Source organism: Vitis riparia, unplaced genomic scaffold (genome assembly GCF_004353265.1).
Source record: "Vitis riparia cultivar Riparia Gloire de Montpellier isolate 1030 unplaced genomic scaffold, EGFV_Vit.rip_1.0 scaffold315_pilon_pilon, whole genome shotgun sequence".
NCBI lineage: Eukaryota > Viridiplantae > Streptophyta > Magnoliopsida > Vitales > Vitaceae > Vitis > Vitis riparia.
In genome coordinates, this window is record NW_023269667.1 from 307,070 (window position 1) to 379,158 (window position 72,089).

The following is a 72,089-nucleotide window of genomic DNA, read 5'->3' on the forward strand; positions in this document are numbered from 1 at the left end:
GTTGGGCTCGTTTAGCCCATTGTGGAACCATCTTTTGTAATTAGGGTTTTTTAGTGTGGTGGGGTTGCCGTGTTATATATATAGAGAGAATATTGTAGCCATCAGGTTGTACTCTGTATTCTTCCCTGATAATAGTGATATCCCTGCAACTCCGTGGATGTAGGCAAATTGCCGAACCACGTAAATATTGTCTTGTGCGTGTGATTGTTTTTCTTTGACATGTGTTTTCTCTAATTTTTGTTTCTCACGGGTTGGAAATTCGGTTTAATTCCCTATAGAAGGAGCTAGACATATCCAATAAAATTGAACTAATAAATTTGGTTAAATTCCTTACTTTATGAACTTAAATTTGATCAAATTTCATAATTTTTGGAGGTTGTTTGCTAGATGAAAAGAATAGAGAAATATGAGTGATTTTGCAACTCAAAAGGGTGTCAGCAAGGGCTCCATAAGGGCACACTCCCTAGTGGTGCCACCCGTTTTCTTTTAAGGAACATGTAAATGCAGCCCAAAGTTAACTTTTTTTTTTTTTATGTTTAAATCAAGAAAATGGGCTAAGCCATTGTGGCTTACTAATTTCAAACCATTTTTAGGCCTTTTTCACATGAATGGGAGATGTTCTCACATGGGAGAGAACTTAGGGCTTGCTTGGGAAGGATATAAAAAGAGGATTGACAACCATCAATGGGTTTGGATCTTCTCCTTTGAGGGGAGTTTTAGATGTTCTTACTCGATTCTTGGAGTCTACCTAGGAGAAATGGGAGATCTTAGAACTTTTTTCTTTTTTTTTTTCATGTTTTAGGTTTTTCTTTACATTATTGCTTTTGTTAAGATTATTTTCTTGTCGTCAATTTGTTTTCTTTAAAGGTTTATTAACCTTTTTCATTATTATTGAATTCTTGCAAGATCAATTCTAAGTTTTAAAATTCCTATGTTTAGTTGTCTAATCTTTGTTTTATTCATTCAATTTAAATTTTATTTAATGTTTAGTGAGTAATCAACTAGGTTGAGGAAGGGGATACCTAATGCCCTTCCACCATTGGAATGACTTTGCTCACAAGGTTTTCATAGTTTATATTCACCTTATTTTTGGATCCCTATCATATGCATGAAGGCTTCATTTCTTGGTATTTGGAAATTGGAGTTTAGGGGTTGCTTTAGGGTATTCCAAATGCTTAATGGTGAAACCATTTTTACTTGGAATGATTGCTATTAAGTTCTTTATATTGCAATTTGGCAAATAATTAAAGAAATTGGAGTTTAAGGGTTGCTTTAAGGTATTCCAAGTGCTAAAGGGTGATTCTCTTTTGACTTGGAATGACCATTATTGAGCCATTAATGTTACTATTTAAGAAATAGATGAGATATTAGGCTTAATAAAATCACCAAATTTTTATACTTAATTAGAAATTAGAACCTAGGGTTTTCATAGGGCCATTTTGACTTAGAAAAACTCTATGTACTAAGCTTAGGACAATAATTTTCAAATCACTAATATTTTGGAAAAATTGGGTTCTATAATGCGATTCAATTGATAGGTAAATACTTTTAATTCCATGGTGAGAAAGGGGACTTCTCTTTCCTCGACTACTTGTTACAAATAGTTAAGAAGTTTTAACTAATTCTTGTTATATATATATATATATATATAATAAATTTCCAACCATTCTCTTGCCTAACTGCAAGATTTCAAGAAAGAATTTTCCACCTCCACTTCACCTGCATTCCAAGATCCCTTCCCTAAGGTTTTACACTCAACTCACTAGGTTTTTAAAGCTACATCCGCTCCCTTTGCTTGGGAAATTGCCATAGTGTATATATATATTAGGTAGTGTTGTTTAAGTCATGTGAGACTAAGTACTAGAACAACAATTGGAAGAAGCATTTAGTGCTATTTAAGTCTTGTCGAATTAGGTCCTAGCAATACATTTTCCAAGTTCAATTATTGTAGCCTAACATTTAGAATTGTAATCATGTAAATAATTAACATGTCAAAAGAGATTATATGAGTTAACACCCTTAATCTATAGATGGATTTTTTAATAAATGAATTAAGCATTTTAGCATAACAACAATTAAGACAAAAATACAAAATACACTCAATTCAAACCATTTGCTTTTATATTATTTCAAGTCTTATTCATATAATATATTAAAATCGTAACATTCAATTACAAGGATAATTTGTAAAATATATAGCATGAGCTCTAAATTTTTTGCTTTTCAAATTGTTAAATAAATCCAACACTTAAATTTTAGACTATATTAATAAGTTTCTTAATTATGATTTTTATTAATTCAAACATATATAATTTTTAATACTTATAATTTCAATACTGACCATATTGGTGGCTTGAGGCATGCATTCATAACATCCTCATCCTCATCCTCCCATTGCAAATACTTAAACCTTATTATAATTTTTTTACCTTGTACATATGAATTTCAAAATCTCACTCTATATATATAAATATAGATATAGATATCAAGTAGGTAAAGTGTATATATATATACATACACTAGTAGGAGTACATGCGCGATGCACATGATGGATGCACTAAATGATATGTGAGTGATGTTAAACTTCTAATAATTTTAGAAATGGTAATTTAATGTTTGAAATTAATTTTTTAATAATAAATGTGTTATTATTGGGTTAAATAAAATTAAAATGATGTTTTTTATAATCATTTAAACTTTTAGTTTTTCTATTGTAATTTTAAAGAATTGTAAAATAAATTTATCATAATAATTTTATAGATTAGACTAGTTATTTATCAATAATTTGATATTTTAAAATGATTTTCCCTTTTGAATAATAAATATTTTAAAATTTATTTATTTATAAAATAATGTGAATCATGAACTAATCTAACACAATTGTGAAGAAAATACAATACAATCAATCCTTTGCAAAATCTATCCACAAAAAATAATGTTAGTTTTATGAGAGTAAGAAGAACAAAGACCAAAGGAGAAATATTGTAAAATAAAATTGAATTTATTTATTTATAAAATAATGAGAGCTATGAATAAATTCAATACAATCCTAAAGAAAATACTATTATAATACAATTCTCTATGAAATCAATCCATAAAAAATAATATTGATCTTGAAAAAAAGTCATAGAGGAGGCAATCATAGTCCCAACGAGAGACATAGATAACATTTATCCATTGTTCGAGATGGGAGGCAATCATAATTTATATATTTGTTTTCAATGATCAGAATTATTACAAATAATCTTTTTTAATCAAAATTTATTAAGTAATAGTGATTTTCATCATATCCCATCCTATTCTTATGGGTTGGTAAAGATTACACTTTAAAAAAAATAATTAATAATTGTGAATAGTTGAATTTGTTATTTTAGATAAAAAAAAATACTTGTGTGATTTATTTTATTTTTAAAAGTCTTACACTTCTATAAGTTATTTTTTAAGACTTGTAAGAGGCTAAATAACTGAAGGAAAAAAATAAATGACATACAACTTTTCATAAACCAACATTAATACCAATCCTTCCATTTTAATTTAACTTATTTTTGATGTTATTATTAATTTCCTCTTCACTTTTCAAATCAATCCATATTCTCCCAAAGTATACTTCATAATGTTAAGAAAAGTCTTTTATTTTCCCATTTTTAAAACATAAGCATGACATATTTTATAGTTATTTGATAAGTCTTTTATTGTAAAAGAACTAAATTATAAGGATAAGAGCAAGTGAAATAATTCTATCACTCCAACACTCGGGATAAACTTAATGACATAAAATGAAATATCTTTTTCTATCAAATTTAGATGATACAAAAAGAAAAATTCTCTTGCCATAAATAAATATAATATGAATATATATATATATATATATATATATATAATATGAGATATTTGATTGGATGCTTGGATTAAAATAAATAAAATAAAAGTATATCGAGGACTTATAGTCAATAATTAAATAACATGTCATTTAAATAATTATAGTTATTAGTAACTACATGATGAACCTAATAATTTTAAAATCAAATAAAAGATAACACATAACAAAAATATATATATACATTTTAGAAATTTTTTTATTGGCCTTTTAGAAAATTTCAATATTTAACTAATAAACTTTTTAGATTTTTTTTTAAATAACTAAATATAAATTACTTGATAATGATAATTTTTATTTAAATTTATTTAAATAACAGGATGATATAAATATATTGTCATCATTGAAACTTAGACAAAAATCTCAAAACCTGCCACTTGATAAAATATCAAATATTTAAATAAATGTTAGTTTTATTAACAATTAAGTAACATATATATAGTTTAAATAATTGTGTAGTTATTAGTAAATTAGTAATTCCAAATGTTTAAAAAATCTCAAAATGAAGAGAAGATAATCTACCACTAAAAAAATATTTGATAAAAAATCATTTTGATTGGAATTTATTTTATATATATTAGGATTTAAATACATCTAACTATATAAACATTAAATAAATTTTAAAATAAAAAATGAACAAATATTTTATAAAATTTATTTAGTATTCATACTTTTCTAATTTTTAATTAAATTTATTATTTTCACACACAAAATTAGTCTTGGGATAAACTTACAATGATTGGTTTTTTGAACTTTTCAAAATTCATAAATAAATAAAAATAAATTATTATTTTAAAATTTAATATCAAACGCTATCATAAAAAATTATCCCTAGATATTTATGACATATTCATATAACTGCTTTGATAATTTTTACCATTTTTTTTTCAATTGGACTATTATTAATTTAAAAGGAAAAGACAAAAGATAATGGAATATCTAAGAAATTTAGAGTAATATATAAGAAATTTAGAATTAAATAAAAGGAGAAAAAATAGAGAAAAAAAAAAATCAAGTCTATCTATATGATAGAAAATAACATTAAGGAAAATTGATAAACCTTGAAAAGAAAAAATAGAATATTCTTAAATTGTAATTTAGTATACTAATACAATAACCGTAACCATCTATTGCAATATAACATACCGATACAATAATCATCTACTACAATTTAACACACTAATACAATAACCACGTCATGATAGAGATCCTAAAAAGGAGAAAAAATTAAATAAAGTAAAACAAAACAAAATATATCTGATGATAGAGACTCGAGAAAAAAAGGAAAAAATATAAAATGCCGATAAAATGTCTACATTGTTTAAAAAAATTATTTTTACAAATGAAAGATTCAAACTCAAAAATGAAAAATAAATAAAATGCCAATAAAATGTCTACATTGTTTTAAAAAAAATTATTTTTACAAATGAAATATTCAAACTCACAAATGAAAAATACAAAGGTAGCTTCTCTTATATAAAGAAGAAAAAGACATAATTGTCACGAGTATAGTTGAGTTTGAAGAAAGAAATTTAAATGATGGTCTTTATCAAATGAGAGAAACAGAAGAGTAACCAACATTTCAATTGGAAGACAATAGAGTGCGACAAACGATTCTTTATTTATTTCCCAGAATGTAGAGAGATGACTTGGTGCAATTTCCATATGAGATCAGTTGCAACTCTCTCGCCTTACCTAGAAAAGAGGAGAAGTGGGTAATAACGATACAATAGAAAGCAATTTAAAGGTGCATGAATGAGACCATTATGATCGGATAAGTAGCAGTTCATGCATTCATTTAAATTTAAATTAATTTCATCATTATAATATTTAAAACAACAATAAATATGAAAATTGTTTAATATGGATAAACAAATCATATATAAAAAAATTTAATATGATCAATAAAGTTTAATAGTTGGGAATAAAATATTATATAAATAAATTAAATTGTAACTAAAAAAGATGTAATTTGATTTCAAAAGTCATTTTTTTTATTTATCTTCTTTTTTATTTAATTTTATTTTTTATTCAATAAAATAAAAGAAAGAATAAAAAACTTAAATTATCATCTTTTTTTAAAAGAGAATTATTATATAATCCAATATTTTTTTATCAAAAGAATAAAATTATTTTAATTAAATTATGATAATTTTTCTAAATAGTAGTTTGTCCTTGAAAAAAATAACATTATCTCAATTATTAATTTCATATTATAATGATAGGATATAAAAAAAATGTATTTATCCAATTTTTATAAAAATAATAATAATAATAAATTATAATCATTTTTTAAAGAGGATATATATATAATTCAAGTTTTTTATGAAGATATTAACATTCTTTTAATTACATTATGATAATTTTTATAAAAAGTAGATTGTCATTGAAGAAAACAAACATGAATTAATCACATCTAAATATCTGAATTAATTGATATGAATGGATACATACGGAAAGTCATATAAAGGAAATGAATAAATATGAATGAATATGTACAAAAAGTTATCATCAAGAATGAAACAATGTGAAAAAAGAGATTTTTATTTTTTTATTTTTAATAAGAGATTCTTTTCTAATGAGAAATATAAAATAAATAGATAATATTTTCAATATTTATTTTAGCAAATAAGTATTCATAAGAAAAACCAATTTCAATTAATATAACAATGAATACTTTGAATTAATATAATAATAAATACATGATACATGAACAATTTATTAAATTTTCTATGAAAAACTTATATCATCTTCAAATATTAATTTTTTAAATAAAAAAATTGAAATAACCATTAAAATAATAATATATTATTATCATATGAATTGAATATACATTAAAGAAAATTTTCTATTTAAAATTTGGATTAAAAAACAAATTAATTCAAACCAATTTTTTTTTGTATTTATTTAATTTTAATTTAAATATTTTTTATTGAATAAATTAAGAATATGATAAGTTTTTAAAAGAGAATCATTATCTCAATCAATCAAGGTTTTTATTTTTTATTTTTAATAACGATAATTTTTTCTAAAAAGAAATAGTATCTAAATTAATGTTAATTACGTATAATAATGATAGCATATAAGTGTGTATAATAAAAATGATAAGGCTATTTTTGAAAACAAAAAGTATTTAAACATTTCATACTTTTATTATAGACTAGTAAGTATAAACGTGTTAAAGCATGTGAGAGAATATGAAAAAAATCCACCAAAAAAATTAGTATATGAATTTATTTTTTCAAGATTTATATAGAAATCAAGTAGAGATTTGAAGTCAAATAATTGAATTAAACATGAAACCAAATTTTTTTTTAAAAAAATTAGGATTAGATATAAATAAGATTACAATCTTCGCCACCAAATTTTATGATAATTATAAATAAATAAAAAATTAACCAATTTTCTTAAATTTTAAAAAATAAATACCACCTTGGTCCTTTGTCATAACATTTACCAATTTTAATTTAAACAAATGATTTATTTCTTTTATACTAAATTTGTAAACTTTTTTGTGTTAATTATTTTATATGTGTTTAAATAATTTTTTTCCTTTTATATAAGAGTTTTTTTTAATAAAATAAGAACAAAAATGAATTAATTTGAGCAAGAAATTTGTGGATTAAAAAAAATCTTTAAAAAATAGAAAAATCTCATGCTGATAGCATTGTGAGACGAAACTCATTAGAAAAGTTGAAGTGAAAATTTTGAAAAGAATAAAAAATGACAAAATAAGAGAAAAATTTTATAACTTAGAGAATAAAATTTATAATGGATAAGAAAGTTGAAAAGTTTTCAAACTTTTAATGATAAATTTTTATAATATTAATTATATTAATAGTGTGGTTTTAAAGAGAATGAAAATTATAACTTTAAGACATTTTTGGAACGAAAAAAGTGAAGAGTAAATAAAAAATTAATGATTGGTTTTCATACACTTTCTTTTAAAAAAAATAAAATAATTTTTTTATTAAATTTGTTAGGAATTTGAGGCTAATCCAAACTATGGTAATCACCCTAGAGGGGGGGTGAATAGGGTGATGGTCTCTTTTTGCAAATTTAAACTAAGTGAATGTAAGAGATAATTATATGCAAGTATATATGATAAACAATATAAAAACAATTGCATATAAATTAAAGGAGTAGGGAAGAGAGAATGCAAACACAAGATTTATAGTGGTTCGGCGCAACCCGGCCTATATCCACTCTCCTCTAGCTTCAATCCCAAGCTTGAGGTTCCACTAATTCAAGGCTTCCAAACCAAGCCTTCAAGCAATACAATTGGATTATGGTTCCAATCCACCCTCTTGGACTTTTGGCTCCAAGCACCCTTTACACTTCTCAAGAGATACCACACTCTTGGAAAACTTCCTCTCACAGATTTACAATTACAAGATCTCACAAAATCCTAGTACAAAAGCTTTAAGCTCAAATGATACAAGAAACTAGGATTGAATGGTGCACTAATGATATGCAAGTTTTGGAACAATGGTGCACTCAAAAACACTCTTCTAAGGCTCAAATATATTCAAGAATGATTTAGGAAGGTTAAGCTCTTGAAATAATGAAGATTGGAGCCTTTTTATAGAAGAAAAAAGCCAAACTAGCCGTTTGGAGTTCGACCGGTCGAGCTGGGGGTTGACCGGTTGACTAGCCGTTAGCATTTAATGCTTGGCAGGTGACCGTTGGGCCTCGACCGGACCTCGACCGGACCTTGACCGGACCTCGACCGGACGAGGTTCAACCTTGACCGGTTGAACAACCGTTCCGGAAGAAAGAGAAAATTTTTGCATTTTTCGAACGGTCGACCGGTTACTGTTCATACCCCTCAACCGGTTGAGCTGGGGGTCAACCGGTTACTGTTCATCCGGTTCAACCGGTTGAGCCATTTTTGGCTCAACACCCAACTTTTTCAACTTAAAACCTTTAAAACAAGTTTGGAAAATATTTGACACAAGGTTTTAATTGAAAACATGAAATCATCCAATTTTAAAAGGATTTAAAATGAATTAATTCTTGAATGATTTTGGTGCATAAGTAAAGAATGTAATGCATGAACAAACCTAGTGCACCAACAACCTTACAAAGAGATCTTATGAAGCTTGGGTCTTGAAAAGCACTTCTCTTTGAGGTGGTCTTCTTCTTCATGATTTCTCTTTGGCTTTATATGTCTTTGTAATTGCCACTTTGGAAATCATCTTACCTAATCACACTTAAAATATAATCATTAGTTCTAAACCTTGTTTTGTTATCATCAAAATCAAGATTAACCAAACCTTGGTTTCACAAAATTTATAAATTCTTATGGAAAAATTATTGACTTATTATACGATTATATATTTTGTAAAACTTATTATTATTATTTTTTGTTTTTAAAGATAGAAAATAGAATCCACATTAAATTAAATAATTTCATATCAAAGAAAAATATATAATATATCAAAGTATTCAATCAACCAAAAAATTATAAAGGAAAAATAAGTTTTGTTCTAAAAATATTTAAAAAAAAAAAATCAAAAGACTTAAAATCTCACTAGAAAAATTTTCATCATTTTGGTACATTTTATATCAAAATCTTAATATTTTTAAAATAATGTTGTAATTTTCTTAATAAAATTTAAATTTGTTTAAATAAATAATGTGAATGAGTGATGAAACTTTTTATTCAATAATTATCTATAATATAATAAGTTTTATTATTAATTCACTATTATTTAATTAAATTTAAAGTTTAAAAGATTTAAATATCTCAAAATGAAATTCACTATTACTGTTAGAAAAAGTAAAAAGTTTCATGTAATTTTTTTATAAAATTAATTAATTTATTTCATTGAAGAAATGAAAGATAGGTTAGAATAAGAAGAAAAAAAATTAATAATAGATATAATTATTAAATACATTTTATTTATTTTCTCAAAACACACTCAAATATGATCTAACATACTTCAAAATTGTTATTTAAAAAAAAAAAATTGTAATTGGTGAGAGAGTTTCAAACAAATCGTAACTATCTTTCATCTCAATTCTAAATCCGAAATCAAAAAAACACTTTGCGATGATCTCCTATCATAATCAGGCTTCTCTCCATACATATTATAAATAAACCAAAATTAATAGTTGAGAATGATAAACATCATATTGGTGGATCATAGGTCACTTTATCAAATAGGATGAAGGATGGAGTAGCTATATTAGAAGGAACATCGGATTGTTGTGTTGAAGATGAATGCCCAATTTGAGAGGTTTCTCACAAACATTAACTTTTTCCTTTATAGTTTATTGCGAATAGTTTTAGGATTGAATTTGAATATAAAATTAAAATGAAATATTGAATTTGAATATGAAATCAAAATGAAATTATAAACATTCAGATTTCATTAAGTTAAGTAATTACAACCTTAAATTAAATCCCTATTGAAACAATTGATGGAACATAAATGAAAGGAGAACGAAAATATTAAAATTTCCATTACCTTTTAAGTTTATAATGACAATTTTAAGAATGACTTCCGTTAACCCTTTAAGTTAATTATGAGTATAAAAAGATTAAATTTTAAATCATTTTCAAGAATTAAATTTTGAATTACATTTTAAGTTTGTGATGATAATTTTTGTAATGTCAAGTAATTAAAACCCCAATTAAATGAAAAGATTGAATTCTCATTTAAATCGATTATTAGTTTTGTAAGGGTATTTCTGGAAATAAAAAAATGAAAAACAGCTCGTACTTTTACAAATAGTATAGATATATCAAATGGTTTAGCAAGTGGGATTATAAAAAGAGTTTGAGAGAAATGGAAACATTATTGGTTTTAAAAAAATTAAAAATAATAATGTAAATTAAATATTTTTTAGGCAAGTCCTTTGCAATTATTAATCTTGGTCAAGGAAAATTAATAATATAGGCATCTTCATCAACCTTTTTGAATTTTTCATAGACTAAAATCCTGGAAAATCTTTAATTTGAAAATTAAATCGAAAGTTGTTCAAACTAAGACATCTGATAACTTGGCTGGTGCAAGCAACATATTTCAAATGCTTATAGACTGCAATTTTAAAATCCTTTGTTTGACAACTTAAATTGTGACCCTGAAACTGAAAGTTTGTTCCAAGTTCTATACCACGTCAGCATCACACATGTGATGTCATATACCTAAATATGGTGGTATTGTTCCACAAAAAATTGGGACTTAGCTCGAGGCCTAAAGCTGCAAGGAACTCTATGCATATGCAAAAGGGTCTCATTACAATTCTGAATTGATAGGTATATGGAAAAAATTGTTTCAATCACAGTACATCACATACGAAATTAGGTTTTATTATTTTGTATCCAAGCTTGGCTCGTTATATATTTTCAACAATTGAAATTACAAGTTTAGTATGTTTCGATCTATTTTATTATTATTATTATTATTATTATTATTATTATTATTTAAATTAAAAAAAGATAGTTTCATGCATGTGAGCATATATAGGTCAAACATATGAGGCATGTATTATTAATCATTGTAACGTGATTAAATAACCCTCGTATAATAAATAAAGAAATATTTGATTAAAAATGATGAAATAATTCTCAAAATCGAAAATCTAATCATTCCCATGTTTTTTTGGGAAAAATAATCCATTTTTTACATAAATACAATTTTTTATTTTAAGTATTTATATGTAGGTTTTAAAATAAATTGTTATTTTTACAAGAAAATAATGATGATATTTTTGTCCAAATAATATCAAAAAATGGTGGGAGGTTAAATTTCAAAAATTGAATTTTGAAAAGCACTTTTAATCAAATAACCCATAAATAAAACCTTATTATGCCATTGGATGATGAACGTGAGATGACTCTATTGCAGTGCCTAAGCAACGAGGTCTGACAAGCAATCTGGTTTCAAACTGCCAAATTGTATGTAGTAAAGCATGCATGTCATGCCATTTTTATAAATAAAAATAATAATTTTTAAAAGGAATTTAAGAAATAAAATAATGATGCGTATCATATTAGAAGTCAAAATTAAAAAAACCAAGAAGATGAGTATCGTTTTCCACGATTGCAGAGCATCGACGTGATTGCTGACGTGGAAAAGACTCACGTCTACAGAGAAAAAGAAAAAATAATTGCAGGATTTTCGAAAACAGCCATTGCTGCCGAAAATAAATAAATAATCAAGAAGACCCTTTCAACCCATTAAGACAAACCAATTGTCCTCTAAAATAAATTTCGCCTAATACTAAGGCCAGAAGCCCATTACCATACAACACATATAAACAGGCCACAAAACTACAATCCACAAAAATGGCACAACGACTAAACTTCCCGGTACATGTTGGCCGACCGGAGCTAGTCCTGCCGGAGACAACCACTCCTCGAGAATTCAAGTACTTGTCCAACATTGATGACCAAATTGGCCTCAGAAATCATCTTCCTTTTGTGCATTTCTATCCTCCAAATAAAGCCTTACCTGCCCTAGACACTGTTGTGATGATAAAACAGGCCTTGGCTAAGGGTCTGTTTGGTTGCTGTTTTTGAAAATTGTTTTGAAAACCGTTTTTAGTGTTTTTTTTTTTTTTTAAATGTGTTTGGAAAACAATTTTTGTTCTCAAAAAAAAAAAAAAAAACATATTTGGTTGAGTTAATAAAAAAGTTTTTTAGAACAAGTAAAACAAAAAACATGTTTGAAAGATGTTTTTTTTTTCCAATTAATAAAAATGATAATATTTTGATTAATTTTAAAATAAAAATATTTTTTTATATTTTTTTGAAATAAATCAAACATGATAAAATCATTTTTATTAACATTTTTTCTTGATTTAATCTTTAATTTTATTAAAATTTATAGTATATTCTATTAAGATGAGATAAAAAAAAAACTTAAAAATAATTAATTTAATTTGTACAACTAATTTTCACCTAACAAGTTGTAAATAAAATAAATAGGACATGAAAATAAATGCAAGTGAGGTGAAGTTTGAAGATGGTCACTTTCCAAGGGATCCCACGGCTGAAGATGGTGTTTTGTTTGGGTTGACCAATAGATTTTACCACCTAATATGTTTTTGACCAATAAATTTGCACTTTATGTATGAATTTTTTTTTTACCAATCATGTCCCTTAAAAATATCTCTGCACATTCCACTATTGAGAAAAGTGTTTACCCAATATTATTATCTTATTTACAAATGACTACCCTCATCTTCAGTCGTCTCTCATCTTTTTCAAAACTGAGAAAAAGTCACTTGCAAAAGCCTCTCAAAGCAACTCCTTTTCTTTCTCTTCCATGTCCTTAAGCAAGTTTTTTTGCTTTTTGTTTTAACAAAACAACTCAAGAAAAATCAAAACTGAGAAACAGGAAAAATTAGGATTTTTTTTTTCTGTTTTCATTCTCGTTCCCTACTTTTCTTAGCATCCAAACGGGAAAATATAAACGGGATATGCCGCCACTGTGCTGGAGAAAAGGAAATATGTGAACGGGAAGAAAAAAAAACAGAGAGAACAGATGTTCTTTTTATGACTTTTTTTTTATGTAAACAGTAAAAAAATGGGGAAAACAATATTTTTTTTGTTCTTTAAAAAGTGTCATTTTGATAACACGAAGAACAAGAAAAACAAAAACAACTTTCTCAACCAAACAAGTTTTTAGTGTTTTTTGTTTTCTAGAACAGAAAACAAGTTTAGGGCCTATTTGGTTGCTATTTTTGAAAATTGTTCTGGAAACAGTTTTTGGTGTTTTTAGAAAAAAAAAATTGTGTTTGGGAACTGGATTTTGGAAAACAGTTTTTGTTCTCAAAAAAAAAAAAAAAAAAAAAACATGTTTGATTGACTTAATAAAAAAGTTTTTTAGAACAAGTAAAACAAAAAACATGTTTGAAAGATGTTTTTTTTTCCAATTAATAAAAATGATAATATTTTGATTAATTTTAAAATAAAAATATTTTTTTTTATTTTTTAAAAATAAATCAAACATGATAAAATCATTTTTATTGACATTTTTTTTCTTGATTTAATCTTTAATTTTATTAAAATTTATAGTATATTCTATTAAGATGAGATAAATTTTTTTAAAAAGAATTAATTTAATTTTTACAACTAATTTTCACCTAACAAACTTGTTAATAAAATAAATAGGACATGAAAATAAATGCAAGTGGGGTGAAGTTTGAAGACGGTCACTTTCCAAGGGATCCCACGGTTGAAGATGGTGTTTTGTTTGGGTTGACCAATAGATTTTACCACCTAATATGCTTTTGACCAAGATTTGCACTTTATGTATAAATTTTTTTTTTTACCAACCATGTCCCTTAAAAATATCTCTGCCCATTCCACTATTGAGAAAAGTGTTTACCCAATATTATTACTTATTTACAAATGACTATCCTCACCCTCACCCGTCTCTCATCTTCTTCAAAACTGAGAAAAAGTCACCTACAAAACCCTCTCAAAGCAACTCATTTTCTTTCTCTTCCATGTCCTTAGGCAAGTTTTTTTTTTTTTTTTGAACAAAACAACTCAAGAAAAATGAAAACTGAGAAACAGGAAAAATCTTGAATTTTTTTTTCTATTTTCATTCTCGTTCCCCACTTTTCTCAGCATCCAAACAGGAAAATATAAACGGGAGATGCCGCCACTGTGCTGGAGAAGATGAAATATGATAACGGGAAGAAAAAAAACAGGGAGAACAGATGTTCTCTTTATAGCTTTTTTTGTTATGTAAACAGTAAAAAAATTGGGAAAACAACATTTTTTTGTTCTCTAAAAAGTGTCATTTTGAGAACACGGAGAACAAGAAAAACAAAAACAACTTTCTCAACCAAACAAGTTTTTAGTGTTTTTTGTTTTCAAGAACAAAAAACAGTTCTTGAAAACACCAACCAAACAGGCCCTAAGGTTCTGTTACTAATACCCTGTGGCAGGTAGGTTTCGAAATTCCGACAAAGGCAAGTTTGTTGTGGAGTGATATGGTGAGGGAGTATTTTTCCGTGAAGCCAATGCTGATATTCCAATTGCACAACTCGAAATGATGGATGGTGGATTGAAGCCACCATTTCCAATGTGGGATCGATTGCTTATTGATGATATTTGGGGCAAATATTTGATCACTGATTCACCGTGGTTGCTTAGTTATGAGTGCAATCTTAAGTTGTTTCTGCAAACAAATGAACCATAAGGCCAAATTATATGTTTTAGAGAAAGAGAAGGTAACAAAGGGGTTTATTACTTTTTATAGACTAATAGATTTCTTCCTTCAGGTAATAAGACTTGCTTGTGGAGGCTTCATCTTGGCTCATACATTCAACCATTCCATTTGTGATACCCATGGTGCTTATTTGTTCATAATTGCTTTGTCTGAATTCTGCCTAGTGAGATTTGTGTTTGGAGATGAAGAAAATCTATTGAAAGAATCCAGAAAATTACACAACTCTCTCGTCTCTGTTTTCTATTTCTTACATGTCCTTTTAAACTGAGTGCAGAGAGACGAATAGCAATTCTAGGAGTATCTAAAGATTTTCTAATTTAACCAAATCTGTTACAAGTTATAACAAACTTGGTTAAGAGAGACATGACATGGCAGTTGCCATTTCTGTCTTCACACGCCCCCTCAAACAAAAAGGGGATTCATCCACTTTGAGTTTGTTCTTCAACTATAAAAATCTAGCTGTTGAAAAAGGTTTGGTGAAGACATCAGCAACTTGGTCTATTGAAGGAACAAAGCGAATTTCTAATATCTTTTGCAGAACCTTGTCTCGCACAAAATGCACGCCAATCTCAATATGCTTTGTTCGAGCATGGTATACAGGATTGGTTGCTAGTGAAACTACTCCTTGATTGTCACACCAAATCACCGATGAGAATTTGAGTTCAACTCCCAATTCTCTTAGTAAAGAATACATCCAAGTTAACTCTGCAACAACAAGTGCCAATGCACGATATTCTGACTCAGTACTTGATCATGATACCACACTTTGTTTCTTAGAACTCCAAGATACAAGATTTCCACCAAAAAATACACAATAGCCATTGCTGGATCGTCTGACATCTTGTCCAATCAACATCAGAGAAGCCTATAAGGTCCAATTATTTGTTGGACTTGAAGTGAAGGCCATGAGTAATGGTCCCTTTCAAGTAACAAAGTACTCTTTTACAAGCTTTCCAGTGAACATCAGTAGGATTTTGTAAGAATTGACTCAACTTACTGACCACATATGAGATATTTGGACGTGTCATTATGACATATTGTAATGCCCCAATAGTACTTTTGTAGAGTGAAGGTTCTACCATAAGATTTCCATCTCTCTTTAATAAGATTTTTCCTGAGGTAGTAGGGAATGGTAGAGGTTTAGCTCCATCCATCTTTGTTCGTTTCAGCAAGTCAGCAACCTATTTGGTTTGAGTTAGATACAACCCACTAGTATCTTGAAAAGCTTCTAAAGGAAGAAATGTAAGAAACCAATGTCTTTAAGAGCAAAGCTGCAATTCAAGTCACTAATTTTGATATAGCTACAAAATTGTTATCAATAATCAAGATGTCATCAATGTAAACCAGTAAAATCAGCAAGGTATCTCCTGATTTATACATAAACAAAGATTCATCAGATCATGAGCTAGTAAAACCCCAATCTAAGAGTGCTTCTTGAGTTTGTCAAACCAGGACCTTGGCACCTACTTCAGCCCATAAAGCGTTTTCCTTAAATTGTATACAAAGTGACGCTTTGTAGAATCAACAAATCCTTCAGGCTGACTCACATACACATCCTCTTGTAAATGGACATTTAAGAAGGCATTATTTACATCTAATCGACGAATATCTCATCCTTCTTGCACAGCCAAAGCTAGAACTACCCGAATGGTAGAAGGTTTAATAATTGGACTATAGGTCTCAGAAAAATCCATTCCAAGAGTTTGATGAAATCATTTTGCTACCAAGCGGGCTTTATAATTGTTTAATGAACCATCAGAGTTGTATTTTAGCTTGAAAACCCATTTATTCCCAACAAAACTATACTTGGATTGATATGGAACTAAATCCCAAGTATGATTATTCTTAAGAGCTTGAAATTTTGCATCCATGGCTTTCTTCCAATTGGCATCACTAAGGGCTTCTTTAATTAAGAGAGGCTCAACAAGACTAGAAGATACAATTAGTGGATGCTTGAGGACATTAAGTAACTTGGGCTTGTATATTCCAGCTTTGCTTCATGTCACCATGGGATGAGTGGAAGGATTTGGTTCAAATGTAGGGACTGGTTGTTGGCAGGATTGAATGATAGTAGGCTAGGAAGGTTGCTTAGATTGTGGAAATGTAATGGTGATTGAACCAGAATGTGTCACATACTCTTATAATTGGTCATGCAGCTGTGAATGATTATCGACTTTGATTGCCTTAGGACTAGCCATAATGCGTGGTTGATGCACATCACTAACCGAAATTATTGTACCTATATGCACAGTTGAAGACAAACTTGGAAGCATGTGTGTGGTTTGGGAAGATGAAACATTTGCTAGAGATGAGAATAACTTCGTATAAGGAAACTCTGACTCATTAAAGATTACATTTTATGAAATGAATACTTGACCAAAAGAATGAAGACACAAATAGCCCTTATGAGTTGAACTATATCTAAGAAAAAAAAACATTTACAAGAATGAAATTGCAGCTTATGTGTATTATAGGGCCTTAGATGTGGCTAACATGAGTAGCCAAAATTACAAAGAAATGAGTAATTCGGCAAACGACTAAATAGATTTTGGAAAGGAGAAATGTTTGAAAGAACTAGAGTGGGAAGGCGATTAATCAAGAAAATTACAATATAGAAAGCCTCCCACCAAAAAGGTAAGGGCATGTTAGCTTATGCTAACAAAGTTAGCCCAAGTTCAACAATGTGATGATGTTTTCTTTTAACTCGACCATTTTGTTGATGGATATGAGGACATGGATGGCGAAATTGAATCACATTTTATGAAACAAAGACAACAAATGAACGAAATTCACCTTCCCAATTAGTTTGAACACATAGTATGGACTTGTTTAATGTTTTTTCCACAAGAAGTTTGAATTGTTTAAAGGTGACAATAGCTTCAGATTTGTGTTTAAGAGGGTATATCCATGTGAAACGAGTATAATCATCGATAACATGAATATAATATCAATACCCAACACTTCCAAGAATTGGTGTTGCTCCCCAAATATCAGAGTGTATGACTTCCAAAGGTAAAGTAGTTTTGGTTTCAGAGATAGAGCAGGGAAGTACATGACTTTTCCCATATTGACAAGCATTGCAGAATTCAAGACCTTTATTCAATGAAGGGTTATATAAATTTAAGACTTGTCTAAGCACCTTAACAGAGGGGTGACCAAGTCTTTGATGCCATATATTGGCATTCAAAGAAGATCCAGAAACAGAGAAACCAACTAAGGTACAATTATGCTTGACACAAACAAGGGATATAGCAAACCTATATAGATTAACAGGTTTTAACACTAGTTTGATGAATTTTAACTCTGAGTTGGTTGTTGTTTAGGGATCATGCAGCAAGTAAAGATCATCTCTAAGCTTCCCTCAAAGTAGAACCATTCCCATAGTTTTGTCCTTCATAAGACAACAATTTGCATGAAATTCCACAAAACGCTATTATTAGCTATAAGTTGGAAAATGCTGACTAGATTTTTGGTAATTTGGGGAACATGTAAGGCATTTTCAAGATGAAGAGGAATGAGAAAATGTGTTGGCAGATAAGCTTGGCCTACTTGAGAAATGGAAAGTTGCTTACCATTTCCAATTATAAGCTTCTCTTAGCCTCTATATTCTGTTTTCATTGTGGTGTTATAAGTGTAGCAGTCACGTGATTTGTCGTACCACTATCAGCATACCAGCTAGGTTCAAGAATGGTTTCCAATGTAGCCATGAGAGTAGTAGGTGGAGTCTTGTTATAGGTGTTTAGATTCGGCAACACTAAAGGCTAAAAACTTTCATCTAAACGATGCCAATAGTTGAAGGCTATGTGACCTTGTTTGCCATAAATCTGGCAAATAGGTTTGTTGTTTCCAGTACTATGTCTAGGGCTGGGAGATCTAAAATTATTTCAAATTTGACCGCGTCTTCCTCGAGTATTAAAATTTCCTCTTCCACAATCACGATTTCCATTATTCTTGTTGACAAAATTTGCTGAAGCATATTGATCCATTGCAGTGTTTAGTTGCTCAAGTTTGCATTCTTAATTCAATAGAAACACTTGAACCTCTTTTAGAAAAAGTTGATTTGTAGGTCCATGAGTTGTAGTGCTGCATAATTATTATATCATATTCAGATCCAAGTCCAACAAGTATAGAAAGGATAAGATCTTCCCCACTTACAAGGTAACCAACAACCATACACTGATCAACTATATTTTCCATTTTCGCAAAGTAATCGCTCATCGATAAAGAAACCTTCTTTAAGGTTTGTAACTCTATCTTCAATTGCAATAATTTTGCTTTGGAACATGATGAATACAGATGTTCCAAAGCAGTCCAAAGTTCATTTGAAGTTAAGCATCGAATCACTTGGCCAAGAATCCTTGTTAATAGATATGAGAGTAACCAACTTGACGTCAAACGTCCTGAACCAATCTCACGTAAAAACCAAGAGCTAAGCAAACACAGAATCTCTTTGCAACATTGGAATCACTCTAAAGAAAGAAAGGATTCGAATTTTCGAATGGCCAAAAACTGCCTTCATTATTTTTTTCATCATTCCTTAAATAACAAACCAATATTCAAATCTCCAACTCTAACTAGGAAAGCAATGAACTTAAAAAGAATAACATAACAAAAAAAAAAACAGAATTGCAACAAATACGTAAGATTCCTAAAAGTCCTTTGCATCACATAATAGCTGCCATGGTTTACGGAACTATGGGATATCCTTCTCCTGATTTGCATCAATTTTCGACTCTCCTGAAGAACTTGACTCTAGCAAGTTTTGACAAATGTAAGCATCAAATAGATGTGGGTGTAAACGCTTGACTTCTGAAGCTTGCAACCAGCCAAAGTCCGAATTTGGGCGATTTGTCCACTGCACTAAGAACTTGTAATATCCTCCTCGATGAGTTGTAACAAATTGATGGTCAAGAATGGCAACAATCTCATCTCGTGGTGCTGTATTTTCTAGAACCCGTAAAACTGGTGTTGCCTCTAGTAACGGTATTACTGTATTTTCATCGACATCACCTTTGAACTCCGTAAGATCTTCTATGTTAAAAACGAGGCTAATACCGAATTCAAATGGTAATTCAATAACATATGCATTGGTTCCCAACTTCTTGGTTACTTTAAAAGGACCTGCTCGATGTGCATGCAACTTGGTAAAACTCTCCGGAGGGAATCGGTCCGGTCTTAAACAAACAAAGACCATATCGGCTTCATTAAATTGTTGATCTTTGCATTTTGTATTTGATGAAACTGCATAAGAATTTGAATGGATGGTAAGGCGTCGTTTGCATAATTCATGGAAATCTCGCATATAGCTAGAAAAATCCAGTGCAGCTTCACTTGGCCTGGGTGGCAATGGCAATGAATTAACATCAAGTGGAGTGCTAGGTCAGAACCCATACACCGCTTTGAATGGAGTGTAGCCTGTTGTCCTATTAACAAAATTATTGAAAGCAAATTCGGCATGCGGAAGCACCATATCCCAGGTGGTCACATGATCCGCGACAAGGCAATGTAATAGATTTCCCAAACTTCTGTTGGTTACCTTAGTTTGGCCATCAGTTTGGGGATGGAATGCACTAGAAAGCATAAGCTTTGTTCCCATCTTCATCCACAATGTTTTCCAGAAATAACTCACAAATTTGACGTCCCTGTCAAACACAATCGAAGCCGGAATACCATGCAAACGAACAATTTCTTGCAGAAATATTGCAGCAACTTTTGATGCGTCATAATTTTTGTGACATGGAATAAAATGGGACATCTTGTAAAAATGATCGACCACCACCATAATTGAATCATGTTGTCGAAGAGTTCTTGGCAACCCAAGAACAAAATCCATACTAATATGCTGCCATGGTTTTTCGGGAATGGGAAGTGGCGAATAGAGTCCTGCTTGTTGCTTAGTGCTTTTGTTTAATTGGCAAATCCGACATCGATCAACCATTGTATGCATGTCTCTCTGCATTTGAGGCTAATAGAACCAATCAGCAATAATAGCAAAGGTTTTATCATGACCGAAATGCCCAGCTAAACCCCCGCCATGGAGTTCGGTAATTAGAAACTCCCCAAAAGAGCCACGTAGAACGCATAGCCGTGATTTGTAGAAAAAAAAAAAACCATCGTGCAACATATAATCATTACTAGATGTGCGCTGATGAATGGAGAGATCACTCCACATATTGCCGAAGTCTTCATTGTTGGCATACTCTATTTTTAGATTATCAAATCATGCGACATTAGTTTAAAACACATGTAACAAGTGTGGTCTCCTACTTAAGGCGTCAGCCACCTTATTTTCAGCTCCCGACTTATGTCTAATAACGAATTTGAATTGTTGCAGATAATCCATCCAACGAGCATGTCGTGCATTCAATTTACTTTGGGAAGTTAAATGCTTCAAAGAGTCATGGTCTATATAGAGAATAAACTCTATGTGGATCAAGTATGGTCGCCAATGCTTGAGAGTTTGAATTAAAGCATAGAATTACATATCATATACCGAGTATCGCCGACGAGTATCGTTAAGTTTCTCACTGAAAAAAACAATAGGGTGCCCTTCTTGACTCAACACACCTACGATGCCCACATGTGAAGCATTACAAGCTACTTCAAAAATTTTAGAAAAGTCTGATAACTTAAGTACTAGTGCTTGCCCATTCATTTTTTAATTTCGAAGAATGCCTTGGCAATTGCGGCACTCCATAAGATTTTTTTTTTTCTTTCAAGTACTCAGTGATTGGGGCCATTATAGTGCTGAAACTGCGAATAAATCGTCGGTAGAACATAGTCAAACCATGGAAGCTTCTGACCTAGGAAAAATTCTGGGGCGTTGGCCAGTTTTGGATAACTTATACCTTTACAGGATCAGCCTCAACACCTTGATCAAAAATTATAAAACCCAAAAACTTGACATTTTTCTTCATGAACAAGCATTTGTCCCGATTAATATAAAGTTGTTCAACTCTCAAAACCTCTAATACTTGCCCAACATGGCTTAAATGATCCTACAACTTTTGGTTAAAAATCAAAATATCATCAAAATAAACGAAATTTTTTCCCAAATGGTTTGAGAACTTGTGTCATCACGCGCATGAAAGTGCTTGGTGCATTAGTTAATCCGAATGGCATAACTAGCCATTCGAAAAAACCATCCTTCGTTTTGAAAGTCGTCTTCCACTCATCCCCTGACCGGATACGAATTTGGTGATAACCACTTCGAAGGTCAATCTTAGTGAAAATAGAGGAGCCACATAGCAAATCCAACATATCATCAAGACGGGGAATTGAAAATCAGTACTTCAGGGTTATCTTATTAATTGCTCGGCTATTGACGCACATCCTCCAACTACCATCCTTCTTTGGTGTGAGTAAAACCAGAACAACACAAGGGTTGAGACTTTCTCAAATAAAACCTTTGTCTAGTAATTGTTGAATTTGTCGACTGAGTTCTTCATTCTCTGCTAGGCTTATGCGGTAGTGTGGTAAATTAGGTACAGTTGAGCCAGGGATCAGATCGATAGCATGTTGCACCTCCCTCATTGGAGGTAGTTGATTCGACACTTCACTCAGCATGATATCCTAAAATTCCTCTAACATTGTCGTGAATTCTGCTGGAATATTACCATCCACCTGCTTTACTTCACGTTTTATGACCATAAGCAATGTATCACCCTCATGCAAGACTTGAGAGAATTATCGCATCGTCAAAACTAGGACTGCTTCTTTTCTTGCCTCAAATTCTGAAATCTGTAAAGGATCCAAAACAAATTTCTTACATTTGAAAGTAAAAAAGTAAGTGTTAGCATACCCATCGTAGAGGACCTTCCGATCATAGAGTCATAGACGTCCCAATAACATGTGACAGACTGTCATAGGAATTACATCACACTAAGCTTCGTCCATATATTTTTTTTCCCAAAGAAAATTTAACCAAGCACCGTTGCTTCACTAATACTGAATTGGCTTCATTAACCCAGCCGATCCTATAAAGAGTAAGATGGTTCTCAGTCTTCAGCCCCAAACGTTCGACAACCATTTCGGAGATCACATTCATGCCACTATCGTTATCAATAATAACATTCAAGGCCCGACCATTATGCTCCATATGAGTGTGGAAAATATTGGTGCACAGCCACTCGGGATTCGCCTGGAACTCTTTCTTAGTTCCTATCAAAACTCATTGGATCACGCAGATAGGTAGGTCTGACGCACCCAAATGTTTTTCCTCACTATGATTACCCTCTTCGATTTCCTCCCCATCCGTGTCTTCAACAACGTCCACCATTAATAATTCTTTTTCACATATAAAGGCTAGTTTTTTATCTCTTGTAGGACATACAACAACATAGTGTCTAAATCCTTTACATTTATAACATTGTGGCCCTTCACTGGTAATTTTTGCTTTTCCTTTCTGGTCTCCACTTGGAAAGCCCTTAGATTGATCTTTCAGCAATGAAGACTTTTGGAATGAAGGTGTGGTAACACGTTCCTGTCTTGAATCCATTGACGACATTTTCCTCCCAAGCGAAGGCCCTATTTGTTTCTCAATACGAAGTGCCATTTGATATGCCTCCTCTACGTTGATTAAACATGCAATCCACATTTCTTTACGTAGTTCACTACGTAATCCGGTACAGTATTGGGCTAAAGTTTGTTGCTTAGTCTCCACGATCTTGCTACGAATAGTCAACTCATGGAAGCGATCCGTAAATTGATCAACACTCAATGACCCTTGCCTGAGTTGCAACATCTCCTCGAACATTATCTGCTCATAATAAATGGGCAAATATTTTTCCTTTAGTCGATCCTTCATCTCTTCCCAGTTAGAAACTATTGGTAGTCGTGTATGGCATAATTGTTCTTCCACACTTCCACATCATGCTCATGCATGCCCCTTCAATTTTATCCGGACATAATGAACCTTTCTATCATCCGATACATCAAACCAATCGAAATAATCCTCAATAGTCGTTAACCAGTCCTCAAAAGCATTAGGTTCCAATTTTCCAAAAAAGTCTAGTACATCAACTCTCATTCTCTTGTTTAGTTCATCAAGAGGTTGATAAGTTGCGCGATGACCAGCATGACCTCGGTGAAAATTTTGTCTATGACGTCAGATTCGAGGCTCATGATCCTCAAACTCCTGATTTTCTTCTTCTTCTTCATTTTCATCAGCATCTCCATCACTTTCGTCCAACCTCCTCCCATCACAAACTGCTCTGCGCCCTCTCCAATTGAAGTGTCCATACTCCTCTCGAGCATATCGCTCATCCATGACATCTAGTTGATGATTGAGTTGCTCCAACACTGTGGTGATTTGATCTATTTGGTGCTGCAATTGGGGCTAGTTTGTGTTTTGGTTATTTGGGTTTTGGTCGTTTGTATTTTGGGTGTTTACCATGGCATATGGATTGCCACTACGGGTTACAAGCATGGAACCGCTCTGATACCAAAATTGACACCAAACGTCATGGACCAATCTCACGTCAAAACCAAGAGCCAAGCAAACACAGAATCTCTCTGCAACATTGGAATCACTCTGAAGAAAGAAAATATTCGAATTTTCAAATGGCCAAAAACTACTTTCATTATTTTTTCATCATTCCTTAAATAAAAAAAATATTCAAATCTCCAACTCCAACTAGGAAAGCGTTAAACTCAGAAGAAATAAACTAAGAAAGCAATGAACTCAGAAAGAATAACATAACAAAAAAAAAAAAAAACAGAATTGTAACAAATACGTAAGATTCCTAAAAGTCCTCTACATCACATAATAGCTCCCATGGTTTACAGAATTATGGGATGTCCTTCTCCTGATTTGCATCACAACTTAGTAACAGTTGACCTCCCTATTCCATTGTTCGTATGCTAGATGCAGATTTTGGATTTGATTTCTAGATGTATCTTGAATATGAAGAAACTCTTGTGGATATGTATTTATGCCGAACAAGTATCCACTGATTTTGTGGCCTCGAACTATAGGCAAGACTTGAGACCTTCATAACAAATAATTGTCACGATCAAGCTTGACTGAGAGAGTTGTGTTCAATGTAGTTGTAAATAGTGAAGAGAAATTTGTCTTCTACAGATTTTCCATGCTTGAGATTGTTGAGACAAAGCTCATCGGTGTCCTAAGTTTGCCTTCCATTTTAGAGGAGATGAAAGGAAATGCTCTGATACCAAGTGAGATTTGTGTTTGGAGAGGAAAAAAAATCTATTGAAAGAATCTAGAAAATTACATAGCTCTCTCATCTCTGATTTCTGTTTCTTATGGGTCCTTTTAAAATGAGTGTATAGAGAATATAAAGAGACGGGAACAACAGTTCCAGGAGGTTCTAGAGATTTTCTAACTTAACTAAATTTGTTATAAGTTATAACAAACTTGGTTAAGAGAGACATGACATGGCAACTGCCATTTCTGTCTTCATATACCTCAATCCCAACCGCAAAGCCCTTTCCATGGTACCCTCTTGGGAACAAGAAATCTTAAATCCTAGAAATTCTCCCATCCTTTCCTATCCCCACACAGACATTTGCATTTTGCAAGTAATAAAAAAATTCTTTATATATTTTTTATTTTTTTTCAAGTACAAATTTTTATAAATTGATCATTATTTAACTTATGGCAGCATATTTTTTAAATCCAATGTTCCAATATTCAAAGTATTTCTCCAACCATCTGGAAATTAAAATTGGATTAAATGATGTTATCAATATATTAGAGCCAGATTTAGATAGACAAGCAAAAGCTATTAATGAGGTATAATAATATTTTGTGACCTTTATATAATACATTTTGTATATGTAATGTGCATTAACAAAAAAAAAATGTTAATGATGTAGGGAAATTATTTGTTGACAGCCAAGGAGAATTTGGAAGTGCACTTACAAATAAAACAATAAATCAATCTCTTCCAAGTACTCAATACATTTACATCTATTACAAATAAGAAATTATCATCATTTTTTGTTAAATATATCATAGTGATTAATAAGTATGCATTTTCTTTATTATAGCTAAATGGTGGAACAACTATGGTGACGAAGGTCCATATCTACAAAAGATTGTTGTTAAAATTTTAAGCCAAACTTGTTCTTCATCGGGTTGTGAAAGAAATTGGAGCACATGGTCATTGATTCACACAAAGTTGCGCAACCATTTGGCAATGAAAAAGTTGCATAAGTTAGTTTATGTGCACTACAATAAGCGACTTCGAGTTAAACAATGAAGATTTATACAATCCAATTGATCTTAATCATATCTTTAATGATGAATATATATTAGATAAGTGGATACGAGAAGGAAATGAGCTTATTTTTATCATTTGATAATTTGGATTGGTTGGATAAAGATCTTCCCCCTAATGAAGAAGGTAGAGAAACAGTTCATAAAGATGATGGCCCTATAAATTGTAGAGTTAGTAGGCGTACAAGTAATGCTACACAAGAAAGAGATATTGATTTCCATCATAAAGGTAAGGCTCCTAGAACAATTTCTTCAAGTTCTAGTAGTGATGATGGTGACAATGGGGGTAGTAGGCAAGGTGGGGGCACTAGTGGGAGCAGTAGAGGAGTTGGTGGCACTGGTGAGGGTACTGGAGGATATGGTAGCACGGGTGGCGGTTATGTTAGTCAAGTAGATCCTGGCATGTCATGGGCACAAGAAGATGAAAATTACTATGCCACACAAGATACAGATCATGGATATCGACCATGGATATGGGAACAACAAAAGCATTTGGAAAGACTAACTACATTTTCCAGCGATGATGATTATTCTAGTAGGCATGATTATCATAGATCAAATTATCACTGTATTGATGAGCACTTACAGAATTTGGGTATAGGATCAAGGTCGTATTTTAGAGGAGTAGATGATAGATCATATCACAACTTTAAAGACCGTGATAGCTCTTCCAGTACTTTTAGTAAGAATGATTTTGATCGATTTCCAATGATGTATTCAGAGGAATATTCAAATACTGGAACACAAGCTAGTGATTCCTATGGATATGATTAATCTTCTAGTAGCGGTAGCATTACTTATCGTGGTTTTGGATACTATCAATATGGTGTTGATCCCAAACAATCTTCAAAACCATATTCTCCTGATTATGGATCATCAAGCCAATCATCTCAGCCAACATATTCAAGTTATGAACGACTCTTTCAACCATATCCTCACTACGAGAATTACCATCCCAATTTGTATACTCGTTGTAGGACTAATGATGATGATTTTGAACCCTTTCGTCATTCAACATGGAATTGATTATTGTATTGTATGTTTGTAAGTAAAAATGTTATTATATTTGAAATAAAATAATTTTCTTTTATTAGCATTATCATAAATAACTTAGAGTGGATACTTTTATAACTATTTAATAATGTTAAATGTGAGACAATTTTCTTTTTATTAATTTTTTAAGCTTATTTAATTGTATATATTTTTCTGATGATTTACATAATATTTTTATAACTTTTTGAATTTTCTAATTAGCTTATTTTACATATCGTTCGATACCAAACCGATACACCGAGACGAATATGCCTCGAGACCCTCCGAGTCAGTGATTGATACCGCGACTTTGAATCATGGAGGATAGGGTCTTTTGGCAGTAGCATGCAGACGTCATCATAGATCAAGGCATTGGAGATAGCAGAATTAGACGAATTGGTGTTGGGAAACTAGAAATCTAAAGGTAATACAAGTGGCATGTCAGTGCTTAACGATCATGAAGTATTGTTTCCAATGGTTCAGGAGCCCAGATGGATTAATACAACCCCCTTCAACGACCGAATCTACTACACTGACCACGTATTTTTTATTTATTTGTAGTTATGAAATTGTTTTCATTTTTAATAAGACTTGAATTAAATTTAATTTATATTATATAAATTGAATTTGAAATTTTTTTACAAAACCAAAACAAATATATATTAAAAACAACTCATCCAAATAAGTTTTTTGTTTTTTATTTTTAAAAATCATTTTTAAAGACAACTTTCCAAACAACCTTATTTTTATAAAACACTATCAAACTATTTTCTATTCTTTAACTTAAAAATCATTTTTAAAAAACAAGTTTCAAAAAACATGGTCAAAACAGACCCTTAGATTTTTAGAAATAATTTTTAAAATCATATCAGATGTTCAAGTCTTATAAGAAAAAAAATTCTAAGCATTATAAAATACTTTTAATTTTTCAAATGGAAAATTTAAAAATGAAAATCTACACTAGTTTTCTACATGATTTCACAAAAATAATTATGATTCTAAGGTTGTTTTGTTGCTTCCGAACCTACCCAACCTTGCCCTCAACTTTGTTAGCACGATTCCTATATGGTATGCAATTGATAGAAGAAGTGTCGAACTTTCCTATTCTTCATCCAGAATTGACATTATTACGAGAGAATGGGTGTTTAAGGGCATCAAGGATAAGGAATGAAATGGATAGGAAGGTCAAGCATCAAAATTCGATGTGAAATATGCAAACAAGAGGGATAGATTCCCATTATCAAACCCGCTCATAATACTACAATTATGGGCATGGGATAGATTGCCATTTATTGCACCTCAACTATTATATTTAGTACCATATGATAGGCATTTGCCACCACCTTCATTAGGCATACGATATATATATATATATATATATATATATATATATATATATATATATATATATATATATATAGAATTCAAAGTTAGTTTCCTGCCTACCCAAAACTCATAAGGAGTTTTGGGTGCAGCCTTACTAGGAACATGATTGAGAATGTGCATAATAGTTTTCAATGCTTCACCCTAGAAAAATTCAAGCTAGCTTAAGTTACTCATCATACTTCTCACCATGTCAATTAGAGTACGATTTCATCGCTCTACTACTCCATTTTGCTCTGGTGTTCCAAGCATTGTGTAGTTTGCAACGATACCATGCTTTCTTAAAAATAAGGCAAAAGCACTAGGATGTTGACCTAATTCAATGAAGCTACCACAATATTCACCACCTCTATCAAATCTTACACTTTTAATTTGCCAATTAAGTTAATTTTCAACCTTAGCTTTATAAATCTTGAAAACATCTAATGCTTCACATTTTTCACGAATAAGATGCACATAAGAATACCTTGAAAAGTCATCAATAAAACTGATAAAATACTTATGTCCACTAATACTTGGAATTGGATAAGGTCTCTAAATGTCAATATGAATACATTCTAATAATTTGGTGACCCTTAAGGCACCCTTTTTCTTAACCTTAATGTATTTTCCCTTGATACATTGAACACAACTATTAGAATTAGAAAAATCAAGTGAAGTTAAAATTTCATCTTTAACAAGATGTTCCATCATTTCTCTTGAAATGTGACCCAATCACTTATGCCACAATATGGATGAATTTTTAGTCACTCGATTTCATTTTTTGGAGAATTCATGCACATGATATGATTAAAGAGGTTGTGAATATATGCAATCTAAATTCAATGAATAAAGTTACCATGTAAAGTAACAAAGCTAACCAAACAAGAATTATAGAACAAAGAAACTCCATTATTTTCAAACTTCAATTCATAACCATAAGAATCAAGTTTTTGAACTAAAATTAGGTTTCTAGTAAAAATAGGAACATAAATTGTATCTACTAAATCCATAATGAAATCAGTATCCAGAATTAAATGTAGAGTGCCAATAGCTTCAATATCCACTTTTGTTCCATTTCCCAAAGTAATGGGTCGCTCTCCTTTATTTAGTCTCTTGCTTGTAAGGTATCCCTACAATGAATTCGTTATATGAATACTTACACTAGTGTCAATCCACTTAGATTTTGGTGGTATATCAACTAAATACACTCATAAGATACTAAGCATTAAGTTTTACCTTTCTATTCCAACCAAGCCTTAAAACTAGAACAATTGCTTCTAACCTTTCTTATGGCAAAAATGATATTGTATCTTGTTTTTGTCCTTTTGCCTATTGTAAGAAGCATCATTACCTTGCTTCCTCTTCTTACCCTTACCTTTCTTAAAGGATTTTTTTACTTGGACTTGCAATAGTGAGATGAGCCATATCCGGCTTTTCCACTCTAAGCCTCTCTTCTTCTTGAACAAACATGCCAAGTAGTTCACTCATTTTCCACTTATCCTTTTGAGTATTATAATTAATTATTTTGAAATGACCAAATTGTGAAGAAAAAGAAGTCATTATGAAGTGAACAAGAAAACCTTCAAAAAATGTCATGTCCATTCCTTTCAATTGAGAAGTCATATCACTCATCTTCATGATGTGCTCACGAACACCACTATGGTCATCATATTTCATTGTTATCATTTTGATCATAAGAGTACTTGCCAAAGACTTGGAAGTTCCTAAGAATTGTTCTTCAACCAATTTAATATAATTCATTGCATTATCCGAATCCAAGATTGTTTCACAAATTGTAGGAGTGAATGAACATTTCATAATCATTAGACTCATACAATCAGAGTACTCTCACTTTTTATATAAAGTCTTTTGTTCATGAGTGCTTTCAAAAGTAGGCTTTGTGGGTGTAGACTCTCTTAAGGCATAGTCTAAATCCATACAACCAAGAACGATTCCAATTTGTTCCTTCCACTTTTTTAAGTTTGCCCCACTTAACTATTTAATACCACACAAATAGCATGTAATAGCAATAGGATTCATTGCTACAAAATAAAATTTAATTTTAAAAAAATTATTTCTATGTCATGACAATATTTAACGCCACACTTTACAATAATTTAACTATAACCAAAAAATTAATTAGATATCACATTAATCATAAACATAAGAGATCATATGATAGTTCTTTTGTTGGACCAAACTCAATTACATGATACAAAAAGTACATTATTATAATCCTTTTGTTGGGTTGAATTATAATAATTTATAAATTATATGAATATGACATAACTATCAAAATAAAAGTATAGAATATAAAACTTCTTTACCCTTTTATTATTAAACTTTTATCATATAATCAAAGATAATGATAACCCTCTGATCATTTTTAAATAAACATACATGATAAAAAAAAAAAACAAAAAAACAAAAAAAAAACTATTTCTTGATATTTTCATAATCACATATTTAAACTACTGATCATATTTTTGTAACTTTCATAAAATCATGCAATAGATATAATTAAGATTATGAAACATTGAAATTGTATGTTGATACATCATTCATATACATCACATCATATATATTTTAGTTGTCCATAAGATTAAGCAATAACCAAAATTTGGAAAATAAGGCTTATGATCCAAAATTGAGGTTGACTTTTATACTAATTATTAACTAAACTTTATGGGGAAATAATTATTTTGAAAAATCAATTTTGGATGCATAAAACATGATAGATATAAGCACTAAAGTAAGGATAAAATAATGATCATATTCTTATCTTGATCCATAATACCGATAACACTTCCAAAGTGAGTCTAGATCACCTTATGAATTGTTTTGGGCAAGATCTTCAACTCACTACTCTCATTTAGTGGATGGGTCACTTGTGTGATGTATGTTATGATAAGTAAAACAACAAAAATACATAAGAATAAGAGTATAGCTTGGGACTTTAACCTTATATAAAATATTTATATCTCTTACTCTTCTCATCAAAGATTATATGGGAGTTATACTCATTATTTACAACCATTATGTACAAATTAATAGGTAATGGTGGGTTACCAACTGGAATGCATTCATATAATTGTATTGGTTATACTTTTTCGTCTTCCTCCATTGTTTATAAACATTGCGTACAAATTAAATCTCATAATGATGGGGTTACAAAATTGTAATACCATATTCATATAAATGAAATTTTCTAACTCTCTAATTATAATTTTAGTCTCCTATACAAAAGACTTTTGGATACCTAATCAATTTATTCATCTACCTATCAATTGATATTTTTAAATAATATTTATACAAATATAATTATATATGTTCACACGTTATAGGGAAAATGCTAATAGAAAATCCAAGGGAGAAACATCGGTTGGTGATTTCGTGGCTGTGTAGTTGTTTTTTCTTTTCTTTTTTGTCTTTTCTTTTCTTTTCTTTTCTTTTTAATTCCATGGAGTTAGTGGAGATGAGTATGACTGTTTTTTTTAATGGAAATTTGTGAGAATGGCAGCCATTTTTTTAATGAAAAAAAAATTGTATAAGCATGGATGTTTTTTGAATGGAAATGTAGGTTGATATTGGTGGATTTGCATTTGATTTTTGGTGGCTGATTTCTTTTGAAAAATCAGAGTTAGTGGAGATGGGTATGACTTTTTTTAATGGAAAATTGCGAGGATGGCAGCCATTTTTTTAATGAAAAAAATTTCATGAGCATGGATGTGTTTTTTAATGGAAATGGAGGTTGATTTTGGTGGCCTTGCATTTGGTTTTTGGTGGCTGATTTCTTTTGAAAAATCAATGGAGTTTGTGGAGGCATGAGCAATCTCTCTGCATGCATGGCCACCTTCAGTGCGTCACTCCTTTCCTCCAGGTGTGCTGTCCTTGTTCCTGGTGAAAGTTTCACACGCTTTTAAACCTTTTTTTTTTTTTTAATTCCGTTTTCAATAAAATTGACTCCTTTCTTCTTTTTTCTTTTTCTTTTTTTTTTATTCTATCTAGTTTTGCTAGACTAATAAAATCCTACCTTTTAAATCTAATTACTGCCAGCTTTGGAGTGTGTTCCCTTCTGCAGTGTACATTTCTTAGATTTTTTTTTTTTTAGGTGAATAAATGTATGAATTTAAATAACCAGTCCACTGCCATTTTTCTTCTAGACCTTTCATAATTTTTAATGATCTTTTTATTTTCTCGATTTTAACCACACAAAAAAAAAAAAAAAATCTATAATTCCAAAAAATTATGGAATTTTTTCCAACTTTTTGTCACCTTCCCTATGTGATCATTAAAAAGTGGAAAAATGAAATGTAGATAAATTCATGCAAATATAAATTGGGCATCAATGGGGCCTGATATACATGATACTCTCTTTTGATGATTGACTCAAAATGCCATGCCTAATGAATACCTTGGAAGGAGCAAATATGATCCCGGATTTGAGCCATCTGAGATTTCGTAATATAGATATCGGGTATGGCCCTGGAGCGTATGGGTGTGTGTGGTGGGGGGGGGGGGGGGGGGGGGGAGGGATGGCGAGGGCTGGGAGACTGGGCCTGCCCCTGGGCTGTCGACACCAATTGTTGGGCACAAGAATGAGGAGGGCGTCGAGGGAGTGTTGGCTTTGGCTTCCTTGCCACTGGAATCGGTTGACAGGTTTCATATGGAGTCAAGGAAACAGATTCGCTCTGCTATCCAACTCAAACCCAATTCTGCACTGTAGGGAGCCATACCACATCACTGGGGAAGCCAGTTCAGTTTTCAGACGCACATAACCTAAATAAGCACGCTTCCTACCATGGTATAACATGAAATATTAAAATACAAATATAATTAGCGACCAAGCATAAGTATCCTTCTTTCTCCTGCTAAGAATTAAGAGAGAAAATTCTCCTGCGCTTGAATTCTCCATTCAGCTAATTAGACAGCGAATTAGTTGGCTGAAAGCGTTGATTTGTGGGGGATTTCATGCCCAATGAGTATGTTTAATAGTTTCCAAGAACATTGTGGCCAATTTACTTTTATGTTCCCCTTCTTGGAAAGAGAACTCTTCCGATGAAATGTATTGTTTTTGTAAAAAGAGAAAAAAAATTAATATAAGTAAACCATAAATGAATACAATGAAAAACAAAACAAAAATCCACTGAAGGAGGAAGAGTTGAGGAAAATTGCCATTCAGGTTACAAGAGCAAAATTTCATTGCCTACTTTTGAAGTAAGTTTGAGAACTTCAAGTTCACCAACTACATGAGCACTGTAAATATTTACATGGATTCAATCATAAAATCTCTTAATTTGCCTGAAGCTTCACCCAAAGGGCTGGTATCTGTCAGTCATGATTCACCACAAGTTGCACTACCACCCAAAGCAGAATCAGAGGGAGGTGTGTAATTAGGAGTGATAAAATGTATATTACTTCAGTTAGTTGGTAAGGGCAGAAAAGTAAAGAGCATCATTTAGGAACTCAAAATGCAAATCCAAATTTTTCCTTCTTTCTTACCTTCTCATCAAACCATACATAAGAGTATGGCATAAAACAAGGGAAAAACAGATTTAGAAGGTTTAGCAGTTCAAGATACTCGACAGTAACAAAGTCAAAAGATTGAGCAATATTTTTATCTTACAAGAGAGTGTTGGTTAGATGTTCAAGAAACAAAGAAATGTTTGAGCCACAGTTAGTAAATACAAGAAGGATCTGTCGCTCACTAGGCTACTGACTACCTGACCCGCAAACGTCCCTCACTGTGCCACAGAACAAGGTGGAGCCTGATTCAAAGGCAATACAGCAACCGGCAACCTGCATTTTTTATTTTTATTTTTATTTCTATTCTTTTAAGGAACACAAAATATCAGTAGGAAAACAAGATTGAAAAAGGGGAGACATACCATCAACAAATATGACATGCATCCACACTAAACATAGACTATTACATGCATCCATATGCATAAATTTGATAAATGACAGCACCATCCAACAATGAAATGCAGAACTGGCAAGAAAAAGAATTAAAAACCATGAAAAAAATGTGGAGAAATAGTCATCAGCACTACAATTAAAATAATATACTAGTGTTTTTAGAATATTTTAACAGAGAGAATATGCAAAATGCAATGAGGTAAAATAACCTCCCAAGAACAGAAAAATGAGCAGAAAATCAAATGCCCATTCATGGCAAGGCTCAAAAAGAGAACAGCAAAAGGCCAAGGTTTCTTCACAAAAACTCGAAAAGAAAGGATAATCCATTTTCAAAGGGAATTTAACTCATGAGTTGGCAAACCTAGAGACCCATGAGAGTTGTATGAACCTAGGTCTTGGAAAAACCATTGGCGTCCTCCATTAAATAGGAGCATCCCCATGGCGCCACATTTTTGTTGGTCCAACCAAATACATTCCAACTATCACTTTCCAAAAAAAATGTCATATGAAAATTAACTTCTTCTCACCTCAAAAGGAAGGGACCACCTTTTGGTCTCTTTGTGACTCCAACCCAAATGAGTTGGAGAAAGTAAAGATGATATAGACCCCAGGATGTTATCTTGAGTTGCTGGCGCTAAATGAGAGGGCACTTGAGAACTAAATATGGGCATTTTATCATAGAAGCTTATTTTCCAAGCTTAAACATAATGAAACCTCCTAAAATAATACCTATTCATGGAAAAACACAAAATAACTCATTCTGAAATAATCAAATATCTTCTGAAACTAAGACTCTAAATTATTATCCCTTGGAACATTAATGAACTTCAACAACAAAAGGTAACTTAAAAAAATTTCAACATTCAAATAATAGAAAAAGAAACTTTTTATGAAGACTATAATGACTTCCTCTTAATCCCACATGTTTTCAAATTTCTCTTTTTTTTTTTATTTGAAACAACAATGTATTAAATTAAGTTAGGGATCAAGAAGTACAAAAAAAGGATGAGGAATCCGCCCAGTAAACAAAGAACTAAATAAAAGTTAAGTAAACTTATCCAACAGTAAAGTATCACATGGGAATATACAAAAACAACTCATAGCTTTGAAAATGAATAATTTTCTCCCAAGCAATCACTCCTTGCTAGCCCACATCTTTCGAACTACACACCGAAACCAATCAAATTAAACCACATTAAAGGGAATATCTCTTCCAAGTTGTGGTGCAAGAGGCTCAAAAAGAGGCAAAGGAATAAATGATATCCCAAAGAGCCTCTAAAGTCCTCACTTCATCCCAAAAAATCCTAACATTTTTTCCCACCACACAACCCAAATCAAAGCAAGACAAACGATTTGCCATAGAACCTGGCCTCTAATGGAGCTTGTCCCTTATATGAGATGGTCATTATGCCACATATACCCCTATGATGAACCCAATCCAAATTAGTTAATCTGAATAATCTCTGTCATAACCCTAAAGTCAATGGACATTGTCAGAAAAGATGATTTACCGTTTCTCCAACAAATTAGCCAATTTGGATAATTTTTGCCATAACCCTAAAGTCAATGGACATTGTAGGAAAACATGATCTACCTTTTCTCTAGTCTTTATACACAATAAACAAACATCAGGACTAACTTTGTAGGATCTTCTCAAACTATAGCATGTTGTTCGTGTTTATCTTCTTGTGTGTCACTAACCAAGCAAACGTTTTGACCTTAAATGGGACTTGACATTTCCAAACAAAATTAGTAGGAAAGAATAGAATTGTATCAGAATGATTGGACAAGACTAAAAAGAACAACTTTACTATATATAAACCTGATAAAGATAAAGACTAAGTTCTTGCATCTGGAATGGATAAAGATAAATACAAAAGAGTAAGAGAGGACATGAGCCTTTCAAGATCTCCTATCTCAAAATTAGAAAGGCTACAACAGAAGTTAAAAGTTCCAAGAGAAAAGATAAGTGAAGCCAAGAATTGATGAAATAGGAAGGTTTTTAACTGTGACAATCCTAGATAGACATGGGAATTGAGAACACAAAGGCTTATCCCCCCACCACAAATCTTCCCAAAAACGGATTCTCACCCCATCTCCCACCACAAACCGAGTGTATTTGATAAAATCCTTAAAGACCTGTGCAATGGCCTTCCAAGGCAACGATGTAACCACTTAACTATAATGTTGGCATCCCACCCATTAGCTTGTGTCCCATATATGCTTAGAATAACCATCACCAAACAAAAAAACTTTCGTTAGAAAACCTCCAAATCCATTTCTCTAATTAAACATGGTTCCATAGAGAAATCTTCCCATACCCCAAACTCCCTTCCACCTTAGACTAACACACTAAGTCCCAACTAATGAGATGGTCTCTCTTGTGCTCCCTAGCCCCTAACCAAAGGAAATCTCATTGCAATTTCTCAATTTTGAAAAGGGAGAGGAAATAGCTAGGAATATGGGACAAACACCTATATGGGACAAGTTCCATCTAATGACAATAAGTTTTTTCCTACCCATCTAATCTTCACAAAATTCTCACAATCACCGGATCCCAAAAAACACATCCTTGGGTTCCCCCTAAGTGAGAGACCTAAGTGGTGAAGAGGCCAATCAAGGGCCTTGCAATCAAGCAACAATGCCATCCTAGTGATCTAATCCTAACCTATGTTGATGCTTGAGAGAGTGCTCTTATCAAAATTGATCTTAAGTCTAGATATGTGCCCAAAAACTACCAAAACTATCTTAAGCATTTTCAAATTTTCTCCTTTCGCTAATGTAATTCGGATGATAGTACTCCATTCTTCCAAGTGCAAAGAAAACAAAAGGTTAAATTTCTGGCCAATTGTAGTCTTCAAGTCCACCAAATAATACATTTGAAGCATTGGAGGCCTTCAACATCTTTTTGAAATTTTTTTCATTTTACCCATAGAATTTGTGCTTTTGCCCAACTATTCTTTTCGATAGCATTAGCACAATTTTCATTTTCCCAAACCATGTAACCAACTTACATTTTTCTTCCAATTGGTGTTAACTCCACTTATCATGGACACACTCATTTCTATTTCTATGCTTGGTCCATTACTTATCCACATAAACAATCTTATTTCACACTTTCCTTATGATAGACTTATGAAATGAGCTTATGACAGTTGAATTAGCCACCTGATAAGATTGAAAAAAGGTTCCCACCCTAAATGGAAGCCCAAAAATCTGTCTTAGAGGCTAAAAGTCAATTGCTAATCAAACTTTAGTGATACCCTAATCTTCAATACATAACGGTTTAACATTTTGAAACAAATGCTCAAAGTGTTGGACCATTACTTTTCAAATGTACAGAAAAAAAAAATGCTAAAGGAAATCACACCTTCAAAACAGAAATAAACATGCACCAGTTTACACACATTTGGGGAGAATGTTCAATTCAAGGGTTAGTTTATTTTCTGACTGTTACATCAATATTTCCCTCTTCATTCAGATTCAATTTCATAAAATCGACAATCCAGAGAAAATAACAATGCGTTACTTTTGCTCCACAGCAAACACCTCTACATTGCTGGAATTAAAATGGAAACAAAAAAAGAAACCTGTTAAACACTAATGGCTTTTATGGTTTGAAATTGCTTCTAATTAATTATCAAACAACAAAATATAGTGTAAGAGAACACTTCATAAAAACTTTTAGACCTAGGGGAATATTCCCCATGTAGAAATACTAGATTTGACTTAGTGGTAAGCGCTTTTACATCATCTAAGAAGATAGAGGTTTTGGCCTAGCCTTAAGCACCATTTGGGTTTTGATTGGGCCCTTGACCTAGGGTGGATCCAGCATACATGAAATAATGCAACACAATCCATTATATACACAGGCTAACTGCAAGTCATGAATTTGAAATCCCCACTAAATCAGTGATTACTAACATTATACAATAAGATAATTAAAACTGAAAATGCATGCATACATATGATGCATAATAATATGAGAAAGTACAAATGACTAGATATACAAGAGAATGATCAGATCATCATAAATATAAAACCAAGAGAACACAATCACACCAGTATTTAAAAAAAAGGGGGCATATAAGATTCTAGCACTTACTGAGCATCAGTTCGCAACTTCTTATTAGCCTTTTTCTTGTTCTTGCGATTCCGCTTCCTCCCAGTAGTTGGAGACACGACCAGAGGCTGCTCAAAAACTGAAGGCACAAATGAAATTGGGGGAGCAATCACTTCAGATGACACATTTGGTTTTGGCTTCTCCAATTCATGAACTGGTGGATGCGTCACTGGAACATGAACCAATTGTCCAGATAAAGGCACTGAAACTGCAGTTGGCAGCAATTGATCAGTACCTGGTGCAACTTCAACTTCTTTCCCTTTACAGGGTGGGATCCCAGAAGTTAATCCTACAGGCAAAATGCCAGTATGAATATAGGATGGGTCCTTGACTCTGTGCAAAGCAGCATAGAGTTTAACTTTAGACTTGATTATCTCAGACAGAAGAGTCCCAGATCCTGAGTTACCTGCAAAATATTTTCAATAAGTCAACCAATCATGCACGCATTAAGAGATAAGGAAATTCATATGCATACACACATGTAAGATGTGTGGGCACACACCAAAGATGAAGCATGAGCACAGACATACAAACAAGCACACCAAGACACAGGATGTGCATACACAGAAAATCAAATGCAAACACAAACACATGCACCCACAGTCAGAGCTGCATGAGTGCACACATGCTGGATGTATGAGAGTGCACCTCAGGTGCAGGATGTGCACACACATACAAGCACACATGCTTAGACACAGAATCTGCATACACTATCACAAACACAACCCCACACACACACACAGAAGCATGTGTACACACAAAAAGATGTGCAAGTGCACTCATAGAGATGTGCACTTGCGCACACACATGAATGCATTTGCAGGCGCATACCAACCCACCCACCCACAAGGACACAGGGAGGGATTTTGCATAAATCCTGTAAGCTGTCAGGAACAATTTTGTACTCAAGCATATAAAGATTATTACCCAGAATTGATAGAATAACAGTACGTGCTGCCAACTGCTCAGCCTCTTTCTTGTTTCTGCCAGCATCACCAGTATAAGTGACTCCATTGAACACTAGAGAAGAAACAAAAACTGGAAGCAAGCCTTCCGGTTGAACTGTTGTATACGTTGGCTTTTCCAGATTCATCTTGACTGCAAATTCATTTAGAATAGACTTGCAAAAGACTGTATCCTGTAAATTTAACAAATAAATTACTTACAAGGAAACCAAAATGGATAAGCAACATTTTATCAATAAATAAATTCCAAAAAGCTAAATATTGTTAATATGAAAAATAAGGAAAATAAAGAAAATTACATGACACATTACAAGAATAAAAGAATGGTGCTTTTTGGTACAACTGTTTTCAACCATCAGACCTTATGCAAATAAAATTAATAAAATAAAATAAAATAAAAATTAAAAAGACTGAAATTTTATGCTTACCATTTGATAAAAAGGTTGGAGAAACATCACTAAAATAAAACATGTTGAGATTGATGGAATGACATTGCAGTGATGAGCAGCTGTTGAGTTTCTAAACTTCATCTAATATTAAAGAGGTTCTCTGGAGAAATCAAGGTGATTTCCCATAAAGGAAAAAGCAAGGTAATTCCCCATAAAGAAATCCATATAAGGCATTTTTTATTTTTTTTATTTTTGGATCAGAAACAGAATTATTTTAAAAGTGAATAAAAGTGCATTAGAAGGATGAGGAGTCCTCCCCCAAGATAAATTTATTCAAGGGATATGAAGATGCATGAATCATATTTTAGAAATAGACCACTAACAGGACAACCAAAAAATAATCAAAGAGGGAAGCAATGTTTAAACTATCATTTAAACAAAAAAGAAAAGCAAGCTGAAATTTTCACTTTTCCAATCAAGATAACATGTCTGAGCTCATTTACCATGTGTGATTCTTCCCAATTTATTAGAGGTTTTACAAAAGGCAAAGACAATCCCAATCCCAAAATCTCACAAAGATGTTTAATCAAATATCACCTTAAGGCAGGCATGTTTTCGAAGTGCCCCACCTCCTCACTCTCATCCAATTAACCACCATTAAGGAATCCCCTTCAACAAGTGACACTCTTTGAACATGACACTCAATTAATCAATAGTGGAGAATCCCCTCATTGATGACATTCCCTGGGCCACAAGTATTTACCTCTCTAGGACCCATAAAAATAATAGGATCATTTCTTGTATAATGTTTTTTTTTTTTTTTTGATAGGTAAATGCAAATTATATTAAAATACCAAAAAGAGCACACCAACATACACATGGAGTATACAAACGGCCACCAAAAAGCACCAAAAAGAAAATTGAAACAAAAATACTCCCTCCCTCAATCTGACCCTAACCAATTAATGAAATCAGCAAAGGACATAGATGAATGTTCTATAAACAAGTTAGCCCAATAAAATAAGCTGCACAAAAACAAAGACTTCATCCTTTGAACAGAAAGTTCCACATTTTCAAAAGATCTTCTATTTCTCTCTTTCCAAATAGTCCAAAAGAGGCATAAAGGCATTGCTCTCCACACTTTCTTCCCCTTTCTTCCAATAAATGAGCCATGCCACCTTAACAGGGTTTCTCTAACTGTAGAATGAATCATCCAACACACCCAGAACAATGAGAACAAGAGCTCCTATAACAGCCTCACCTTAACACAATGCAAGAGTACGTGGTCAATCGACTCCTCACGAACATAACTAAGGGAACATCTATTGGCTAAAGACCACCCTCTCCTTTGCAATTGGTCTAAAAGTCATGTTGCCTCTCAAACAAAAAAACTTCTTGTATAATAAGCACTGTGATTCAAAAAGCGATGGACAAGGCAGAGCAAATAAATGCAATCAATTCATGACCTCCAGGGCCAGGTTTACTTAGAGATTCTAGACATGATTGAACATAGATAAGCCTTGCTTAACATACCCATTAGTAAACACTTCCAAGTTTAAAAAAATATTTTGAGGGCCAGAGTCTAATTTTTAAGGACCATTAGCAAGCAAGTTCACAACAGGAAGAATATTTTAGATTACATTGACTGGGCAACTAACAAACCATTCCTCAGTCAAATCCTACATGATCACGCATTATGGATTAAATGTCAAAGTGGATAACATTCACACATTGTTTGAGAGAAAATTGTTGAAGAATAGGAATTTAACTAATGGACATGAAAGCAAAAGAAATGAATTTTACATCTCGCAATAAGAAAAGACCCAACCATGAAAATTTTTCTATTACACATTTTGTTCAGTGTCAGTAAAAAAAAATGGAGGCTACATTGTCAGATACGGACATGCAAATTTTCAAGCATTGAAATGAATACTATCCACATTCCACTACTTTAAAATGAAATTAAAATAAGTATTCAGATTCCTATAAGTCCAATTCCAATTCCTTTTATTATAAATCATGTCAATTCCAAAGGCCAAAACTTGTTGTTTTCAGTTAATTCTTTTCCAAACTTGTCCACACCAAGCAGCAAGCACAATATTAGGATAATAGAACAAGTGACAACATTGAAGAACTATTGAAGAGAATTTTTTCAATACAGTCATGTTATTCATTTAAAAAGCCCCTATTTTGGTAAGATTTTACACAAGGAAAACATGTAAAGGCTTGGTATGGTGATATCGGATTCTCCATTGAGTAAGCAAGGCATGAACAAAACAATTATCAAAGATAGCTAGGATGGCCCCTAAAAACAAAAGTAGTGCAGCTCCCTTTTGTGCCAAGAAATCCACATCTTAAATAGCCAAACTTGGCAACCAATTGTTGTCCACATCCAAGGCAGCATGATGACCAAACTTTCCCCAAGGAAATGGGCAGACCTCCATGTGCTGGAAATCAAGTTACTAGCCTGCCTAATAGCGTAGACAAATTCCTCTAAACCAACATAGAAGACAAGGGCAGAGCAAGAAATAGGATCTACAGGGGGGAAAACATAGTTTTAAAAGGTTCAAGGCGCACCAAAGCGCAAAATAGTCCTGGAGCCTGAGGCAAGGCGCACCTAAGGCACGGGCTTTAATGAAGTGAGGTGCACCCTAATTTACATATATATTTTTATATAATATAATCAAATTTAACAATCATTTATTTGTCCTAAACACATAAATCATCAAATATCATCCAAAACTTCAATTTAATCAACAAAAAACATAAAAATAAATAACTTCAAGCATAAAAACAAATCCAAATCCATATTGCTAATGACCTAATACATATCCAAATCTAAAGTTTCCAAACCAAAACATGAAATTTGTCCACAATTCAAAAACATCATTAAAAAACACTTAAATAACAAATTTGTCCACAACAAGCAATTATCACTCCTCTAAATCAACAAAATCATCATCATCATCATTTCCATCATCACATTTGTAGTCTTCCCCATCTGCTGAATCAACCATTTCTCCATCTTCATCTTCATCTATTAGCGAATGAGAAAGCAAAGATCTAGAACTTGAAGCTATCCCCCTCGTTGGTGGTATTATGCTTGAGCTTGCTCTAGCTCTAGCTCTAGTATCAAACCTAGCCTCCTCAGCTCCAGTAGCTCTAGCAACATCACCCCATGTCAAATTATCATCATCAAATACAAAATCGTCTTGTGCACCTCCATGAGAATCCTCATCTTCCATTCTTCCTATCAACCATTCATTGCTATCATCTATATCTTTCAAGGAAATTGGGTCAATGGTGTTACGTTCATTGTATCTTCTCTTCAAGACTCGATTATACTTAATGTATACCAAATCATTCAAGCGTTAATGATCTAACCTATTTCTCCTCTTGCTATAAATCTGCAAAAATTTATAAGCTCATAAATATATTCTAAAGTTTTAACTTTTAACTTTTAAGTTACATTCAAAACTCTATTAGACGATTACTTGTAATTATTTTGGTCACTTACATTTTCAAAGATGCTCTAATTCGGTTCACAACCCGATGCACTACATGTTAAGTAGAGGAATTTCATTACAAACCATTGCAAATTTGGAGTTGAAGCTCCATATGCAACCCACCATTTAGTTGTAGTATAAATATTAACAATTTAGTGAAACAATTCACCTATTTTAGCAAAAATACAATCTAATCAATTAAATAAACAAAACTAAATAACTAACCTGGTGTTCTAGTCTTCCTTGTCCTAACAGCTAACTCATTCCCGAATAGTCCTTGGGCATTTGTGTACAAACTCACTTCGGCCACAACTTTTTCTTCCTTAGCAAGGTCTCTTGTCAGCCTTAAGATGCATTTATACAAATCACTCATAATCTTTACATCATGCTCTATATTTGATTTATCATAGAAGAATTTCGAGTTCAAAAAGTACCTTGCTGCATGCAAAAGCCGATGAAGCTGAATCTCCCACCTCTTATCAATGATTTTGAAGATTTCTTTGTACTTCTCTTCATTTTCATTAAAACTTCTCACAATTATATCCTTAGCTCTATTCATGGCCTCATAGATGTATCCCATAGGAGCTTTTTTTTCACCATCAACCAAACGAAGCACATGAACTAGGGGGACCCGAAACCTTTAAGCAAAACATAATAGTGTTCCAAAATGAAGGCATTAGAACTATGTTGGCTATAGTTTTCCCCTTTTGCTCTTTTGCCCATTTACTATTTGACCAATCTAAACTTGTAAACATCTTCCTCAAGTTGTTTTTTCGTTCATGCAATCGCGATACTGTGATGAAAGCAGTTGCAAACTAAGTCTTAGCAGGCCTAAGCAATTCCCTTTGTCCAGTAAATCGCCTCATCATGTTGAGTAGCCCTAAGCGATTATAAATATACTCATTTAGTGATATAGCACTCTTCAATGTCCTCTTGATGTTTGGTAGCTTTCCAATATCTTCCAACATCAAGTCAAGGCAATGCGCAGCACATGGTGTCCAATACAAATGCAAGCGCTTTAATTCTAACAACCTCCCTATGTGACATTGTAAATAATAAATTTACATAAGTTCTCAAGATAATAATTCAAATTTTAAAAGTAAATAAAAATTCAAGAAATAGTATTTATTACCTACCATCACATAACTTAAGTGATTATCTATTATAACTTGAATAACATTCTCCTCACCAACTTGCTCTACCCATTTGTCAAGTAACTCAAACATCTTTTTTCTCATTTTAATCATTGAAAAAACATCAATAGATTGCATGAACATGGTTCCCTTTGAACAATTAACCAAAAAGTTCACCAAAGTTCTCTCTTTCCTATCGGTCCATCCATCCAACATAATTGAACATCCATTTTTTTTCCATTCCACCATATGATCTTTCATCAAATCTTTTGTGAGAGCCAATTCTTTCTCAAGGTTAGTAACTCTTACCTCATGAAGAGTTGGTCCTTCATACTCACATCATATTGGCCAATAGCCTCAATCATTGGTTGGAAACTTGAATATGTGACTGCATTAAATGGAATAGCAGCCTCATACATTCACCTTATGATAAGCATACAAGCTCTTTCTCTTGCTTCTTTTTGTAGGCATCATTGATGGTAGTTTGATTCATCTTTCCACTCCTTTGATTTTGAAAAACCACCTCTACATTAGGAGTGAAAAACTGATCCATAGGACCTTTTTGTCTTGGTTTTTTTGAAAAAAACATCCTACCACCACTTCCTCCTCGATTACTACCTCCACTAGAAATGTTGGTGACATTCATTCTACTATTAATCTCCTCACCAAAATCTTCATCTTCCAAAACCAAACAAATCTTCATTAACATCTTCGCTCATCATATTCATTTGTTCTTTTTGACTTTTCTTGGAACTCATATACTCTTTCATTTCTTCTCTGACATGTTCCAAACATTTTTTAGCATTTCTATATCCACCAACAAGATGTGGTTGGTGTCTATATATGCCTCATTTGATTACTTTATCACAAAAAAGGCATATGATGGTGTTCAAATCTTTTTCATTAACCAAACGAGCATACTTCCATATGGGATCTCTTCTTCCACTTGCACTAGAGTCCACTTGAGTTTCACTTTCATTATCTATCTTGCAAACAAATTATTTATATTATAATAAAATAATTATAATTAAATTAAAAAGATAAATTGAAAAAAAAAAATATGCATATTACATTAACAAAAAATATGCACATGAGAGTGTTTTTTGTTTTTTATTTTTATTTAGTACAATTTTCATGTTAAAATACAATATTTATATTATTTTTTAAATGTCAATGGAGTTATGAGACAAGAACGGAAAAAAATGCAAAAAAGTGAAGAAAAGAGAAAAATACCGAGGTCTCGGAAAGGTATGTGACTATTTTTCCTCTATTTTTCTCCTATTTTTCCTTCTCTTCTTCGTCTTCTTCACTTCTCCACTGCACGGTTGAGGCGGTTGAGGCTAGGGCAAGATTTGGGAGGGTAGTCAAGTTGAAAACAACCAAAAAAAAGGGTTGGAAGGGAAAACAAGGTCAAAACGGCGTCGTTTAGGCCTTTTTTTTTTTTTTTTTAAGGAATAGGCTCCAAAACGACGTCATTTTGGTCCCAAAAAATCAAAAAAAAAATAGGGCTTCTCTCTGCCCTCTGCAACCCAACGTCAGAGAAGAAGAGAAGGAGAAGAAGAAGAAGAAAAAGAAGAAGGAGAAGGAGGTAGGGGATTGAGGCGCACCTGTGGACCGCGTCGCGCCTTGCCAGAGGCGAGCGTCTTGCGTGCCTAAGCGGCGCGTTCATGAAGGGGCGTCGCTTGCTTTCAAGCAAAGCGCCGAAGCCCGGAGCCTAGGCGTGCCTTTCACAACTATGGGGAAAATAAAAGAGATTAGGTTCAAGGGAGCAAAAATAAGTCATAAAACAACATTTGGCTCATTGGTTGCTTAGTTTCTCTCTAAAAGTGAGGTCATAGGATCAAAAACTTATTTTGCATAATAAATTTTTTATTTTTCAAGGGGGGGCATGTGCCCCCTCCTCTAAGCCCCACTTGAATCCGCCGGTGATAGAAGACAAGCTCAAGCAACTAGCTCCTGGAAGGATTTCCAGGAGGTTTAACACTTCAACCCTAATAGCATCTCCATATTGCTCAGAAGCCGAGTAAACTATGATCTCCACAAGATGATCTTTGATAATCTTTCCCACCATTATTCTACCTCAGTTACCAAGAGAATATTCATCAAAATTTAGCTTGATCAACTATTTGGGAGAGGGATCTAACTCCTTGAAACAGAATAAAGCATTTTCCCATGGGGAAATGCAGTCCTCCAATGTCCTTGATGATACTCACAGAAGCATACCCAATAACTACTCCATAACTAGCTTGAAAAAAACAGTAAAACAATCCTCTCCAGAATAATCTCTACATGATCATCTCTCCTCAAATATCCACCTATTCTCTCCTCAAATATCCACCCGTTCTCTCCTCAAAATGGCACCGAGAAACAGAGGCCTGGCTCAAGTGACAAGGGGTTGGGATGAGGTTGTGGAAGGTTCCAGGTTCAAGTCCCAGAGGGGACTGAGAAAAAAGAAAAGCCCACCACAGTATACAACTTGCATCATAATTGAGAAATGGAGAACAAGCCAAGTACTAGTTTCCCTACGTTACATGCTTGTTGATGCCACATGACGCTATTTTCAATTTTTTCAGGATTTTTGTAAAGGTGCTTTGACCATCACAAAAGATAATGGACTACTTACAGACTATGGATCAACCACAAGAGAGGGGCTTGCATATTGTAGTTTTGGACTACAAGAACATAATTTTTTATAAAATTGTCATACTACCATGTGATAATATGTTAGTGAACAAAAAAAAATCATTTCTGCTAATTAGACATTTTTTAACGTTTTTGTTTTGGCCCATGCATCTCATAGTGCTTATCCTATGCCACAACAGTAAAAAAAACTCGCAACACTCCATCTACCAACAACACCCCCACCCCAACCAACAACTACCTGTGAGCATGAAGCATATATGCCACCCCCTCTGTTTTCCGCCCAAAAGCTGAACCCTAGCACAAGTGATGGGGAAAAAACAAGAAATAAAATAAAGCACGAGGAAAGCAGCCTCATTTTCACATAGACTCATGTCCAACTAGGAAGAATGAGCATTTTTGGTTTGCAGTCGTTGTGTTAGTCCACTGGCTGCAATTGTTTCCATTTCAGATGGTTTTAGTAATTTAGTATAATTCAGAAATGATATGCTACAAGCCATGTCTGCTAAGCAAGATAAGAACATAAGGTAGAATAAAGAAATCATATTTTCATATTAGATTGATGATTTGATAGAATAAGTTATGCAATAATTGATCCCAAGTGATGCAATAACTGATCCTGAGTCTTTCTTATATCCCCTCCACATAAAATATAATAAATCTATATTGGAGATAAGAGATACAGATATACCATTTAGCATAAATATATAAAACAATTTTATGTAATATATTTTAATTTATATACAAAACAATTTAATATAATATAGTTTAACATATATTATTTATAATCATATATAATATTTTACACAAGCAAAATAAATATTAATTAGCAATACCAGTTACAAAGAAATAAATAATCATCTATTAAAAAATAATTCGTGGAGTGATCTCCAAACAATGTTTAACATGAGAGAGATTTCAATTTTTTTCCTAACTACCAAATACCAATATGAGATGTGTTTTCCAATCCAATCTTCATCTCATAATAAACCAAATATTAGCATAGGATATCATGTCCCATGAGAGAGAATATTTTAGGATATCTATATCCAAAATTACTAAACATTACTTAAAAAGATAAAACAACCTCCAGAGAATCATTTTAATATTTTACAAGAACTAGGTTGCAAAATGAATTTTTTCTAGTAGGAAAATAAAGACGATAGATTAAAAGAATCTAACAAAAAGGAAGTGGATCTCATGTACAAACAATGTATATAAGCAGCACCAGAAAACAAAAACAAGCTCACTACCCAACTAACTAATCCTCATAATATCAACAAAGTCCAAAAAGGACAAATAAGGAGAACCCAAATCCCCAGCATACCACATAAACAATGTCTTAAGAAGTGATGAAAAGATCTCCCCAACCAGCAGCAAAGTAACAAAAAGATAACTACAGCAAAAAAATCTAAGCAATCTAGAAGTTTAGATGTTACCATGTGCCCCAAATTCAATTAAAAATAATGATAATAATAATCAGGTACCCCAAATCCAATTAAAATTAAAAAAAAAAAAAAAAAAAACCCTTAGAAGGGCTTTTGACATTCCATGAATGAAGTTAAGCTCCAGTTCTAGTCAAGGTCAATGGTGTCTACATCCAAAATTTAAGTGCATTCCTGTAGGCCTAGAAAACAGGCAGATAAAGCAAAAGCAACATCTCAAATGCTGACCCTTAAAGAGGGCCCATCAAAACCCAACAATCCTAAAACTTAAGAATATATGCAAAGAAGCCGATTCAACAATGCATAATCCGGTTGTGACAAAAGCTTGTATTCAAATTATCAAAGAAAATGACATGTGAACCAGGATATTTATCTCACTCGGATGACTAAATGCTGTAAATTACCTAAAAAAGAGAGAAAAGCACTTTTGCAACATAGAAATAAAGAATAGATTAAAATTTGAATAAAACTGGGCCAAGCACGAAGAAGAACTAAATTTTTAAATTGTTAGGAACTACCCCAGTTATAATACTAATCAACTCATACACAAAAACCTAATACCAAAGCCTAACCTAGTTCCACCCAGAAAACTTCAAATATCTGATAAGGCATGCAACAAACCTCACGAATAAGAGGACATCCTTCATCCTTTATCTTTTTTGATATGAACTCCAGTGCAAGTCTAGCAACATCCTGTTCTGCTGCTTTTCTATGTGAGAATGTGTTAGGCGATGTGTATGTTGCTCGATCCACTAACACAGTGGACCTAAACTTTGGTGCATGTTGGAACCCTTCATTGACAGTTTGATATATTGGGAGTGGTATGGCTGATCTTTGAGTGTACTCTTGCAAACGATTCTTATGCATCAAGTGTTCTGGGAGACCTAAAAAATTGATGCAATCAATACATCATTGATATGGACACATGTAATGTCACATAAAAGAAAAGTATAAATTGTAGAAGGTTTGTGCTTGCAAAAACATGAACATTTAATAAATGGAGAAAAAACATTAATAAAGCATTATTTAAGGCACAGAAATTGTTTATAGATTTGAAAATAAAAGGCTTTATGCATTCACATTTTATACATGGCAACCAGAAAATTAGTCACCATTTGATATTAGAATAAGTCACAGAGATTACAAGAATATTTAGTTCCAAAATTCGTTACATTTGTAATCTACTTGAACCTTATAGGTTTACTGTTGAGGCAATCGATCTAATTTTCTGCAGTTCCCCCCAGTGACATTACATTGTCCTTAATTTCAAGATCTCCATTTACAATGGTGTTCTTCCTGCTATCAGACTCACAAAACCTAGCATTTCTATCATTGTTCTTCCTTTTCTTGTCAAGTGGATGCCAGCACATTTTCCTTTTGAGTCCTTTGTGTTTAATGGCAAAATTTTTATTGCAGCAGTTTTTCTTATGGGAGAAACAGAAACAACAAAGAATGTCAGATCCAAAACCTCATTTTCCATTTTCTCAGCAACCAAATGGATGCTAAGGAAAAATTACTATCATTAACCACTGCACCCACGCACCCCCCCCCCCCCCCCCCCCCCCCCCCCACCAAAATAAATAAATAAAATAAAATAAAACCAAAACCAAAAAGAGAGGAGGAAAAAAAAACCCTCAATTCTATGATATCAATGAAAAGGAAATTGAGGCACCACATCTCTTTAAACCTTGGTTCAACTAATCCTAATAACAAAATCATTAGCTCCACTGAGCTTTGTGCTTTTGATCTTAGAGAACCACAATAAGGATGGGAAAATTTCCTTCACTTTTTTCAGCAGCCAAATGGAGGTAGATCAAAAAATGGAGTTATGGTTGAGAGGACTTACGGGTAGAGGAGGGAGCTGGACAATCCACCTTGGCAGCTTCAGACATCTTCAGGCAGAGATTACAAGAAAATCACTTGAAATCTGCGTTAAAATAGGTCTAGGGTTCAGGGGACCCCTTTTGGAAAGCCAGGAGCAGTATGCTGTCAGAAACAAGTATGCGTTCACCGCAGGTTCCCTAATCAGATTAGTAATCCGATGTGAGGCTGCCAATTTTTCATTTTTGCTTTAATGTCATGAGGACTACATTTAACTTGTATACTAGGACACATTCAGCTTAAGATGGAAAATGCACTAATTTTCTTCTATTAGCAAATCAGAAATAAAATGAAAAATAGAAAATGATTAAGCGTACCTTTTCCTTCGAAAGTACATGAATTGTACAATATTTTTATATTTTTTTGGTGTTTTGAATAGAATATTTCATACAATGGGGTTCGCTTGTATGGTTATAGATATGATATGGGCATCACCTTAATGTAAAATTTGAGAATAAAAATATATACATTAAGAATTATCAAACATCAAATGAGTAAAATAAATGAAAACAGTTTACTTATTCAAACTAAATTAGAGATTTTTTTTTTCAGTATTCCATCTATTTACTAAGGACATAATGCGAATGAGATTCTATTTCTTGGGAATCTAACCTTCCAAAAATATTGCATAGAATTCATTCATCAAAACAACAAATTGACACATACATATAGTCTTCATTGTCACTGATTATCCAAGTTGTTGATAAATCATTACAAGTTGACCCTCCCGTTGTTACTGTCACTATGCCTTGTTGCCACTATGACACTCTTTGCTACTACCAACATAGCTCATTTCACATTAAAAAGGTAATATTCATAATATCAAGGTGCCGTGTTAGGAAAACTATTGTGTTATTGCAAACTTGTTGGTTTAATTGAGGAGCAGTTTTGTCCATATTTTAAGTTGTCAGATTTGCAACTTTATGGCCTGTAAGTATTGACACCCAAGAAACTACATGAAACACGCCAAAAAAATGGAAGTTTCACATATATTCGACAAAACATATCCATTTGAAAGGGATGAAAAACTTAGATGGTGAACCCATGTGCTGCACCAACCATAAATTTGAGATCTCAAGATTTTAAAACATGTCTGGTGAAAAAGGCTAAGTAACTTCCCTGGTCAATCCATGTGTTGCAATAACATTAAATGTAAGAAAAACATTAAGAATTATGTGAAATGTTGTGTAAGCTTTTAAAGTATCATTACCACAATGTTCGAACATAAACAACCAAAACATCACAAAACAGACATATACTAACCAAGTGAGACCATAAAGTAGATTCAATGATATACTCATCAATATCATGGAAAACCTGAGAGCATCTGCCCACAATTGAAGAGATCTTTAAGATAGGCATGTCAATGGTAAGTTTGACATGAATAAGATCATCATCACAAGAGACATAAGCAACCAAGTCTATCTTAGAAACCAAGAATTCATGAGTTTCATGTGTTTTGACTTGGTAAACAATCTCTTATATTATTGCATTAGACAAACATATACATTATTGTATATCATTTTGGGGGGAAAGATATGGCAGAGGTAGCAAATAAATTTGAGGCACCTAGCTACATGAGTTCTAACTTTTACTTTTAGTGCCATGAGGGGTCAAAGAAATTGGTAGCCTTGAAGCACCAAGAGAATGGTGAGGCATAAATCTAATTTGTCCATTCCATATGAAATCCAATAATAAAATATTATCAAGAAAGAAGATGCAGAACTACCCAAACAATAAACAATGGCAATCCATGAATCCTTTGAAGTTGGTTAAGCAAAATATTATAAAAGGCTGGAGACTTGTCCAACTTGAACTTTTGGCTTCATAGAATCTACAGCAAACTAAATGGAAAGTTGGAACTTCAAGTTATAACTAAAAGGTACATAAAGTTTACTTCATGGATTTTTGTATGAATATAATTAATATGGCATGATTTGTTAAGTTGATTTCATGAAAACTCTAAAGTTCAATGTTTATATGTATACACCTAATGAATGCCTATATGTGCCTACTTAAACTTACCATGTTCAGTGAGATCGGTTCTAAATTGCACTAGAATCCGTTCTTGCCCTAAATCTGAGTTCCTTGTTTTTACACATATTCTACCTATTTCCCCGACAAGTAAAAGACTTGCATGCATAATATATCACAGAGTATTAGGAAAATGGCACCGAACAAGATTTATGAGTTGAAAACTAAGCACATATCAACATCAGATTATTTTGTAACTCCTAATCTTAATGCTATTTAATAATATGATCCAGAAAAAAGAAAGGATGAAGCTCAAAAACCCAAATAACATTTAAAGAACAATAAATCCATCCAAAAAAAAAACCTGTTGGTTGCTAAGAAAGCGCAAGAAAACAGAATTATTGCAAGACTCTCGAACACAAACTGGGTATTTTGTCAAGGTGAATACAACGTTTATTATATTTCCTGTTTCCTCCATTTTCTCAGCAATGGAAGGAAGCTAAAGGAAAATTATTATCAACAAAACAAACAGAACTCACGCGAGAAAACGTAGAGAGAAAAATAACTAAATGATAATCTTGGATTTTTTTTTTTTTTCTTTGTTTGCCAAATGTCCATTCCACTGAGCCTCATGTTAGCTCCAGCTCATCACCGAGCCTTTAATTTCTTCGGAATTTCTAAAAGAAAGAAATTTATTGCATTTCCCAGGAAAACAAACGAAGCGGATTGATAAATGTAGTTGAGTTGTAGACTACTTACTGGTAGAGGAGGGACCTGGATGCTCCGCTTTCACTGGCTTGGACATGTTGAGGAAGAGAGCGCAGGAGGTGAACCTGAAATTCAACACTGAGAGACACAATCAGCTGCAACTAGATCTAGGGTTTCTGAACTTCCTTCCATGCGGAACCTGAAATTCAACACTGATTAACTAAATTGGCCGTAATTAGATCTAGGGTTTTTGGACATCCCTTTAGGAGTTTGAGAGCTTGTTAAATGTTTTTCTATGGGCCCTCGCTCACCTCAACCACCCTAACGTTGAGGTGTGCCTTCAGTTCAGCCAGCACATTTATTTAACTATTTTATCCGGTTGGCCCCGATTGTTTTTTTTTTTTTTTTTTTTAAACAAAAACTCTCTTAAAATATAATTATTCCGTACGGTGTCAATCATTATACTAATATTTATTATGTAGATATGATAAAAATAAAATAAAAAATTGATTGAACAATAAATACATAAAAAAGATATTTAAATAAGTTTAGATTATATATATTTTATAATTATGAAAATTTTAATACTCTTTTTTAATTTGTCGATTATTATTTTAAAAATAATTTTTTTTCCAATTTTATAACCTAATAAATAGAACAATCAATTACCATAAATATTAATTAGATATATTATACCTAACATTTATCGAAATTTAATCATTTTTCATAAACGGAAAAACTAATTTATTTATCTTTATTATTAAATTATTTGGAAAGAAGATAAATGAAAACTTAAAGATTTTTTTAAGTATGTTGAAGATAAATGATGAAGAAAATAAAACCAATTTGAAAATCTCATTGTTTGGAGGTAACATTCTTTTATTTATTTTATATAAATAGTAATACAACAAAAAAATTATATATTAAATAGTAATAAATTTTAATTTATTTTATATATTTTGATTATATCTTTGTATTTTGATTACATTTTTGTATTCTAAAATATTTCATACTCAAATCATAAATTTCATATTTCAATATTATTATCATATTTTTTATATCTTAGTTACATCGATCATATTTTTGTAATCTTGATTGCATTTTTTGTCTCTATGTTAGTTATATTTTTTGTATCATAGTGTAGAGCCCTCTTTTCAAGCCATGAGTTAACAGTTTGCTGCGACTATTCTATTAATATTGTTTTCATGACTTGAAATGTTAGGCACCTCAGGACCACCCGAGAGAGAAGAAGTTTTTTTTTAGTAGGAGGGGGGACCCCTTTCTGGAAGAAAAGAGAGACCCGCTGCGTGGACATGGCAAAGAGGATGGTTACCCATGAAAGTGGTTGCAAGCCCATGATCGCTGAGAGGTGAATAGGAGAATGGGTGGTGGCTTGCCAAATGAGAGAAAAATAGAGTTTTTTTTAGGGAAGTCAGAACAGAGGACAGGTTTGGGGGGCTATTGAGGGAGAACAAGAGGAGGAGATGATCACGGAGAGAGCAGCCTTTTGAAAGGGATTTTTTGGGGTAGAGCACTTGCTAGAGACAAGGCAGTGGATTGCAACCCAAGACACCTCGTTGAGGAAGAGACTTCCGGGTATGTTTATCATGGCGTTTCCGGTATATTTTCATCTCACCAATGTTCCCTTGTGTCATCCTCTGTAATTTTGACTCTGCTTGTAGGGTTGTGCTGATTCGGTGATTATTAGTTTACTGTTCTAATGGTTTGTTGCATTCTAGGCTTTATTATCGTAAACATCTTCTGTTTTTTTTTTTTTTTTTTTTTTTTTTTTAACTCATCGATTGTTAAACCCATGGATGAAATGATGAAATGGGTTCAACAAAAGACCCTCAGACAAGCCATCACATCTCTTCCCATAAGATGTGCATGAGAACGATGATATTGGAAATGCGTTGGTGGGACATACAGTAGCTGCTCGTCCTGAAGTCCAGCATGTAGTGTGACCCTTTTGGCCTTTCTGAACTCACAATGGAATTCAAGTCCAATGAGACGTGCCTTTAGTCTCTCCCCAATACTGTGCTTGATGATATGTTAAGTTTCAACGTGAAAAACACTGTTATACATGATCTAAAACGTGACTTTGTTACACCCGTCTCACTCTACATCCTCTCATCCACATGCATGGGAACCATGCATACGTTCCTCTCATATCCATCTCCATGCATACCTATGTCGACCATCTTCTATACCTCTCACCATCTTTTCTCTCACTACACCACACCCTTCCTACCCATTAAATCTTTCATGTCTATGCCCATGCTTCCATTATGCCCATCACATACCCACCACACTCATATTCTCACTCATCCCTCTCATGCATCCACTTGCCTTACCCATTTTTCTCCATTCCATTTTATTCACTACATGGAGCCAACATCTTTACCATGCATACGTACCCTTGGTACTCCACCATACCCATTTCTCTCACTCACCATCCTTCAATTCCATCCAAGTCGGGTCCCGTCCTGCCCGAAGAAGACCCTGATTCGGCTCGACCCAACGACTCAGTCGGCGTAGGGGGTGCTGCCGGAATCCGAAAGAAGGGCACTGGGGTGCGAGCGTGGCTCCTCATGGACTCAACCGGCCAAGCCCAAGTGGTGGAAGTTGGCAAGCACGTGATCATGCAAAGGACTGATCTGCCCGCCCGAGACTTTCGGATCCTTGACCCTCTTCCCTCGTACCTGTCGACGGTGCTAGGTCGAGAGCGAGCAATAGTGATAAATCTAGAGCACATAAAGGCCATAATCACATGCCAAGAGGTTCTCTTGCTCAATTCCAAAGATCCCTCTGGTACTCCCTTTGTTGAAGAGCTTTAGAGACGGTTCTTGCGTCTACCCCACGCCACTAAGTCACATGAGGGTGGAGCCACGGAAGCTCATTGTTTCCACTTGCACATGTCTCCTTAGCGGCGGGCGTCCTGGGAGAGTGAAGAGAGAGGGCTTGAAGGTGGCTACCAAGAAAGTTGCTGGTGAAGATGATGGTGCCCAGGTGGAAAAGTGGGTTGTGATGGAGTTTGGTGTTTTGGGCTTGCCCATGATAGACATTGGGCTTGAGAAGACGCCCAGCCCAAGCATATTGATGGAGGGCATTATTCTCTTAAATAAATGGGTTGTGTTGGTGATGGGCTTGGGCTTGCCCATGGTGGCGGGTATGGGCTTAAGTTGGAGCCCAGGCCCAAAGTTGCTGATGAAGGGCCCCATTGCTCCTTAAGCCAATCACTCTCATGGCTCAAGTCCATGTTGAGCTAGCCCATTTGGCTGCCTCAATCCTAAAAAGAATCTCTAAACCCCTAATCTTCATAATCTATTAATTTATTATTTACATCTTATTATATTTTTTTTTTTTACCTACCTTCTTTAATTCAACTTAAGCATAACTGAATGATAAATTATTAAGATTGAATATCGTTTTTGAAACACAAAATAATTTATATTTCACCTTCCCTTCTTTAATTATGTCTAATCACCATATATGAAAACTTTTGTATAAATTAACTTATGTTGGTCTCGATGAATTTACTACATTCTAAACTTTAAATCCCATTTTCAAAAGTTAGGTCTTTAAGTAATTTCTCGAAAATCCCATGTCTTAATTTAATTTTTCAATAACTCGTTTAAATCTTATTTTCATCAATTAGAATCATTATCCCTTATTTATCTAGTTATTTAAAGTCTAAATCCTTCAAAAATCCAATGTCTTAATTTAATTTTTCAATAACTCGTTTAAATCTTATTTTCATCAATTAAAATTATAATCTCATACTTATCTAGTTATTTAAAGTCTAATCCTTCAAAAATCCCATGTCTTAATTTAATTTTTCAATAATTCGTTTAAATCTTATTTTCATCAAATAGAATCATTATCCCATATTTATCTAGTTATTTAAAGTCTGAATCCTTCAAAAATCCAATGTCTTAATTTAATTTTTCAATAATTCGTTTAAATTTTATTTTCATCAAATAGAATCATTATCCCATATTTGTTTATTTATTTAAGGTCCAATTCTTCAAAAATCCAACGTACTAATTTAATTTTCAATCTTAAAAATTCAACTACTCATTTTCTGTTCGTTTAAAATATTGTTTCCGTCAAATAGCATTATTATCCCATATTTATTTATTTATTCTAATCATTAAAGTTTAATTCTTCAGGACCCGACTTCCAAATCTAATTTCCAATCTCAAAGGCTCTACCGTGCGTATACCGCCGTTTAATGATTATTCTCGTTATTAATGTTATCCCATCCATTTACTTATTCAGTTATTCATATGCCAAAGATCTCATCTCTAAATAAATTCTTAAGTTTTCAACCTCTAAATTCACATCTTCAATCTCTAAAATTCCATATTTCGCCATTATTTACCTAATCTTTATTATTTCACCATCATCGTTATTCCATTCATTCGCTTACTTACTCATCCACTTATCCACTCATTTAAAATCCCGAACTCTCAAATCGTTTTCGAAATTCTCATCTCGTTCAAATTCAATTTCTAAAATTCCCATTCTCACATTCAACCTCTAAAAGTCTGACCAATTTTCCAGTAATCTTCGAGATTCCAACTTTTCAATTAAATTTCAAAAATCCAAATTTTCAATTAAATTTCAAAAATCCAATTTTCTCTCAAATAGTTTTAATTATGCTCTGGTTTTCAAAACGATCTTCTGCTCCTCTTGATTTCGATAAGCATGAATAAATTTTTCGTAATTCCAGAATAATGAAATTTGTGACATTAAGCCATGCAAAATAAACGGGCTTTGGTGAGGGTCCAACATGGGTGACTTTATGATTGATTGATTGATTGTTTGATTGGATTATCATACATGATTGATTTATCCTACTCTCTGACATGCATGAGACTATTTCTTAATTGTGCACTAACCCGCTCTTTTGATAGCGCATTGATCGTTTGATGCCAAGGTATGCCCCGCTCCCACTTCGATCATTCTTTATTTAGTGTTTTGATTCTCATATGCGCATGATCAATTTGAGTATCCATTGATTTTCCTACTGATTGCCATGTCAGCTTCATTTTATTAGTAGAGACCCGACTTTAGGGACTTAGAGGGGTGCTATGGTCTTTGCCGTACCTTCTCGATAAGTAACCTGATCCCTGAGCCCGATCCGATTTTTCGTAGATCACCTTTTCCAAAATGAGGAGTCACACTTAGGGTTTTCTTTTTTATTTTGTTTACCCTTTTAAAAAATAAAACAAAAATAAGTGGCGACTCCAAGTCATTTTTCGAACAATAAAATCATTTTCAAAGTAAAATCAAGCACGCCATCGAGTGGAAAACGCATGAGCCAAAATGCGGGGTCTACAAAATGGCGACTCCACTAGGGACAGTAGAGGGTCAAACTTGAACTTAAGATGGAGCAAATGTGGCATTTGATGAGTCGATCAATGGATACCTGTCTCTTGATTGCATAATGAGAGTTCCCGAGTTTTCACTTAGGACGTTGGCATGATTGATCGTGTTGGTTGATCATCTTGATTGAGGATTTTCATATAGTGATACCTTTTGTGCTTGATTGATATATTTGTTTGAGATATTTGATGTGCTATTCATGATGATTGATTTGTTTTGATTGAGGATTCCGATATGACTATTTTCTCTATGCCTCATTATCATATTTGTTTGAGATATTGACATGATTGATTAAACCAACCGTTCATCTTGTTTTGCTTAGCATAGTGATTTCGGTCCTTGCCATGACTGTTTTGATCACCTTGCATGTATGGATTCATTGTTATATATCATTGTTTGATTTGACATATTGATTCACTTGCTCGTATATTCTCTTTGTCGTCTTTGAGTTCGATGTTTGTATCATTTTTCATTTGATTGTCGTAGTTTGTATGTGTGCATGAGCGATATATTATGTCCATTGCTTGACTGTATGTTGCATGACTATCCTTCTTTTGCATGATTGCGTGTCGCCTGTCTCTGTGGGTCGCACATCTATCCCCTCACCTCCAACTCTGTTGGTTTCGTTCATTCCTTTCATCCCGGTTCTCATTATTGCAAGTGTGAGACCTTCTATGTGCTTGCCCTCTGACCGAGCCAGAGATTAGGAGTGAGGTTTAGCGATGGGCTATATCGATGCACGGGAGCATTCTGGAGGAGAGCGACACTTTGATGTTGATTGGAGTCCGATCATTGAAGACTTGTATAGCCCGGAGCTAGGTTTCATGGATATTTGTGTGGTCAATATGTTTCATTTCCCGTTTTAGCTTCTTACGGTTATCGGATGCACCCACACCGTTCACTGTGCACTTTAGTTGACCATTGAGCGTTGAGAGTTTGAGAGGTTTCACCATAGGAAACCCCCTGGGATGTCGAGGTAGTGCATGTGTGGAGGTGATGACCACCTTGCATGGAAGCGCCCCGTCTCTTCGGAGGCATGTAGAGGGTTGCATATCGTTGGAGAGTATGATCGCTTCTACTATGGATCTTTTAAAGTCCACCCATATCCATTTAGATCCACCTTGACCTCATAGGTTGAACCGTAGATTCTTCGATTAGGACTCCCTCCCTACACGTGGGTGCATCTGAGGGCTTTTAGAGCCTCTGTAGTCATAGCTTGGATTCCGATTCTCTTTCTTCAGTCTCCAGTTGAGAGTGCACAGAGATCAGTATGAGTTTGAGTACGGTTGGACCGTCCGTCTTCATTTGGATGCCTTGCTTGTTTCCGTTCAGATTATTATTGCTGCCATGCTTTCCTCGGGCCATATCCTTATTCATTTCTTCGCGTTTTCAGGATCGGATCTTCGTTCATAGTCTGGATATGCCTTTTTGGGTCAAAGTAGAGGGGAGATTAGTTCGGTATTCCGAGAGATCGAGTATGGATCAGCAGGTTGTCACAGTGGATCAGTTTACGGCCGCCATGACTTCTATCCAAGAGGCTTTGGCTAGCCTCAGGCAGGAGATTGGTAGCCAGCAGAGTAGACCGTCCATAGTCCAGGATGAGACTTTTCATGATTCGCTGCCATAGCCACCGCCACCACCCGTACTAACGGTGCCTCATGCCTCACCTTATGTATTGCATGGGCATTCTGAGGTTGTTTTGCCCGCTGTTGTCCAGACCACTGTCGTTGATGACGCTCATGTGCGTATGGACAACCTCGAGTAGTATATGAGGCAAATGAGAGTGTCAGATGGATTAGTTGTTTGGGATGATTTTGAGGGTATGCCAGTAGCCAGTTTGTCGGCTAAGTTTAGGATGCCAGACATCGAGAGATATACAGGCATTGGTTGTTCGCGCCTCTACCTCAGACTCTATAGCACAATGATGAGGGCTCATGGTTTGGATGAGTCTCAAATGATTACTCTATTCCCGTTATCTCTGAATGGGGCAACCCAGTGATGGTTCTCTTTTTTAGAGTCTTCACGACGCCGGACATGGGATGACTTGGCCCGGGAGTTCCTACGACAGTTTTCATTTAACACTGTCATGGATGTATCGAGGAGAGAGCTCGAGGCTCTTAGGTAGAGATCAGACGAGTCAGTTTTTTCATTCATTTCCCGCTGGCACGGGAAGATTGCCGAGATCATTGATAGACCTTCAGAGAGAGATCAATGGTCTTGAGGAATTTACAGCCCAGGATCGCCAGACACATGGTTGGGGTACCATTCACAGATTTTGGTTCATTGACTCTGGCTTTATACGATGTCGATGACGACATCTTGAGAGGATTGTGGACAGATTCTTCCCCTAGTGATGTTAAGGGGAAGAAACCCTTCAGAGGACAGAGGTCAGTTGATGTGAGCGCCATCGGTTCTTCCAGTCAGAGGCCCCCTAGGCGTCATCTGCCAGTCTCGCAGCTTCCCGAGACTCATCATTCCTATCCACCTCAACAGTATAGGCCACGAGCGCCTCGTCCGACTTATGATCAGTCCTACGTGCCGTAGACTTTGGCTTTGCCTTATTATGCCTCCCAGGGCATTGAGAGACCCCCAGTTTCCTACACAGCCATAGGACAGCCATGTTATGCTGCTCAGTTCACTATGAGACCCACAACACCTTATCCCTGACCCAGAGCTCAACAGACTTCTGCTCCATTTGCTTTGAGGACACATAGGCAGTTCTCGCAGTTAGGCATGCTGTTGAGCTAGGCTCTTCGGAAGCTTACAGAGGCAGGGTTCTTGACTGCTCTCACTCCTAGGCACCACTTCAGCCGATTCCACCTTAGTTCAGGATGGATTTGCATGGTGCATACCATCAGGGACCTGGACACGAGATCGATCGATGCATCGCTTTGAGGCATGCCATCTAGGATTTGATCGACCAGGGTTTGGTACACCTAGGTCAGCCCAATGTGACCACAAACCCGTTACCGATCCACACCACGCATGCAGTCCCTCCACTAGCCGATGATATTCATTTCTTGGACTTTGATGAAATCAACGACCACGTCCACATGTTGAGTGAGGACGATTCAGACCTAGAGCCCATCATGCCAGATGTGATTTATGAGATGAGTGGGGTGACTCTAGGGCCTCGGATGCCTGCTCCATTCTGATTAGTTCCCGAGGCGGCATCGGTGCAGACTGCCACTGTTGAGCCATTGGTTTTGCCACATTACAGCGTTCAGACGCCATTCATCTTGATCCCGGATGTTGAGGGGGTTCAGGCTCCACACGTTGATGATTCTCAGACTCTGGATGTTCGTATATTCTCCGAGGAGGTAGAGTGATGCGACAACCACCTCCCGTGGTAGCTAGGCTAGTTGAGGGTACATTTGCTCCTGAGGAGGTCAGAGTAGAGGATGATGAAATCTTGAGACAGCTATAGAGCACTTAGGCTCATATCTCCATCTGAAGTTTGTTAGCAACTTCGAGCACTCACCAAGATGCATTGATTCGAGCCCTGAGCCAGATTAGAGTTGAGACCACCACCACTCCTGAGGGTTTGATTCATATGATGACGGCTGACCGAGCCACATGCATCGTATTATTGGACGATGATTTGCCACCGGGGGGCTCGGACCACACACGCCCTCTATACATATCTATTGGTTGTTCAGGCCGTCGTGTCCCATCTGTCCTTTTGGACAGCGGCTCAGCCCTGAACGTATGTCCTCTTGCCACTGCCATCGTCCTCGGATACGCTCCTTCTGATTTCGGTCCCTCCACTTAGACCGTTCGCGCATATGACAGTACTCATAAGGAGGTCATGGGTACATTGGAGATTGAGCTGCTGATCGGTCCGACCACTTTTGTCGTCGTGTTTCAGGTTTTGAGGATTCCTACATCCTTTAACTTGTTTCTGGGCCGACCATAGATCCATAAAGCTGGGGCCATTCCTTTTTCCCTTCATTAGAAGGTGAAGTTTATTCATGATGGCCAGGTCATCGTGGTATAGTCTGTGGGGGACATGTTCATTGCTGCCAAGCCTATGCTCGAGATTAGTCACACTGATGACGATCTTTTTCTGACTGGATTCACCTTCAATGAGGTGTAGACTATGGAGATAGAGGATTTCTGTTGAGATTTCGTAGCCATGTCCTTCGACCAGCACAACAGCATGGTGGTGCTCGACATTATGCGGAGCATGTCTTATCTTCCCGGCATGGGATTAGGGCGTCGTCAGCACGGGCTAGTGAGTACATAGCCATCCCTGATCATGACGTACCATTTGGACTCGGGTTCATCCCCACTAAAGCCGATTATCTCTACATGGCGCGATTGCGCAAAGAAAGGGTGAGGGCTCGACTGACTCATACGCCCTTTTATTATCCTATTCGCCCATACACCATGAGCCTAGCCGATTACTTTGTGAGGGCATCAGAGCCACATGCACCATCTGATGGGATCATCGAAGGACTCAACACCATCCAGGAGGCCGAGCTTCAGCGCCTCGTCCAGCAGTTGCAGTTGAGTGACGGAGCCCTCGGCTCTTCGACTTCTATGTTGATCGCTCATTCCTCCCCAGATCGCACGAGCCTTATGACGTTTTGCTTCTCGGATGAGATCGATGAGCACGAGACTTTTACCGAGATCGGAGACATAATGGACAGAGCTGTGCCACGTGACGAGTACGTTGATGAGATGCTCGCAATGAGCTTGAGCCAAATCGAGGAGATAGCCCCGCCTGAGCTCGCTTCACCATTTGATCTCTTCGGGGTGTCTGTCCTCGAGATCGTCGAGGAGATCTAGGTCGCCCCTGCTCCGGAGATCGCTGAGGATGTTATAGTTGTTGATGGTTTGTTTGATGGCCATGTTGGCCTAGTTGAGGGAACGTCCGACTTTGTGGACCAACCTCTTTTCTTTGATGTTTTATCGGGATTTGTCTCCCATCATGACTATGTTTCTGACTTTTCATCTATGGATTTGAGCGTCTTTGAGTATTTACCTATCTGTCATGTTATCGCTTTATCTGCACCATCTTCACCCACATCACAGATTTTTGACATTGATGATGAGATTGCACAGCGTGATTCAGACGATGACTCGTCTCCTATTTTCGATACGAATCCCGTTGATGAGAGAGTTTCACCTGCTGTAGGGGACATGGAGATTGTTGATTTCGGCACAATAGATCAGCCTAGGGAGTTGAGGATCAGATCGAATTTATCTATTGATGAGAGGGATGGCCTCATCCAGTTGCTTAGGGCATACTTGGACGTTTTCGCATGGTCCTATGAGGACATGCTAAGCCTTGATCCATCTATCATCCAGCATCGTTTGCCACTTCTGCCCTATGCTAGACCGGTTAAGTAAAAGTTGAGACGATTGCACCCTCGTTGGAGCTTGCAAGTCAAGGAGGAGATTCAGAAGCAGCTCAGTGTAGGATTCTTATTAGTGGTCAAGTACCCGGAGTGGCTGGCCAATGTCGTCCTTGTTCCCAAAAAGGACAGCAAGATGAGAGTCTGTGTTGATTTCCGAGATCTCAACAAAGCCAGTCCTAAAGATGATTTTCCTCTCCCACACATCGACATGCTAGTTGACAGTATGACAGGTCATTCGATGTTGTCCTTCATGGACGGATTTTCTAGGTACAGTTAGATCTTGATGGCTCTAGAGGACATGGAGAAGATGTCCTTCATTACTGAGTGGGGTACTTATTGCTATAGAGTCATGCCATTCGGATTGAAGAACGCAGGAGCCACCTATCAGAGAGCAGCGACCACCCTCTTCCATGACATGATGCATCGGGATGTCGAGGTTTATGTAGACGACATGATAGTGAAATCCCGAGATAGACTAGATCACCTAGCAGCTTTGGAGAAGTTCTTTGAGAGGATCAGGCAGTTCAGATTGAGATTGAATCCCAAGAAGTGCACTTTCGGAGTAACTTCTGGGAAACTCTTGGGGTATATGGTCAGCGAGAGAGGCATAGAGGTAGATCCAAATAAGATTAGAGCCATCCTTAACATGCCTGCACCGATGACAGAGAGAGAGAGGTCAGAGGCTTCTTGGGTAGACTTCAGTACATCAGCAGATTCATCGCCAAATTGATAGACATCTGTGAGCCCATTTTCCGACTCTTGAGAAAGAGTCAACCTATTGTTTGGGATGATCAGTGTCAACGTGCATTCGAGAGGATCCGAGAGTACTTGTTGTCACCCCTAGTCTTAGCGCCTCCTACACCAGGCTGTCCTTTACTCCTATACCTATCCGTCTCAGACGTGGCTTTGGGATGCATGTTGGCTCAGCTCGATGATTCGGGCAAGGATCAAGCCATTTATTATCTGAGTAAGAGAATGCTAGACTATGAGACGAGGTATGTCATGATTGAGCGTTATTGCTTGGCATTGGTTTGGGCCACTCGCCGACTGAGACATTACATGACCGAGTATTCAGTGCATTTGATATCCCGTCTGGACCCTCTGAGATATTTGTTTGACAGGCCCGCCCTGGTCGGTCACCTCATGAGATGGTTGGTACTTCTGACCGAGTTTGACATCCATTATGTCACTCAGAAGTCCATCAGGGGGAGCATTGTTGTAGATCACTTAGCTTCTTTACCGGTTTCAGATGGTAGAGCCATTGATGATGACTTCCCGGACGAGGATGTCGCTGCTGTGACTAGTCTGTCGGGTTGGCGCGTGTACTTCGATGGTGCCGCCAACCATTCCGGATACGGGATAGACGTCTTGTTGATATCCCCTCATGGTGATCACATTCCCAGATCTGTTCGTTTGGCATTCTCGGATCGACATCCGGCCACGAACAACATTGTTGAGTATGAGGCTTGTATCTTGGGATTAGAGACAACACTCGAGCTCGGGATTAGATAGATGGAGGTGTTTGGTGATTCCAATCTGGTATTGAGACAGATTCAGGGCGAGTAGAAGACTAAAGATGCGAAACTTAGGCCTTACCACGCATATATAGAGCTACTGGTTGGGAGATTTGATGATTTGAGGTATACACATTTGCCTAGAGTGCAGAACCAGTTTGCTGATGCCTTAGCTACTCTAGCTTCCATGATTGACGTTCCAGCTGATGCCACTGTTCGCCCATTGTTGATCGAGTCGAGGTCTGCTCCTGCATATTGTTGTCTGATCGATGATACGGAGATGAACGATAGTCTGCCCTGGTACCATGACATATATCACTTTCTGAGACTTGGCGTGTATCCTGAGGCTGCCACGACCAAGGATAGGAGAGCACTGAGACAGTTGGTTGCCCGATTCGTGATTTGTGGCGAGACGTTGTATAGACGATTAGCTGATGAGAGGTTATTACTGTGCTTAGATTGAGCCTCTGCCAATAGAGTGATGAGAGAGGTTCATGCGGGAGTCTGCGGACCACTTATGGGAGGGCATATGTTGGCTTGTAAGATCATGAGGATTGACTATTTCTGGTTGACCATGGAGACGGATTGTTGCTAGTTTGTTCAGAGATGTCCCGAGTGTCAGATACATGGGAACCTCATTCACATGCCACATTCAGAGTTGCATGCACTGACTTCACCTTGGTCATTTTCAGTATGGGGTATCGACATCATCAGGAAGATTTCGCCAAAATCTTCCAATGGTCATGAGTTCATTTTGGTCGCCATTGATTATTTCACCAAGTGGGTGGAGGCTGCCTCGTATGCGAGATTGACATCATCTGGAGTTGCTAGTTTCGTCAGGTCACACATTATCTACCGCTATGGAGTCCCTTATGAGTTGATTTCGGATAGAGGGGTACATTTCAGGGCAGAGGTCGACACCTTAATGCAGCAATATGGCATCCGACACCATAGGTCGTCTGCGTACAAGCCGCAGACGAACGAGGCAGTAGAGGCCGCGAATAAGAATGTCAAGAGGATATTACGGAGGATGGTCGAGACTTCTCGGGATTGGTCAAAGAAGCTCCCATTTGCATTGTGGGCTTATCGGACTTCTTTTCGCACCTCTACAAGAGCCACTCCCTACTCATTGGTATACGGTATGAAGGCAGTGCTACCTATTGAGATTGAGATGGGTTCATTGAGAGTAGCACTAGAGTAGTAGATTCCTGAGGCAGATTGAGCCCAGGCTCGATTTGATCAGCTCAATCTTTTAGATGAGAGGAGATTGAGAGCAACAGACCATGTTCGTACATATCAGAGGAAGATCGCTAGCGCTTTCAAAAAGCGGGTCAAGCCTAGACCATTATAGATAGGTGACTTGGTTCTGAAAGTCATCAGGGGATTGATCAGAGATCCTAGAGGGAAGTTCAGACCTAATTGGAGCGGATCTTATTTTATCAGGGAGTTGACTCAAGAGGGCGCTGCATGGTTGATGGATTTAGATGGAAACCGATTCTCGGGGTTGACCAATGTGGATCAGCTAAAGAGGTACTATGTTTGAGACCATGGTCGCAAGATGGGTGGCCATCATTTCGATTAGCCATTACCTTGTTATTCCTTTGTGATACATAGTCCGTTGTTAGCCCATTGAGTCTCGCATGCGCATTATAACCTTTCTTTCTTATCGCCTTGCTCACATTTTCACATCGGGATAGGGGCCCTTTAATGTATGCATGCATTATTTGGGAGTTTCATAAGCCTTGGACCTAGGGGCACGTTTTTCTCATTATCTTTTCCTATCACCACCTCTGCATTTTCATCTCATCTTGTAGGTTGTGTTCCTCGTCTCTTCTTCCTTATCCTATCTACTACTTGTTTGTTTCATATTCTCTCCACCCTGAGTGGTGATCCTCCTCAGTTCATCACATGGAGGATAGTCACATCATTTCCACCATCTATCTCACGGACATTGGTTTAGAGATCCTAAGTTTGAGAAGGTCATCTTGTTATAAAGAGTTTTGGTTGCCTTAGCACTTGAGATGGTGTCCATCCGTTATCGACATCATCCTTGGGGTTCATTTGTTCATGTTCAGGGTAAGTGTATTTGTATATATGTAAAAAAAAAAAAATGACGATGAAAATGAAAATGAAAAGAAAAGAAAAAAAGCTCATGTGTGTATGTGCATAGTGCTCTCAATCATTGAGTGTGTATATTGATATCTGAGGGTCATTTTTATCGAGTGTGTTCGTTATTGAGAGTTCGTATGTGAGCTCTCTGGGATCCTATGTTATATGTATTCGCTTTGTTGTATCTTTTTTAGAGTGAGACGAGTGACCTTCTCCTAGGGACTCTGAGTCATTGTCCTTTCCATCATTACATTCATTATTGATGTGACTTCACTTCATGTTTGATTTGAGTCGATCACCACCTTTCTTCGTATATTCATTGTTTCGCTGTCATTTTTATTATTGCTTGTGATTCATCTCATTCACTTCACGTCTTATTCTCTTCTTACAGCAACCCATCTCGGGTTTGATACTCACTTCGCGTCATCATTACACATCACTATCAGTTCATTTTGCTTCATTTGTCTCCTTATTGACATCATATTCACATTAGGCATCCTCAGGTCCATGGCTCATGGGATTCACTATACATGTTGCATTTCATATATGAGGGCATGGGTTTTGATCATTGGGTATTTGACCCTAGTTTCCTTTTATTTCTATCACCCTATCACCTTGGCCTATGTTACGTCCTGTGTCTTAAGACCACCCTGAGGCCATGAGATCAGATGTCGTCTTTGACAGCCTCTACTTGGACAGGTGTTTGAGATCTAGTTGATATTTAGATATCGTCATGCTTCTTCTTCTAAGAGTCGCCTCTTTGACGTGTAGGTCTAATTCAGTTGTGTTCGGATTACCGGGATCATGCGTTTTGACGATGGATGATTTAGTGTCACCCGATTTTTGACCTATCGTGTCTCTGATGCCACATTGGGGCATATCCCATTTCATTTAGAGGTTTATGGATCCTCATGGACTTACGCAATCATCATCACTTACTGGATGCTCACTAAGACGTAGACATGATTGTTACCTTATCATGATTCCTCAGTGGAGCATCCCGAGAGCCATCCAGCTAGGCCCGCACTTCTCGGCATTTAGATGCCATTATGCTTCTCCATCCGGGAGGTGCATCTTGGACCTATGGGCATGATTCAATTCTAGATTCGGATGACCAGGATTACATGTACGACGATAGACGATTTCATGTCATTTGTTCTTTGGACCTGTCGTGCACCTGATGCCATACTGGGGCATATTTCCATTTTGTATGAGATTTACGGATCTTCACGGAGGTCACATGCTCGACGATAGATGATTTCATGTCACTTTTTTCTTCTGACCCGTCCCACATCCGATGCCATACCGGGGCGTATTCCCATTTCGGATGAGATTTACGGGTCTTCACGGAGGTCACATGCTCGACAATAGATGATTTCATGACACTTGTTCTTTTGACTTGCCACACATCCGATGCCATACTGGGGCATATTTCCGTTTCGGATGAGATTTACGGATCTTCATGGAGGTCACATGTGCGACGATAGATGATTTCATGTCATTTGTTCTTCCGACCTGTCGCGCATTTGATACCATACCAGGGCGTATTTTCTATTTTCAGATGAGATTTATGGATCTTCACGGATGCCACATGTTCGATGATAGATGATTTCACGTCGCCCGATCTCCGACCTATCATACTTTCGACGCCATGCTGGGGTGTATTGCCGTTTTGGATGAGATTTACAGATCTTGGTGGAGTTGTGCGCTTATCCCCATTTGCGAGACGTGTGCCGAGGCGATGATCTATTCACTGTCTTTACAATGATTCCTCAGTGGCGCCTCTTAGGAGTTGCCCCGTTAGACCTGCACCTCTCGACACTTAGACGTCGTCATGCTCCCTTCCGAGATACGCCTCTTTGATTTGTGGGCCTGATTCAGTTATAGACACGGATGATTCGAGCTCATCTGATTTTCCGACCTATCACGTTTTTTATGCCACACTGAGGCATATTCCCCATTTCGGTCGAGATTTGTAGATTCCCCATTGATTGGCATGATCGCCCTCAGTTTTGAGATACACATCGGGTAGATGATTCGATTTCATCATGTCCTGATACTCTATGGAGCCTCTCTTGAGTCTTTCAACCAGATTCACGTTTTCTGATATAGTCTTGATTCTTGGACAGAGTTATCTCAGGATCGTGGATTCCCACGTCGTCATTTCAGTGGTGTACAAGTCAGATCTTTTACGCACCCCCATGGAGTTATTCTCAAGTTATCAGGACAGCTCGGGTACGACTGATGCCATACTGGGGCATATTCCCTCATTTAGCTATGAAGATGATCATTCTCTCACAGATCTATTACAGTTTTCATTACTCGGTCAAGAGACATTGCATTCGCTTCACTGGTCACTATTCCTATGTTTTTCGTTGAGATGAGCTTTCAGTGGAGCACGATGTTCAGATTTTGATCGCCCCACTAGCCAGGACTATTTAGTATATTGTTATGACGAGATCGGGGTGTGTCTCTTACCAGACCACTCCTTGAGACTATCGGATTATTCGTTCGGGATGACGATAGGTTCTTCAGGCAGAGCATTATGAGTTAGAGGAGTTCGGTTTATTGCGACACTCCGACAGACCTCGTGATTTCTTTGGGCGGGTCCTGAGACTATGCTCACCGTCGACCTGATCATTCTGACTAGCTAGTAGAACATTTTTCGGGACTCATGGAGTCTCTTTCAAACCCTTCCAGCGGATTGAGATTTGCAGTGGCATGCCACACTGGGGCATATTTCTCTCTCGTCATTTTCTTGTAGTTCGGCATTCAGAGCCATCGTCACTCCTAGGTTTTGGCGTCCAAAGCCATCATCACTTCCTAGTTTGACGTTCAGAGTTGCGTTCCCGATTTCGGCGTTCAGATCCATCATCACATCTTCGTTCGGCGTTCAGAGCCATCATTATCACTTCTCAGTATCGGTGTTCAGAGCCATCATCATCGCATCTTCGTTCGACGTTCAGAGCCATCACTTCTCAGTGTCGGTGTTCAGAGCTATCCTCGCTGCATTTTCAGTCTCGACGTTCAGAGCCATCATTATTGCTTCTCGGTTTCGGCGTTCGGAGCCATTATTACTCCTCAGTTTAACGTTCAGAGTCGTATTCTCGTTCGGCGTTCAAAGCCATTGCATCATTTATTCCGACGTTTGGAGCCATGTTTTGCTTCGATTAGCGTTCAGAGCTGTTGTCTACCTTCGATTCGGTGTTCAGAGCCATGACATATCATTCGTTTTGGCGTTCAGAGCCATGTTTTGCTTCGTTCAATGTTCAGAGCCACATCTTCGGCCGGCATTTAGATCCACATCTTCATTTAGTGTTCGAAGCCACATCTTCATTCGGTGTTCAGAGCCATTATTTGTTTCTTTTATTATTTATTTAGAGTTTCGAGTCGTGGTTTTAGTTCAGCACTCAGAGTCCTCATGTCTGTCTTTCGCTCGATCCATCACCATTTTCCTCCATTTTGGCGTTCAGAGCCATTAGGCACGCTCCTTCGGACCCTTTGAGTCATTTATTTTCTTTATTTTTGACATTCAGAGCCACTGTTCTATTCGAAGTTTGGCGTCACTACCACATTTTTCTCTCAGCTTGGAATATAGAGCCGTTTTTCATACCCATTCATACATTTTGAGTCATCATTTTTCTTAGTTTTGGCGTTCAGAACCATTGTTCTGTTTGATGTTAAGTGCCACCGTCATTCTCTAATTTGGCATTCAAAGCCATTGTACACATTCATTCGAGGACCTTGAGTCACCATCTTTCCGTGTTTTGACGCTCAGAGTCCTTTCTCCTCGACCGTATAGTTCAGGGTCACAACCCTGACATTCATATTCGCTGGCATTACATGTCTTGTCTTCATGACTTTGCATTTATCCTCGTTTTCCTCACCGTGTAACCCTATGCTTATCGCTTCTTCGTCATTGCTCTTCTAGATTTTTCTTTTCATTGCTCATGACACAGTCCTTTGAGTTTACGACACACACTTCGGTCATGTCGTTGGGCAACCTACACTCGACACTTTCGTGTAGTTCCCTTAGGGGCAGTCTTCTTGGGACACGTTCTTTATTGTACTCCAGAGTGACTCGACCGTTACTCATCTTTGATATGGCTTTCGGAGGCACTTATGGAGGCGTGCTAGAGAGAGTTTAGGTCCCCAGTGTTTTTCAGAGTCACTCTGGGACATCATTTTTCTTTTAGGATTAGAGTCTTTATGTTCGTCTATTGACCTAGGTGAGTCCATGTTTCACCAGTGTCCCTATGGGGGTCTCTTTGGTTCTTCGGTAGAGTTCACTTCATTCCACTCACTATTCACACTTTCTTTT

General features: G+C 35.2%; 1 protein-coding gene across 6 annotated transcripts; it reads right to left on the reverse strand.

Moving 5' to 3' along the window:
• Positions 1–34,180: 34,180 nt before the first annotated feature.
• Positions 34,181–53,718, reverse strand: LOC117909758 (double-stranded RNA-binding protein 4-like). 6 transcript variants are annotated; one of them, XM_034823815.1, is made up of 7 exons: positions 53,443–53,718; positions 50,675–50,755; positions 49,450–49,712; positions 39,678–39,888; positions 38,733–39,156; positions 34,597–34,700; positions 34,181–34,507 (listed from the first exon to the last, which is right to left on the reverse strand). In XM_034823815.1, the coding sequence occupies exons 2-7, from the start codon at positions 50,718–50,720 to the stop codon at positions 34,482–34,484; spliced, it is 1,074 nt and encodes a 357-aa protein (XP_034679706.1). In that variant the 5' UTR covers positions 50,721–50,755; positions 53,443–53,718; the 3' UTR covers positions 34,181–34,481. The 6 variants fall into 6 exon arrangements, with proteins under 6 accessions (XP_034679706.1, XP_034679705.1, XP_034679703.1 ...); XM_034823814.1 differs by having other exon boundaries at positions 50,675–50,814; XM_034823812.1 differs by having other exon boundaries at positions 50,675–50,849.
• Positions 53,719–72,089: the final 18,371 nt, after the last annotated feature.

What these genes read in the sequence shown, in the direction of transcription:
- LOC117909758 (XM_034823816.1), bottom strand. Translation starts at nt 53,488, where the DNA reads ATGTCCAAGCCAGTGAAAGCGGAGCATCCAGGTCCCTCCTCTACCA. An exon ending in TCCAGGTCCCTCCTCTACCA is followed by an intron (nt 49,713 to 53,442) that starts GTAAGTAGTCTA and finishes TCAATTTTTTAG; the next exon opens with GTCTCCCAGAACACTTGATG. An exon ending in AAGTTGCGAACTGATGCTCA is followed by an intron (nt 34,701 to 38,732) that starts GTAAGTGCTAGA and finishes TTTTCTTGCCAG; the next exon opens with TTCTGCATTTCATTGTTGGA.